At 38.9% G+C, this 72,089-nt stretch overlaps 1 protein-coding gene and 1 long non-coding RNA gene across 3 annotated transcripts; both read left to right on the forward strand.

Moving 5' to 3' along the window:
* Positions 1-7,785: 7,785 nt before the first annotated feature.
* Positions 7,786-8,939, forward strand: LOC149845680 (uncharacterized). Its single transcript, XR_016430467.1, has 2 exons — positions 7,786-7,925; positions 8,748-8,939. It is a non-coding gene; the product is annotated as an uncharacterized LOC149845680 (long non-coding RNA).
* A 5,215-nt stretch (positions 8,940-14,154) lies between these two features.
* Positions 14,155-57,740, forward strand: LOC149845681 (phosphatidate cytidylyltransferase 5, chloroplastic-like). 2 transcript variants are annotated; one of them, XM_089995907.1, is made up of 8 exons: positions 14,155-14,493; positions 14,995-15,323; positions 17,200-17,390; positions 22,121-22,245; positions 23,193-23,326; positions 31,737-31,852; positions 56,336-56,469; positions 57,447-57,740. In XM_089995907.1, exons 1-7 carry the CDS (start codon positions 14,230-14,232, stop codon positions 56,425-56,427), a joined length of 1,251 nt encoding a protein of 416 aa, XP_089852033.1. In that variant the 5' UTR covers positions 14,155-14,229; the 3' UTR covers positions 56,428-56,469; positions 57,447-57,740. The 2 variants fall into 2 exon arrangements, with proteins under 2 accessions (XP_089852033.1, XP_089852032.1); XM_089995906.1 differs by lacking the exon at positions 57,447-57,740 and having other exon boundaries at positions 56,336-56,603.
* The last annotated feature ends 14,349 nt before the right edge of the window (positions 57,741-72,089 follow it).

Raw genomic sequence — 72,089 nt, forward strand, 5'->3', positions numbered from 1 at the left:
CCGATTAATATGGAGTACGACATTAAAGAATGTGTACTCTAAAAATAAGAAATCATTTTAGAAAACAAGTGAAAGGGATAAATAAAATGTGTAAACAACATATGTTATAGTTAGACAACTAAACTCATACTAGAAGAGCTTAAAGCTCACTACACTTGTAACCGTCATTTCTTATATTTGTAAATGAAATCTTATTGAGTTTTAGACTCACCCCCACTTGGTTACAACTGTAGGATCGAACTCTTGAACCTGGTAACTTGAAGTACTTAAAGTACTTTGTTTTATTTTTATATTTATGCTTTAGATATGTATTTTGTATTATTAAACACTACAAGAAAATTGTTAATTAGCGACGGAAATTAGCGACGGATTTTTCCCGTCGCTACTTAGCGACAGATTAGCTAGAGATAGAATCTGTCGCTAATTTGCGACGGATTAGCGAGGAAACGACTTTTATCGCTAATCTGTCGCTACTTAGCGACGGATTAGCGACTGCATGTTTTTGTCACTACTTTTGATTACAAGAACACCATTTTAGCGACGGATTTAGAGAGGGAACTCTGTCGTCGCTACTCCGTCGCTAATTAGCGACGGAGTAGCGACAGAATATATTCCGTCGCTTTTTTGGTATTTGGGTTTCGCGACGGCTTCGCGACGGAAAAATTCCGTCGCGAAGCCGTCGCTAAATGTCGCGTAAATCCCTAATCCCATCCCTCTTTCTCTTTTCCCTGTTTCGCTGTACTGCACCCTCCCGTCGGCCCTCGCCACCGTCCGGCCACCGCCGCTCGCCAGCCGCCGCTCCCCGTCCACCGCTCGCCAGCCGGCGCTCGCCAGCTGCCGCTCCCCGTCAACCTCCCGCCACCGTCCGGCGAAGCGCAGGTTCTTCTTCTTCTTCTTCTTCTAAACGCAGGGGGTACGCCCCTTCCCTGCCGGAAACGGAGGGGGTTTAACCCCCTGCCGTGCTTTCCGGCAGGGGGGGTCGACCCCCTGCGTTTCCGGCAAGGGGGGTCGACCCCCTGTCGGAAAGGCATGGGGGGTCGACCCCCTGCCGGAAACGCATGGGGGGTCGACCCCCTGCCGGAAACGCATGGGGGGTCGACCCCCCTGCCGTAAAGGCACGGCAGGGGGTCAACCCCCCATGCCGGAACTGCCTTTCCGGCAGGGGGTTTAACCCCCTTCCCTGTTTTGAAAAGAATTTTTGTCGGCTGGGCCGGCTATGGCCCTGTCATAGGCTCGCCTAGCACCCAGCCGACTGGGTGCTGGGCCTGGCGCACCTGCCAGCATGCTGGCAGTCAGCCGAGTGCTACTCGGCTGGCTGCCAGCCAGCCAACAGCCACCAACGTGAATAAAAAGATTTTTTTTTTTGAAATAAAGGGATCATACCCAGCCGATCACTCGGCTGGGCCAACAACGAGGGTTCACGGCTTGACTTCGGCTGGTCTGTCAGCCGACACCCATACCACATCGATCGTGCCATGGATTTCTTTTTGAAAAAAAAAATGAAAAACAAGGAAAAATATCAATATAACATAGTGGATTCGTAGATCCACTGATTCGCCATGGATTTCCATCAAAACATGCATGGAAATCCTACCTCTACCCGATTTCTCAAACGTTTCACATAAGAAAATGCCCGTACCTTGAGAGAAATACCCGATTTTTTTAGTTAGTGTTTCATCTTGTTTCATGATTAGTTAGTTTGTTACTTAATTTGTTTTGTTTTTGTGCAGATTTTTCAACGGAACCAACTCGTGCTCGGCCACCTGTGGTAAGTAAATGACAAAAATAATGCAAATCGGGTAAATACCCGTGGTGAGTAAGTGATGCAAACGTATCACATGTTATTTAATTTATTGAATGCAGCACTTTATTGTTCACACACTCACTTAGTTGTTGATATCTAGGACTGCTTTGTTGGAGTTCGGAGATCATGCTGAGCATGATTTTAATGTAGAAATATGGAAGTGTTCTTATTTTTGGAGTACGGAGTCCATGCTAAGCATGGTAGTAGTTAGTGAGATATTGAAGTGTGTTTGCTGCAGGTACATGTTTGCCATTTATTTGATATGAATGATTATGATGTATTGCAATGTTTGATGTAATTGTATCCATGCTTGCATGTAGTTACTTTCAATTTGATTTTGACTTCCATGTGAAATTTTATAATAAAAGCATGCTTCAAATGATTGTATCATGTCATTAATAGTTTGCACATGAAAATATTAAGTTATCAATGCATGCATCAAAATTCTTGTTATTGTTTGACATAGTATATTGCATGATAAATTTGATATTTTCTTCATCGTCGCATTCTGATTGTTTTTTTCTTAATTCGTTAGGATACTATTCGTAACATCATACGACAGAATGACTGCAAACCGTGAATGGATGTACCGTAGGATAGTGGACAATGAGTTATCGCATGAATATATGGATGGTGTCGATAGTTTTATTGAATTTGCAACGGCGAGTGTCAGTACGGTAGATCCCACAGGTCGGATTAGGTGTCCCTGCAAGATTTGTAAGAATAATCGATTTGTAGAACCTCATGGCGTTAGACATCACCTATACAGGAAGGGTTTTGTGAGTGATTATCAGAACTGGGCGTTTCATGGAGAAGAATTTAGAAACGATTTTGATGCACGGGTGAATGTGGTGCACGATAATCCATATACGAATTTGATATTTGATGCTGCAGGAACAGAACTGGGTTCTGCTATGAGTTCTAGTGATGTAAGAACTGTCGTAGATGAAGAATCACCAAACGATGCAGCTAGTAGATTTTATGATTTACTTAAAGATGCTGATGAGCCACTTTGGAACGGTTGTGAGAGTCACACTATCTTGTCTGCAGTTCTTCAACTAATGAATTTGAAGTCCGAGTATAATTTGAGTCAATCATGTTTTGACCGTTTGTGCATGATTGTGAAGAGTATGTTGCCTAAAGATGAGAAATTGCCACAAAATTTCTATCGTGCGAAAGTTATGGTCAACGCTCTAGGTATGGGTTACAAAAAGATTGATGCTTGTCCAAATCACTGCATGTTGTATTTCAAGGAGCAGGAAAACGACATATCATGCCCGTCATGTGGGCATCCTCGGTTCAAGCCAAAGACAAGAGGCAATGGTAGCACGAGATCAAAGGAAGTTTCATACAAGTCGCTCCGCTACTTTCCTATCACTCCTAGATTGCAGCGATTGTATATGTCTTCAAAGACAGCTAAACACATGAGATGGCATGCAAATAAAGTTCGACACGATGAAAACAAGATCACGCATCCTGTTGACGCTGAAGCTTGGAAGCACTTTGATCGTACTCATCAGAACTTCGCAATGGAAGTGCGAAATGTTAGACTCGGTCTATGTACAGATGGATTTAATCCATTTGGGGGTAGATCAACTCCATACTCATGCTGGCCAGTATTTGTAACTCCATACAACCTTCCACCAAGCTTGTGTATGAAACGTCCAAATCTTTTCTTGTCTCTGTTGATCCCTGGTCCGACCTCACCTGGCCAAAATCTTGATGTATATCTAAGGCCATTGATTGATGAATTAAAAGTACTGTGGGATGACGGTGTTACCACGTATGATGCCCACAAAAAACAAAATTTCAACATGAAGGCCGCTGTTCTATGGACAATCAGTGACTTCCCTGCATATGGTATGTTATCTGGTTGGAGCACACATGGGAGGTTGGCTTGTCCGTACTGCATGGAGGATTCCAAAGCTTTTAGATTGAGGCATGGAAGGAAGCCTTGCTGGTTTGATTGCCATCGTCGATTTCTACCCAGCGATCATCCGTTCCGACGTCAAAAGAATGCATTTACAGCAGGCACAACTGAAATGGAAGGTCCATCCTCAAGATTGTCTGGCATAGAGATTTTAAGAAGATTGCGATACTTTCCAAATGTATTAACAGATGCCCGCAGTCCTACACCCTTCCGTGGATTTGGGAAGGAACACAATTGGACGAAAAAATCTATTTTTTGGGAACTACCGTATTGGCCGACCCTATTGATACGACATAATTTGGATGTGATGCATGTAGAGAAAAATGTGTTTGATAATGTGTTCAATACAGTAATGAATATTAAAGGAAAAACGAAGGATAATCCGAAGGCCCGTATGGATTTAAAATTAATATGTAAAAGACCAGAATTGGAACTCAAAGAGTATAATGGCAAAGTACTGAAACCAAAGGCGAAGTACGTGCTCGGACCTGATCAAATAAAACATGTATGTCAATGGTTGAGACAACTGAGATTTCCAGATGGATATGTCTCTAACATTGCTCGGGCTGTGAAGATTGACGATGGACAGTTATATGGGTTGAAGAGCCATGATTGTCATATCTTTATGCAACGATTGATACCCCTAGCATTCCATGATATGTTAGACAAACCTATATGGGGGGTATTGTCTGAGTTGAGCGGATTTTTCAGAACATTGTGCGCATCGGAGGTCATTGTATCAGATGTAAAGAATCTCGAGGACTCTGTCATCACCACTGTTTGTCTGTTAGAAAAGATATTTACGCCAGCATTTTTCGATGTTATGGAACATTTGATCATACATCTGCCATATGAACTAAGGGTTGGTGGCCCTGTGCAATATCGATGGATGTACCCATTTGAAAGGTATATGTTTTTTTATATTTGTCTCTTTAATGACAGATATTTAAAATTTGAAATGTATATTCTTGTCAGATGCATGTTCGACCTAAAAAAAAAGGTTCGTAATAAAGCAAGAGTAGAAGGCTCTATTTGTGAGGCGTACACTTTAGAAGAGATTTCAAATTTCTCATCTATGTACTTCGAACCTCATATTTCAACACGTTACACATGCCCGCCCCGTAACGATGATGGAGAACAAGTAACTGTAGCTGACAAGCTGTCGATATTTCAACGACTTGGGCATGCATTTGGTAGTTGCCGATCAAGGCTATTGACAGATCGAGAGCAAGATGCAGCACACATCTATATTCTTTTTAATTGTTCAGCGATCGACCCATACATCGAGTAAGTATATGTATATGCAACTCAATTATAAATCCTTTTATGTTCTATATGTGGATACATGGCTCGGTAATATAAGTATTTGTGGTTTGCAGACGATTTGATCTGGAGTTGCAAAGCAAAGTTTCACATCTCACTAATGCAGAAGTACAAAAAGAACGTGAAACTAAGTTTGTGGAGTGGTTGAAACAGTTGGTAAAGAAGCTAACATAAATTTTGTACTTATAAACAACACTAAGTTACTTAATTGATCGTGATCACAATAATTGTTTATGTCTGTGCGTAGGTTCGCCATGGTGATGTTAAAGATCAAGGAATATGTGATTTAGAAAATGGTCCGACCAAAGTTGTGCAATGCTACAACGGGTATATCGTAAATGGTTATCGATTCCATACAAAAGACTACGGTATAAACAAATCAACGATAAATAGTGGCGTGTGTGTCAAGGGTAGCAGCTACGGTGAAAATGAACATGATTACTACGGTGTTATAGAGGAAATAATGGAGTTGACTTACTTAGGCATGAATAACAGGGTTACGGTATTCAAGTGTCATTGGTTTGATCCAACTGCAACAAGACTCGACAAAGCTTCAGGCATTGTGGAGGTGAATCATAAATCCAGGTTTGGAACATATGAACCATTCATATTAGCCTCGCAAGCTCAACAAGTTTATTATACTTCATATCCGAGTATAAAAAAGTCAGATAGAAATGAATGGTGGGCAGTTTGCAAGGTGAAATCCAAACTATACCCCGAGTATGATCAGTTACAAGAAGATGAGTTAGCTGAAGACAGTGATTACTATCAATCAGATGATGTTTGTGACTTCGCTTATGGTCACGATGTTGCGCATGATATGCATGTCATATCTCCATTGGCTGATGAAACATTCATAGAGGAATGTGATCCAAATGATGTACCAAGTGGATGGGCAAACAATGAAGAAGAAGAAGAAGAAGAAGAAGAAGAAGAAGAAGAAGAAGAAGAAGAAGAAGAAAGTCAAACTAGTGACGAGGAAGAATTCTCAAGCTAGTGAAAAAAATCTTATACTACAAACCTCTATTTAAATGCATTGTAATACTTGATGTGAGTTGTATTGCAATACTTGGTGTGAATGATTAAAAATTTTATTTCAATGTATTGTAATACTTGATACGAATGATTTGAATGCATTGTAATTTATCTGAATGTATTATAATTTATGCAATTAACGAATGATTTGAATTAGTGCAATACTTGATGTCAATGATTTGAATTATTTGAATGCATTGCAATGCTTGATGTGAATGACTTGAATGCATTGTAATACTTGATGTGAATTATTTGAATGTATTGTATGACATATGTTATTTGTTAGAATATGGTTCGTGGAGGTTATAGTGGTCGCTCATCCAGTAGTAGCCAGGCTCAACCTTCATCTTCACGGGCTCCTGTGATAGGTATATCATATAACTAATTAGATGCTTGATTAGTTCAAATGCACATTCTGAGAACTTGGTGTGTATTTTTTTACAGATGATGTTGCGCCTGTATACGACCCACCTACACCAGTTGATCGCACAAGTCAACAGCCAACACAGGAAACAGGGTCTTCACAGGCTGGCACAAGAAGACTCATTCGAATAGTGTATATCGATAATCGACCGTAAGTATTTTGTTTTCAATTATTGCATATCTTTTAAATATTTTATATTGATATTTACTGTGTAACAATTCATGTGCAGCACGAGGTTTGAGCCACAAGAAGTAGTACGGGAGATTAGGAATTCACTTCTTCAACATCTACCAGGACCAGTTGCTCAATGGAAAGAGTACCCAAAGGAGGTATTAGACAGATTGTGGTCCTCATTCATGGTATACAGTTGTTCCTCATAGTTAATGTGTTTCATATTTAATTTATTTAAGCAATGTCTACTAACTTTCTGAAAATATTTGTAGGCTTCGAATCGCTTTGCAACTACGGTGGAAGAAAATGATGCAAGGAAGGTGTGGCAGAAGGTGGCTGCCAATCGATTTGCAGACATGCTGCACACTATGAAGACTGCAGCAAAAAAAGCATCTGGCGTAGTAGATGATCCATTACTGTGGAAGGGCCATGGTCCTATTACTATCAGGAGAGATTACTGGGATGAAATGTGTGATATGTGGGCGGGAGATGCATTTAAAAATCGCTCTGCGAAGGCTTCACAAAATCGATCGAAGATGCCCGAAGCCCATCTACACACAGGTGGATCTAAGACATTTGGGAGCCACCTAAAGAAAATGGTAACTCATCAATATATAATATTAATTTTATAAGTATAGTTGCAAATTTGTGTACTAAATCTTTTGTCATTTAACTTCGCAGGAAGCAGAAAAAGGAGGCAGTGTACCATATAAGGATGTGTTTGTAGAAACACATAAACGGAAGACCACGGGAGTCTTCGTATCAGAGAAGGCGAGAACGACAACGGTATGTATTAATTCTATTAATAATCATTGCAATATATATGCAAGTCATCATAATGTTATCATTAATTATTAATGAATACTTTAAACATTATTTTGTAGGAGGCATATGAGCAACAAATGGTAGAGCGATATGGTGAAGACGCTACTCAGCATCCATCATTTGATCCTACAGCATGGGTGACTGCAGCAGGTGAACCCCAAAAAGGTCGCGTGTTCGGGTTTGGGAGTAATATGAACACTTCACCAGTTATTGGTTCTTCCAGTTACGGCTCACCAACTTCTTGCGCCGACATAAGCTCCAAGCAACCGACTATTCTTTCCGGTGATGATGTACGCGAGATCATTAATGAATCACTGAATAACTACTTCCAATACACCGTCGCCCCCTTTCTCCGAAATGAGATCAAGGCCGCTGTTCAGGATAGGGGATCTTCGATTCCAGGTCCCTCTCAGGTATAATCACATATATAGTTTTTTTGACTATCTTAAAGCACATCTGAGCATGGTAGAATCACATATAGAGTTTTTCTAGATGCCTTAGAACACATATGAACATGCTATAATCACATATTCAATTTTTTTACTGCCTTAGCACACATATGAGCATGATAGAATCACATATATATATATTTAACTTTTTGTCTGTCTTAGAGCACATATGAGCATGATAGAATCACATATAAAGTTTTTTTGATTGCATTAGAACACATAAGCATGCTATAATCACATATTCAGTTTTTTTACTGCCTAAGAACACATATGAGCATATTATAATCACATATTCTGTTTTTTGACTGCCTTAGCACACATATGAACATGCTATAATAACATATAGAGTTTTTTAACTGCCTTAGAACACATATGAACATGTTATATATCATTTATGATAGAATCACATATAAAATTTTTGGCTTTGCCTGCCTTAGAGCACATATGAGCATGCTATATTCACATATTCAATTTTTTTACTGCCTTAGCACACATACGAGCATGATCGAATCACATATATAGTTTTTTGCTTGCCTTAAAGCACATCTGAGCATGGTAGAATCACATATAGAGTTTTTTTATATGCCTTAGAACACATATGAACATGCTATAATCACATATTCAATTTTTTGACTGCCTTAGCACACATATGAGCATGATAGAATCACATATAGAGTTTTTTTATTGCCTTAGATCACACATGAGCACATGATAGAATCACATATAGTGTGTAATTTATTTCATTATATTTTGTTTATCAATACTGACTGTTCTTTTCTTGTGTAGGCTGCTAGCGATAATCAGGGTAGTGGAGCTGAAGGGACAGATAAAGACAATGAACAAGAAGACGCACAAAATCTTGGCGATGATTAGAGGACTGTGTTGAAGAAGTTCTATTTTTTTTATTTTTCCTAATTGTAATTGTTGAATTGTAAATAATTAAACTTCTTAGTTTTAAGGTGGAACGATTAATTATTATAGATACTTGTTATATGAATTTTTTTGTGTGGTTTGTTTTTTATTTACAGGAAATATAAATTGTACAGGAAATATAAATTGTACAGTTCTCCGTAATTAATTTTTAAATAATTTTTTTTTGATTTTTTTTCGTTTTTGCGACGGATGATTCCGTCGCTATTCATATTAATCTAGCGACGGCTTAGCGACGGAATTAAATCCGTCGCCACGCCGTGGTCGCCGTTTAGTACCGGCGGATTGGCGACGGAATATAGCGCTCGTTATTCCGTCGCAATTAGCGACGGACTTGGCGACGGAATAATTCCGTCGCCAGTTAGCGTCGAAATATTCGCGACGTAAGCATACTGTCGCCGCGTTGTCGCTAATCCGTCGCTAACATGGTTAGCGACGGATTAGCGACGGATTAGCGACGAAAGGTGGTCGTCGCTAATCTACTGCTCTGTTGTAGTGAAACTTGTATGAACTTGGATAATTAGTATGGTAGAACCGGAAGCAGATCAGGTCATGATGAACATGAGCTTTTTTGCTCATGCTAACATCGTGGCCGTTAGTTTTGTATTTTGAAGAGTTAAAAAGTCAACGAAACGGTTATAAGCTACATGGCATTCATCCAAAATGCAAACAGTCATTTTGATAAATTTTCTCCCTTTGGAGTGCACTGCACTCAGCCCTTGGTTGCAAGCCTACCAATATTTAAAGGATGAATTCTGGAGGTCGATTTAAAAATGGTGGATTACTGATCAAAAGCACCCAACCTATTGTATACTACTTATAAAGGTAGAAAGAGAGCCATCAATGGACAAAGAAATTATCTCACCATTGTAAGAATTTAGAAATGACACCCTATTTATAAGGGGGTGCACGTCATTTCTTAAATTATTCCCATCTTTTTTATTTTAAAAGTGATTGCATGTATGGGTATTTTTGCAACAAATTTTTTTTAACGTGTCTATTTGATGTCCCCTATCATGTATCTGAGCTTCCTTCTACATAATACTTGGAATCTAAATCATTGAAGGGATTAAGACTTGGTGTGATTCGTGAGACATTTGGCGAGGGTGTGGATTTAGATGTTGTATCCTCAGTTCAATGTGCTAGTTCTCACTTATAAGAGCTTGGAGCTGCAATATTATCATGGTTGCATCCATTGCTTGTGAAAAATATCCTTCTACATATTAGACAAGGTTTCTTCGTTGATTATCTAACTTTTAGAAATTCAAGCACTGTAATTTGTAACATGTTTGAACAAGTCGCATGTATCTATGCCTTCATTTGATCTTGGATTACCAACCTCTTCTAATTTATCACGTTATGATGGTGTAAGGTGCATGCCACCATATTGACCAATACCGCGAGAAATTGCTTGAACGTTTAAAACGGTAATTTCTTGTGAGATTTTTAAAATATCATGAGATTTATGAAAAAACATAAATAAATCAATTTAAACATGCTATTTACGTTTTAAACGGCTATTTATCGTGAAAAAAACATATGTTTTTATTTTTTTTTAATTATTAATACTTTCTTATAAAAAAATAATTTTTATATTTTTAAAATTAATTTTTTTATTGCCGAGATTTTGCCTAAAAATACGAGATTTATAAAAAAAAATCAATTTCTCACGAGTTTTTGAAAAACGAGATCTTGCCATTTTTTAAAGTTTGTCACTATGCTTGCTCTTAATCTCATTGTGCTATCTTTCTTTCAGTTTTTTTTTTAATGATTGCAGTTTCTTAGATTTCACTTTATCTGCTATACTAATCTGACGGTTTCAAATTTGTATTTCAGAAATTTCTGGAGTTGTTTAATTACCACAAATCAAATTTCAGTTGACGAGCTTAATTCTTTCTTTTGGAAGTTCACGGGCCAATGGATTTGGGCCTGAGGTGATTTTTTACTTGTAGTTTCTCAAAAAAGTCAAGTTTGATGACCAGGTGCAGTCCTTGTTGGTGTTGGTGGTTATCTATTTGACATTATCTCATATTATTATTTTGCTCCCAAAATGAGTTTGTCATGTTTTTTTGGGTCAAAAGGTGAATTTTGATGATAAATAAACACAATTCAAATATATATTTTTTTGAAAGGCGAAACACAATTCAAATGTGTTCTTATGAAAACAATCTCATAGGATTCTACCAACATATGAAGGAAAGATCACGTGAGATTTCATTTTATAAGTATATCATATAATGACGACATGAGCATGTCGTTGTTATAGAGTAAACCCTATCACAACAATATATAAATGTTATCGTTATTGATCTTTAACGACGAGATTATCAGTATCATTAAAGTATTTTAATGACAATATTTAACGACAAGATAATATCGCTCTTATAAATGTTTCTTTAACGACAACATGTGTGTAGGGGCAAGAAATTCATGATGATCTCACCATTATTGATAAGCAATAACGACAAGATTCATGGCCGTAATAAAGTAATAACGATGCAAAATTTATGTGAGACGTTAACAAGTAGCAGTGACAAAAAACATGTTATTGCTTGAGCAATAGCGGTGACTTTTATTGTTGTCATTAAAGAGTCACCACTATTGACCCTCATCTTTGAAGTGTTAGGAGGCCCCTTTGTGATTTTGATTCTCATGTAAGAGTCGCCGCTAGGTTGGTTTTGGCTTATTCGTTTTTTGTGTTTGTTTGGCCCTACTAATACGATTCATTTTCTGGTGTAACCTCACATTTGAGAAGCTAAGCTACCTAAAGCAAAAAAAAAATGATGGAAAATAGGCAATTCGCTCGTACATAAAAAAAAACCTTTAAAAAAAAGATTTAAAAAAAAAATACCAAGCCTCAATCAATCAACTAAGTACAAAATCCCTCACACCAACTATTTATGAGCAATCAGTAAACCTTAATTCTAGGTGATTCTTAAATAAGATCCAAATACAAAAAAAGAAATAAAAATAAAAATAAAATGTAAAAGTAAAGTTCAAAACCAAAATATTATCTATGGAATCAATTGGATCCTGAATGTCCATTCTATCACCCAGTGTTTTCTTGTTGTCTGCCTTTTATGGATTCGTATTCGTATCTACGGGTGCACGGGATGCAACGTGAGGGACACATGCTGTGCTTTGGGTCCCAGTACTTTCCTAATTACTACTCAGGCCTATTTAATGGATCTGTGAGCCTTTTCAGTGTTAAAACTACGTATGATTTTGATAGCACACTTTTCACATTTAATTTTTTAACGTGCTACCATCATTGTGAAGTGGGTTGATCCTACTTTGTGAGGAACGTGTGGGCCCTCCTTTTAAAGGAGGGGGCAAGGGATAGGACGGGGCAGCCAGTGACTGGGCTGAGTACGACTGGGCTGAGTACTTGGTGGATTGTTTCCCCATTGTTAATGGGCCTTGTAAATGCAAAATAATGGGCCAAATGGCTCAGGCCATAGCTTGTGTTTCAAACCCAAACCGTTAAGAAATGGGCCAAAACCCAACCCGTTAATAAATGGGCTGTGCCATTTTTGGGCCGGGTCATGCTCAAAACCTGATGGACCGAGCTCCAAATGGGCCTGAGCCAAGCCGGGCTGGGCCGATGCCGACCCCTACATGTGAATACCAGTTTAAGCATTTAATGCATTACTTTATTTTCTGATATACCAATCCACATCATGACAGATCCAAATCCGAATTCAAAATTTTAAGCACCAGGTTCGATCCGAGATTGAATTTGATCTGAAGCAATAAAGTTGAATTAAAATCCGAATTTTATATGGTAGGGTTGGGTCTGGTGAAGAGATGGTTGAAAGAGAGGATTTTACATGTAAAATTTGCAAAGAGGATGGATTCAAACTGATCCAAATACAAAGGCGACAGGAAAAATGTATCCAAACCTGATTCCTGACGTATGAAAAGTCCGATCATATAATCTAATTTCGTAGTTTTGGTAGGTCCACTTGCAGATTTCAGGTTTCAGTACATAAAGAGTCAGGTCCCGACATAGTTTTCAAATCCATTGCATTATTTAAACAAAAGCTCCCCAAACCTGATGCATGATTTGAATCCGGTTAGTTGAGAGGGGTAGGCATGGGCCCGGGCTGCCTACCAAGCTCGGCCCGGTTTTGATGATTTTTTCAGGGTTTTTTTGTTTTATTTTTAAATTCTAACGGTACAGATGTTATCTATGTACCTGATTTTATAAGGATCAGCTCTTGAAATGTTTTATTCCAACACATGGGTGAGTTTTTTATAAGATTAAAAAAATCAATGGTCCAAAATCTTTATAAATTTTCAAGGTTTCAAATATGCAGATATCCAAATCCATACCATCAGATCTATACAGTATATATCCAAATCCAAGTTGGATTTGGCTAAGCAAATTGTCCTGATTCAGGTCACAATCGCGCTTAGCCTGACCCGTTTTTTCATTACCACATGAAAATAAACAGATTTCCCCCATTTTCAGCAGATCCAAGGCCACAGGGACTCACAAACATAAACGGATCTGGGACTCCAGAACGAGATACGTACTGGATCATGGTCCAAGTTTGAGTGTTGGACACAGTATCGAGCCAAGTATGACCCTCACATATCTGACTCCTTCTAGGGTTGCAAACGGATCGGGTCAACCTTGTTCTTGCACTGGATCTGAATTTTGAATAGTGCCCACTGATTCCAGACACCAGATACCTCAAGCTATACTTCAAGATCAGGTTATGGTATGCGGCCATATGGTACCGGATCCGCTGAAATTAAGTAAAATATATAACTTTTCAAATGAGAAAGCAAAACGGATCGGGTTTCCTGATGCTGATACCGGGTCCTACTGACACGGGTTGCATATATACCATCCAGATCAGGCAACAAGAATCCGATATGGTTCGTAACTCCGACCCGTTACATCTGGATTCTGGTCCTTCGCAAAGGCGGGTGAGTTGGAGAAAATGGGTTGGATTCGGTCAGGAACTTATCAGATCCAAATCATAATATGAGATTTAAACAGTAGATCCGAGTCCAGATCCGGATCCTAATCAGATCCGAGGAGGTAAGGTTGGATCCGAATCCGAAATGCATGTGATATTATTGGATACAGAAAAATAGAGCAAAAACAAGTCATTTACATGTAAAAAATGCAATTTGGGTCTGATTATGATTTGAATCGATTCTAGATCCAACTTAAAATACTGATCCGATCCGATCCAAATGCACATTCGGATTTTACTTAAAGGATCTATATCCGGAAATAACATGTCGGACTCGGAGAGAAGACGACGACGATGCTCACCCTCTCCTTGCTGCAATCACTCTGATTCTAAAAGCTTCTTCAGTCATGGCCGTTCATCTCGACTCTGGTCAGTTCAGGGCCGTCCATCCCCTCCTCCTCTCCTCCCTCTCCTTCCGCCACCCTGGCCCCCTCTCCAAACCCACGGTCTTTCCGCGGCCAGAGAAGCCGGAATTCCGATTGGTGTTTCTGTCTGGATCGTCCAATTTCGCCGGCGAATTTTCGTTACGGAGACCGTCGGTCTCGCCAGGCGTTTGCCGGCTTTTCGCCGACGTCTCCGCTGGCGCGAAGCCGGAGGAAGAGGAGAAGCAGGTACTCTTCGATTTATTGCTTGTTTTTTGGGTCTGAAAATTAGGCCGTGGCATCCTTTTTCATTTCTGGCTTTTTGTCTGAACAATGCATGGAGGATGGGGAAATCTCTATCGGATATGTTTAACTCAATCCAAAGAAGAAACGTAATATACAATTCAAAGTATGGGTAGAGTTTTTTTTTTTTTGGATTAGTTGCTGTGAATAATTTATGAAGGAGATATCTCGATCGGATATGTTTAATTCAATCCAAGAAGCATCGTAATATGCCATTCACAAAATGATTACATTCTTTTGTTTTCTTGAATTTTCTCGATTTGTATTCTTCTATCTGTTTAAACTGTTGTGTGTACAGTTGTTTAATGGTGTTTTGAGATAAATAATCGCTAGTTATTTGGAAATTCTTGGTTGCATCTTTGAGATAGATTAAGCTTCAACCTGTTCAACGCTAGTTATAAATGTAGGATCTAAATTTATGATGTAGTTTTTACGTTTCTCAAGTAGAACATCAATATTGAGGGTCAGTCTGAAACAATGGAGATTTCGGAAGAGAGGGAAGATAGATCTGTGGCTAACCAACTGCAAAATCATCAAGGAAGCCAATTGAAGAAGCGCATTGTATTTGGACTTGGAATCGGTATTGGTGTTGGTGGTATAGTGTTGGCTGGGGGGTGGTTCTTCACGGTGATGGTTGCTGCGGCTGTATTTGCCGGTGCGCGGGAGTACTTTGAGCTGGTTCGAAGTCGTGGTATAGCTGCTGGGATGACACCGCCTCCGAGATATGTTTCAAGAGTTTGTTCTGTTATATGTGCTGTCATGCCCTTAATGACACTGTAAGTTGGCTTGCAATGAGGTTATCAATTGACTTCTGTAGTGATTGAAAACCAATGTGATATTCGTGATACATCTCTTCTTTTTCCTTCTCTAGGTTATTTGCATGTTTGTTTTCAAGCAATCGAGTAATTTTGTTGAGTAGACATTTAATAGTATCATGTCGGTTTTCCCATTTAACAACCTTATATGTAACTTGGATGCCATCGAAGATACAGATACATACAGACACGCACACACACACACACATACACATACATACATACATACATGCATGTATGGTGGTTCTCTCCATGCCTTTCCTTTTTCTCCTGTGACCGCAAAATGGGAGGGAGACCTATATAAAAGGTCTATCCTATTATTGTATTTTGGACTGCTGGGTTTATTTAGATCCAATGGTTATTGAATAATAAAGTTTTTCAAAATCTTGGTAAATGGTACCACTTTTGGAATTACCTTGAAATTTAGAAAGCTGCTTTGAGAACAACCTGAAATATAGATTTTTTTTTTTAAATTTTCTTTGTGCTATTAGTTGATTTAACATGGTAACTGTTTTGGTTTTCTTTAATCTATACAAAAACTGAAAAACAAAAGGAATCCTAAAAACACACCACCTTATTCCTCCTTTTATCAGCCAGTTTCAACATTGTTCGAAACTGTTGGACCTGAATAATCTAACAGCCAAAAACATGGAGTAAGTGCTCCGGCTGCACCCTATTTATGCATGTGTTTGTGTATGCATGCATGCATATATATATATATATATATATATATATATATATATATATATATATATATATATATATATATATATATATAGAGAGAGAGAGAGAGAGAGAGAGAGAGAGAGAGAGAGAGAGAGAGAGAGAGAGAGAGAGATTATGGAACTAAGGCTGAACTGCAACCCAAATGAGTTCAAAGCTCATGCAAATTTGGTATGCGACAATACAAACTGGTGGTCCACATCAAGTGGCTGAACTCCAATTAACCTTCCAAGTGAATGGTTTGACTTGTATCTATCCAGGAATTTGGTCCTCTTGTTTATGTCAGAGAGACATTTGTACATGGTGAACTCAGCTTGAACTAATCTCTCTGACTTACTACTATATAGGACCGTGGACAGACATTTGTACATGGTGAACTCAGCTTGAACTAATCTCTCTGACTTACTACTATATAGGACCGTGGACGTGATTTCATGAATTTAGATTGGTGGGCTTGAGTCTAAGTCAACTTTTTGCATGGTTGATGTGGTTTTTTTCTTCTAAGATTGTTCACTTATGTGCTGATATTTTAGGTTCTGAGTGATAGTTCTTGTCAAGACTATGCATTTCAACAAGTCAGAAAGGATATGTTTGTCAAAGGACATTGTCTCGTGCAGCACCTGGTTTGTTTCTTAACTGATATTTGTCAGTTCTAGTATGTGACCTTGTCAAACCTAAGCTATGTCTAGATCCGTTCTGTGCATGAAAGATGATGTTTTAGTAACTAAGGTATGAACTCAGTTGTATAATAACTAACAGCATATACTATATATGAACTTTTGTTGATTAGTAAATAAGCATTAATGGGCATGCGATTTCCTGGCTTAGTTGTCTTAATATCTCAAGGTGCATTTTGTACATTGACTTTATTTATTAATTGGAAACCATTAACGAGTAGGATACATCGAGATTCCTGACCCAAGTCCTAGCTGTATAATATTGTATCCAAATCCTTCTCTATGCACATACATGCCAGGCTCTTACTGCATAATTAGATTGTGAGAATCAAATGGCCATGAATATGCATGTGTATGCACGCTTTCATACATGGACATATATTGCTTTTTGTATATTATGAATTTTTCTGCTGACATATTTTTTCCTAAATGACTAGGCATTTTGGTCACATGGACATTTCTGTGACATCGTCTGCCTTCATTGTAGCAATGACATTGATTTTGCAGCGAGGTAATCCTCGCTTTGCGCAGCTGAGTAGTGCAATTTTTGGGTTGTTTTACTGTGGTTACCTTCCTTGCTTCTGGGTCAAGCTTCGATGTGGTCTGGCAGCTCCTGCCTTAAACACTAGTACGTTTTTTTGCTTCCTTGCTAGTTAAATTTAGTGCAAGATCATTGAAATAATAAATGTTCGTCTTATTTTAAGATATCCTCTAGTATACTTGTTTCTGTTTCATGTTGGCATCATTTCATTCAATACATTTTGTTGTTAAAGGACATGCATTAATGGATGATGGATGCACATATCATATAATGTATGTGATTGGATTGTCCTTTCCCTAAAGAATTCCAGTTAATCTCTTTTTTTTTTTCACCGAAAACATCACTAAACTGATTCTTTGACCATGTAGATGTGACACACCATTAGGGTCAAAAATATTGGGTTGGGTCAGATTCGGGATAAACCGCAAACTGGTCCCAACTGGGTAGGCTCGGTGATGAGGTTCAAGGCTCGGACCCGCTCCCTGGGACCCAAAGGGCGGTCCCCGAGACTCGGGTCTGGGCCCTGCTACAACTTGCTCCAGGCCGGACCCTGTCGGGTTCGGACCGGTCCATATGGGGCCACCTCCCTCGGCTCGCTGACAGACTGCGATCGAGCCTCCACGAGCGGGTTCCAGGGAGGGTGGAAAATCAGCCACGTCTCCCACCACCAAAGCAGTGCCTGCAGCTCGACCCAGCGTCAGGTTTGGGTCCCGCATGCCATTTCTGGCCTGCAAAACCTTTACCGCGGCTTGAGGCCAAGACTGCGCACTCGGATCGATGATGGGAGACCCCTCGACAACCCCCTGTTCCGGCCAGTAAGCGCTACAAGCCTGATTCATTGCGGCTATCGAGACAGTTCAGAAATGGTACCGTCTGCTGGAGGGTCGCACGACCGGCATCCCTGTGCAGGCTCGCCCCGCGGCAATCCGGTTGCACAACAAGTAGGTGGGAGTTCGGTTGGCCTGGTTCGATCGCCATTGCACCTGTGAGACCAGCGGCGTCATCGCCCAATCATGGTCGTTGAGTGCACCTCCACCGATGATTCGAGGGCCATGATCCGGCCTTCTATTCCGTCCAACCGTTTTGACATCCCCGCCATATCCCTGCTTATGCACAACATATTCTCTTGGATCTTCGTCATCATATCAATCATGCACATCATGGGATCCTCGTTGCCTATCTCCGATCCCTCTCGTTCTTTTCCGCTCACAGGATCGTCCCTTGCTTCCTGCGTCATGTCGCTGACCCAGGAGAAGGGGATGTGCTATGATACCCCTTTGATGCAGCGGAGGTCGGTAAACTCGTTACACTTTGGGTGTTGTCGTCAGGTGCACTCTCACAAGGCACGCCCAACAGGCAGAGGTAGATAATGACGGAACAGAAAATCAGATGAAGGCACTCTACCAATCAGTCTACGTTGATTCATTTATTAAAAGGAAATACAATGAAGAAAAAAATTGAGAAAAGGAAGTAACGGCTGCAGCAAGAAACAAATGTTGACAGAAAGAAAAAAAACAACTCCCAAAAGAATAATCAATCTTCCCCCCTACTTAACCCTAAGGCCGGGTATTTGTAGGCTGCACCATGGATCTGGATCTCGGGTCCAGTACTGGACCCGAGAAGAAATAGACGCCCACTGACTGATGTGCTTGGTCGTTGTTGGCTTGCATGTTTCAGACCTATGTCACATGGGTGCGGGTGCGGCATGGGCAAAAATGTAAAATATATATATATATATATATATATATATATATATATATATATATATATATATATATATATAATTTTGAAGTTTTAACAGTTAACAGTATCACTCTATGTTACATGGGTGCGGGTGCGGGTGCGGGTGCGACACGGGTGCGGCGCAATTTTAAAATTTTTGGACACGGGGACTCGGCTATATATATATATATATATCTATATCTATATCTATATCTATATATATATATATATATATATATATATTATTATTTTAAAAAGTGCACAGACACAACACAGTCCGTGACTGTGTCTGTGTTGTGCACAGTCACAATCTGTGACTGTGCACAGTCACAGTCTGTGACTGCAGCACAGTCCACTGTGCACTGTGATTGTGACTGTGCACTGTGACTCTTTTTATATTTTTTTAAATAAAAAATATAAAAAAATCATTTTTTTAGGGACAAATAGACATTTTTGGACTCGGTCAAAGTTGACCGAGTCCAAAATGTGGACGGCCTCGACTCGTTGATCGAGTCCGACTGGGCGTTGACCGAGTCCAGGCCGAGTCCGAAGCCGCACCCGTGTCGGGGCGTGTCGACTCGGGTGCGGCACCTCCCTAGCCGAGTCCGTGTGACTTGGGTAACACTATATATATATATATATATATATATATATATATATATATATATATATATATATATATATATATAAAGAGAAACCTTGACAGTTTCAAGGTTGACATAGTCATGGCATAGTCAGATAGACCATTTTCTTAGTCAACTATATGTCTTGGACTGGTCGAAACAGGGTACATTAACCAGGTTATATGAACATATACATGCTTGAGTGATTCAATGTAACTTCATATTTCTAACATTAAACCTTCCGCAACATGTGATTAAATGAGTTATGAAACGAACTGCAGCAGAATTATGACCATGCAACAGAAACTAAAATAGAGTACAAACACATATAAGCATACACCTGTACGAAGAGCAACCAGCAAAAGAACTTGAATGAAGAGAATACCTTGTGTTTCTTGAAACAGGAAAGTGAGCAACTGCACCTTAAAATATTAACAAATCAATAACTTCTGTAACTTGGTAGATCTTATAATCCTATGAACTGAACTTAGATAATGAATCAATCCCAAAACAAATAAATTAAACCCATTACATGCTCATAACATAGCAACACATTTTAAGCAATGGTTGATAGAACGACTTTTCAAAAAAGATGAAAGTAACATTTGACCTTAAGTCATCAAGCATAAGCAACTAATAAAATAGATTGTAAACGAAATAAAAAATCAAGAAGCTCCACAAAACCCATTTTAGCATAGAATCAAAAGCCCCAAAATCAAATCGTCAAAGATCCCCAAAAAATAAATACAAATTTCATTAACTATATACCTCTATAGCATCATCAATTCATCGAAAAATTTCGGAATGCCCAAACCCTCCAAGTAACATTATTGAAAAAATTTCGGAATGCCCAAAACCCCCAAATAATATTATTGAAAAAATTTTGAAATGTCCAAAAAGCCTATAAATAAAAAGTTAAAAACCGTAGATGCTAATGACCCACATATAATACAATCAGAGAGAAGAGAGACAGTGATAGTGACGAAGAGCGAGAGTGAGTGCGAGAGACAGTGAGAGTGACGGAGAGAAGAGAGACTATGAGAGAGACAGTGAGAGTGACGGAGAGAAGAGAGACCGTGAGAGTGAGAGAGAGAGCAAGTCAGAAGGAGACATACCTGAGAACTGAGGAAGAGCGGCCGGAAGGAGTCGGAGATCGTCGGCATCGGCATCGGGCTTCACAAGGATTTTGCCCTAATCCTCCTTCTCTCACTCGCTTTTCATCGGGCAAAAAAAAAGTCTAAAAATTGGACCTAAATGACCTTGGTTGTGTTGACCGCACCCAGAGTCGTGTTGACCGCACTCGGTGCTGCACCCGCATCGCGTCGCGTTGACGCGGGTGCGGCACCTGCTTTGCCGAGTCCCTGTGACTTAGTTTCAGACCTTTGCTCGCCTGGAATAGGTACGCAGAGGGACGTCCCTGAGTTGTGGTGCTATGCTCGAGATCGGATCCATTACCTGGGTCCGATCGTCTATCCCATTGGTGTCGGGAGCCCGTGCCACTCCTGGGTAGTTTGGTAGAGGTCCGGCCCGTTCCTGCTCTGCATCATTATGAAAGTGAATATGTAACAATGTATAACAGGAAGGATTTAATGTCATGTAATATTCTCCAAAGGGGTATGTAATGTACATAAAATATTTGAATTCTCTTGGCATTTATTTAACTTCTCGCATACAGGACAATAACTAATGAAGATGATGAAGCTAATAGACAAATGGGTGATGAAAACTATCAAAATTTGAGGAAGGCAGAGTTTTCCTCCCTGAACTACTGTCTTAATCTACTGGGGGTTCGCAAAACCTGAAACTCAAGCTTTAATAACCTTACCTTTGATTTTGGAGGCAAACTGACAAATAGAGGAACCAATGAATCCCCAAATGAAAAATAAAAAATAAAAAATAGCAAATCTGTTAATGGGTATTGCCTTGAGTTAAGCACATGCCTTTATAAGGTGCCCCTGAATTTGTGATAGGTGTTAGGCTCCTTTAAGTTGCGCCTCCATAAATGCGTTAAGGTGTGTGTCTCATGCTTTGAGGTAGGCTTCTTTCAAATCAGTTAGTCCAAAATTTCTATTTTCCAATGAAAATGTACCAGTTTGTTATAGTATTTTTCCTGAAATTCTCAGGCTTGTTTCTTTTCAAAGTCTTATATTTTGGGTGGTAATATGCGGAAAGTTGCTTGACATACATGTTACAGTTTGCTGCAAACAGATAGATGTTTTAAAATGTCAGTAAAGGGCATTGAGTAAAAAATTTCTTGTAAATTTGTGTGAAACTAATGGAGATAGCAAACAAATCTAATGCGTGGACATATGTATGTGATTCATTCATGCATTTCCCCCCCTACATTATGTCTATTGCTTGAAATGTTTTCCATATTGCACTTCATGGTTTGTATTATGCCTGCCAAATTTGGTCCTTTACTCATTGTGTGATCTACTAAAATTTGGTTGTTAACCAGTTTTTGATTGGCAGAAATTGGAGCTAGTTGGCCATTCGTTCTTGGGGGTCAAGCCCACTGGACTGTTGGCCTTGTTGCAACATTAATTTCTATCAGCAGTATAATTGCAGCAGACACTTCTGCATTTCTAGTTGGGAAGGTATCACTTTTCTTATAGGGATTGTGGTCAATGAATACTCTGCATATCTATATTACCATGTTATGTAGAGTATCAAACTCTTATCTGTGGTGGCTAGTGTCAAATATATGACTCATCTGTCATTTCAAAATGGCAGGGCTGATTCTTTTTAATAGCAAGATTGCTTCCTGTATGCCAAAAGCGACCACCCTTCCCTTTCGAATACCCACCTCTTTTATGGCAACATGATCTTCCACAATTAGAGAGTACCAGATACTCTCATGGATGAAATGAGGCAGAAATTTCACTATATTTATAATATGATGATCTTGTGAACATACTAAAACGTGAATGCTTTCAAGAAGGTGGGAATTTAAGGGAGCTGTTGTTTGAAGCCCCAAAAGATCTTAAGTTTGGAGATTCTAAAAGATCTTATTTTGGAGATTCTAAGTAACAAACTCTAAAAAGCATGCCCAAAATTCTGAATTCATATGCAGGCTTCTGCACTTTTTTTTGGCTATTCCATTACAGTTCCTCATGTAGGTTTTTTTTATAATGCAATTTGTTGCGTTCTTGGTCTGAATTATGAATATCTTGAATGTCATTTTGATTGTAGATGCACTTAGATGGTTTAATGTTCTGTATCAAATATCTCTGATGCCATAAAATATTTAGACTCTTGCATAAAAAATGTAAAATCTGTTGTTTTAGCCTCTTTCTGTACCCTCTGTTCATTAGCTGAGATAGATGATGTTGGCTTTTGCTGTAGGCAAAAGGCACTGTGATCCTTTCCCTTAAATAATTAAATCCTATATGTAGATAACAGAACAAATATATAAATATAACTTAAGAATCTAGTTGATGGTATGCTATAGTACCGGTTATTCGTGCATGCCCATGTGCTGTGGATTTGTTTGTATAAATGTCTATGAATGATTAAGCTATGAGCTTTTGTATTTTTTTTTCAGGCAATTGGCCGGATACCACTTACAAACATCAGCCCTAAAAAGACATTGGAAGGAGCTTTCGCTGGCTTAACTGGATGTGTAATGACAACGGTCTTACTGTCAAAGATCCTTCTGTGGCCAACCTCGTTGATAAGGTAACTTTTCAGTTTCCATGATCGGGTTTTATTCGTAACTATTCATCACTAGTTCTTGGGGCTAAATGACTCATTTCTTTCATGGAAATATCATGCAGGAAGTCTCCTTCAGAAGTGTCTTGTGGTGTTTATGGATAATTTGAGCATTTCAATTAGTTTTCAGTGGGTGAAGCATTGATATTTTTATATATTTTTATTTCATATGAGAATGAGTAATTAGTATGGTTTCTATTGAGTATCTTTTACTTGTAAGCATCTTATTTGCCAATCAAAATGTTCTAAGGCGAGTATTTTATTCTGCAAGTTATTTAAATCACAGTATTCCGATTCCTTCAGAAAGAAGGCTTGTATAAGATGTTAAAACTAGTTTTGCCCGATTTCATAAGCAACTCACTGTACCATGAAGTGTGTAATGGTTTTATGATAGTGAGAGATGGACACTTGGACAGTATTATCATAACAATGTTGGTTAAGAAATCATAAGTTGCCTGAGGATTGTCTTTGTTACCACAATGCAGACTCTCTTCTCTTTCTCCTTCTCATTACTCTTCTCAAATTGATTTTGTGTAATGCTCGATAAGCATGTTTCTTCAAAATGTTGCCTAATTTGATTCTTCCTTTCTTTTCTTTCAAAAATATTTCCTCGTTGGATCTTTTCTTTATGTGCTCCAGACTCTTTTTTCCCTTTGTTTTCTTGTCTTATGATCTTAATCCATGTAGATGAAACAAGAAACTTTTGAAACAAGCATGTCATTTTAACATCAGCCGTTGAAAACACCAGTATCTGTTTTTCTTTATCTGTTGTGGTGTTGTACTACTAAACAAGTTTTTGATGCATCCAGAGGGTAAAAGAAGGTTGCCCGTCCACTCTAACCTTTTCCCGAATCCTGTTATAGTGTTATCTTCTGTCATTGTTTGTTGCTTTTTTTCTAGATGGCTCTTCTATTTTTTCTTTTGAAGCACAAGAAAGTATGATATCCTATAAACTTAAATGGGGAAAAAAGGAAGGTTGGTCATTGACTCTTAGACGTAATCAAGCAATTTGGTCGATGGCACTATAATTCTTTGATTTAAATTGTATGGGATTCATGGACCTTGAGACTGAATCCCAAAAGAAAAATCCAGTCTTGGTTCTTCTGTTAATAGTTGCAAAATCATCATTGAGAGGCATCATATTGTTACTTATCTCCCGTTTCTTCATGAAGCAAGGATCAGCCATTGATGCTATAATCTACTACCTTGCTTGTAGTTTGCAAGGTTATTCCAAACAGGATGAACAAAAGCGATGAGCATTCATAAATCTTGTACGAAGCTATCCAAATAGGCAGGGCGAGTATGGGGGTTTGAGTTGCAAGAAAGAGGCCTAGGCTTGAACTACCATGTTTTCATTGCATCATTATCAACCTAGCCTCATCAAACATGTTTCAAGGAATTTGACAGTGCTGCACCACATGCCACAGAATGAGGATTGAGGATATGTTCTTCACATACAGCTAAGGCTGTCAACATGTCGGGCATGACCTGATTCAGGCTTAATGCAATGTTTGAGTGATTAGCTAATTGGGTTGGATCTACAGGTCTGAGTAGTATATGGACCTGGATCTGGCTTATAATTTTTAAAACAAGACCAATCCAACTGGAATTGCTTTATTTTTTAATGCGACATACATCTCTCTCTCTCTCTCTATCTATCTATCTATATCTATCTATCTATCTATCTATATATATATATATATATATATATATATATATATATATATATATCCTGGATTTTTCTATTTGAATTCTAACCCACATCTGGTCTTGCTTAAAGCAGGTCCAGTAGGACCAGACCTGGACCTGGTACCGGCACCCAGACTTACTGGAAGCTTCTTAGATAGGTGGGAAGCTCACTTCCTGGTAACTCGCTTCGGAAGCGCAATACTCCTCGCTTCCGAAACTTGATGGAAATCTTGATTCTCTCATGCTTCTCCTATGCTTTCCACACGCTTTCATTTACTCTTCTTATATGTTTTTCTCACTCTGCTTTTCACGTTTTTTATGTGTTTCCTCTCACGCTTCTCACTCACTTCCATGTGCTTTCTCTAAATTGGCAGTCATCATATTTAGATTTTATTAAATTTTAGTCTTACACTAAAAAATCATGAAATTTAAGCATACTCACTATTATTTTAGTTTTTATTTGTGTTCCATTTATATTCTCATTCACTTCTTATATTGTTTTTTTTATTCCTCACTTTCCGCTTCCTATACATTTTAAAATGCATCACTTCTCACTTGTCGCTTCCTAGTCTGACAACCTTGCCGGCACCTTAAATTTGGACCTCTTGACAGCCTACAAATGGCAGGCATATGAAGAAGGTGGGGCCTCAAGGTTCGTATAGTCTAATAAATTGCCATCAAGGCATCTCAAGATTTTGTTTGATGTTTGGAATTGTGCATCTACATAATAGGATTTAGAGGAAGAGGATGAGGTAGGATTTGGAAATCTATTCTTGGAGGTTTAGATTTGCTTACTGTTAAAATGTAAAACTGTACATATATGTATATATAATAATATTATATTATTATATATATATATAAATACATTTTTCATTTCTTTCTTTTCTGTAATTTTTTTTCTTTATTTTTTGTCTTTATGTCATCTAGTTCAGTTTGAACTAGAATGACTGTTGCTAGTCAAGTCCTGTCTAGACTTGACTAGCAATAGAGCTGTTGGACTGACACATTCCAACAGCTCTAAATAGAGCTGTTGGACTGTGCCCAACAGCTCTATTGAGTCCTCTTTCAGCTGTGTATATAAAGGGGTGCAACCCCTCTTGTATTTTAATTCCAATGCTTCTTAAGCAATTGGTTTTTCATATCAATAAAGAATACATTTTTATTTTTATTTTGTTTTCAGTTATACCCTTTTTAAGGGTTATGCTTTAGTGTCATTCTTGACACTTGCCCTTGTTAATCTAAGCTCGTGTTTCAGAGATCCCCATTTCATTTCATGGTATCAGAGCCGCGGAAGTACTAAATCTTGAGGAAAAGCTGCCTCGGTTTTCGTGCCCGTTTGCAAAAGTGTTTGCCACTTGAAGAGAAGTGTTTTATCACTTCATTGGAGAAGATTTCACATCTTGTTGTATTGTTTTTTTTTTCTTTCTTTTTCATTTTCCTTCTTGTTTCTCTTCTATCCCTATTCTTTCTCTCCTTGTAATCGATGAATGACAATGATAAAGTCACCATCATGCCTATGAAACTAAGCGATACGAACTATATAACATGGGCTTCAATTATGAAGCACCATATATGGGGAAAAGACTTATGGGGGATTGTGGATGGTTCCGATTCGGAACCTAAGCTATCTCTTACTGAAAAGGAGGGAGATAAAGAGGTCCCTCTATCGGAAGAAGAGAAAATCAAGGCTATTGCCTCATACGAGAAGAAATGGAAAGAATGGAGAATATCTCATGCGAAGATAATGTCATGGCTTATCAATAGCGTTGACATTAAAAAATGCTCAAGTCTTGCCAAATTTGATCATGCCTATAAGGCATGGGAATACCTTAAGAATATGTATTCCCTTAAAGATATTGCACACGTGTGCAACCTCCAAGAAAAAGTTCGAATGATGACACAAGGAGACAAAACTATTCGTGAATATTACAATGGGTTGTCCGAACTTTGGGAAGAACTTTCCCTTTTAGAACCAAAGTGGCATTGTGCCGAAGACATCGAGCTTCGTCAGAAACAACTCGATGCTGAACATTTTTACCAGTTTATCACTGGATTAAGGCCGGAATTTGAAACCACTAAATCAGGCCTACTTCACCGGGGAAAAATTCCTTCTATTGTTGAAACTATTGAAGAGTTAACAATGGAAGAAAATCGTCTCCGAAAAGGTTCTTTAAAAATTGAAGATGATTCTGTTTTAGCCGTGTCTAGACCAGGGAATCATGTTCGATCATATAGGCCTCCTCACTTTAACCGACAAAATGGTGACTATGATAAGAAGAAAGTTATTTGTCATCACTGTCATGAACCGGGACACTACAGGCCACAATGTCCCAAACTTAAGGAGCTAAGAGAAAAAAGAGCTGCAATTGCTGGATCGGAGCCTAAAGATCAGGATGCACCAGTTTCCCTGGCCCAACTAATGGAGATTCTTCAGCCTCTCATCAAAGGTGTCTCTTCCTCATCTGAAGCTTCAACCGGCGCAACAGCCTCATCTTTTTCTGATCTAGGTAAAATTTCTTGGCTTTTTGACTCTGGTGCATCTTTTCATATGACCCCAAATAATCAAAGTCTATCCAAATGTGTTAAAAATAAAACAAGTGTGTCAAAGGTCTTTACTGCTGATGGGACTTCTCTTGAAATAGAAGGAATAGGAAATTTTGAAAAAATTTAAAAAAAAAAAAATTATTCCAGAAATTAGACATGTTCCCAAATTAAATTTAAATATTTTATCTGTATCTCAAATTTCTGATTATGGGTGTAATATTTCTTTTTCTTCTCATGGTTGTTGGGTAAATGATCGTCAGTCAGGCAAGCTGATTGGGGAAGGCCATAGAGAAGGAGGACTCTATTACATGGATTTTTTGGAAATGCCGAAGAAAGCTTTTTGTTATAATATTAAAAAAATATAGTTGGAACTGTGGCATAAGAGACTTGGTCACCCACATATAGCCAAAATCCAACATTTTTCAAATCTAGGGAAATTTTGTAACTCTGAATCATTTGATTGTAAAGATTGTATTCTTGGCAAAATGAAAAGATTACCATTTCAGAACAGAACCTTTTTTCTCTTCAAGACCACTTGAATTAATACACTCGGATGTTTGGGGTCCTGCACCAGTAATTTCTAAAGGAGGATTTGTTTACTATGTTATTTTTGTCGATGATTTCTCCCGACATACGTGGATGTACTTTCTCAAACATAAGTCTGAAGTATTTTCATACTTTCAAACTTTTCATAATATGGTTAAAAACAAGTTTCAAAATGATATTACTATTTTTCGCACAGATTCAGGGGGAGAGTTTTTATCCACAGATTTTCAAAATTATCTTAAATTGCATGGCATCACACATCAAAGATCTTGTCCTTATACACCTCAACAAAATGGACTGGCAGACCGAAAACATCGCCATATTATAGAAACCACTAGGACTTTATTAATAGCAAATCAAGTCCCGAAAGACTTTTGGGCAGAAGCTGCCTTAACTGCCACCTATCTCATTAATAGGATGCCATCTTCTTCGTTACAAAATATCACTCCCATTGAAAAACTTATGAACATTTCTTCAGACTACTCTAGACTAAGAATATTTGGGTGCAAATGTTTCATATTTACTGACAAAAATGATAAACTTTCTCCTCGTGCGATTCCCTGTGCCTTTTTAGGATATGCTGAAAACCAGAAAGGTTATAGATGTTTTGACTTCAAAAATAATAAACTATATATGTCTAGAAATGTTTCCTTTCTTGAAAAGGAGAGCTTCTTTGATTTTAGAAAATTAAAAGACGCCGCTGAGTACTCCTTTTTGCTAGATTTAACATCAACATCTGATGAATATGACCTTGACTGTAACTTTGATGATGATCAAAGAATTATTGATCTTAATGTTGAAAATGAAGAAGTTCATAGAGATACTAGTATTCAATATTCCAGGCGACAAGAGTCTAATCCTCCATGTGCACTTGAGAAATATTCTAACATTCCAACTAGACAATCATCCCGAATCTCGAGGCCTCCAGGAAAGTTTGTATCATACGAGTCTTTCTCACCCACATATAGGGCAGTTATTGCATTAATTCACTCATATGAAGAACCATCCACATATTTTCAAGCAAAAAATGATATCAAATGGATAGAAGCCATGAAAGCTGAATTAGATGCACTTGAAAATGCTTCTACATGGAATATTCAAGATCTTCCTCCAGGGAAGAAAACTATAGGATGTCGATGGGTTTATAAAATTAAAACCAAGAGTGATGGTACTCTTGAAAGATATAAAGCCCGTTTAGTAGCCAAAGGTTATGCCCAAGAATATGGGATTGATTATGAAGAAACCTTTACTCTGGTGGCTCGTATGACTACTGTCCGAACCTTAATTGCCTTAGCTTCTATCAAAAAATGGTCTATTTTTTAAATGGATGTCAAAAATGCTTTTTTTAAATGGAAAGCTAGTTGAAGAAGTATATATGGAACCCCCTCCTGGTCTAAGTATTCCTAAGGGTAAAGTCCTTCGCTTAGAAAAAGCTCTTTATGGACTTAAACAATCACCAAAAGCTTGGTATGATAGGTTTAGTCGTGTTATGATTGATATTGGTTTTCAATTCTGTTTAACTGACACTGCTTTGTTTGGCTCCGACGACTGCTTGCTGACATGGGAGTTGAAGCAACAAAGGCTTCACAAATGTGTTGTGACAACAAAAGTGCGATCTACATTGCCAGTAACAGAACATTCCACGAACGCACCAAACACATCGAAATGGATTGCCACTACGTCAGAGAGGAATATCTACACGGGATAATTGATCTGCCATATGTCACTTCAGAATATCAGTTAGCAGACTTCTTTACAAAGCCTCTCGCTGCTCCCCGATTTCACTTTCTCTTAGACAAACTTTCGCTCATTGTACCGTAAGTTTGAGGGGGAGTGTTAAAATGTAAAACTGTACATATATGTATATATAATAATATTATATTATTATATATATATAAATACATTTTTCATTTCTTTCTTTTCTGTAATTTTTTTCCTTTATTTTTATTTTTTGTCTTTATGTCATCTAGTTCAGTTTGAACTAGAATGACTGTTGCTAGTCAAGTCCTGTCCAGACTTGACTCTTAATAGAGCTGTTGGACTGACAGAGTCCAACAGCTCTTAATAGAGCTGTTGGACTGACACATTCCAACAGCTCTAAATAGAGCTGTTGGACTGTGCCCAACAGCTCTATTGAGTCCTCTTTCAGCTGTGTATATAAAGGGGTGCAGCCCCTCTTGTATTTTAATTCCAATGCTTCTTAAGCAATTGGTTTTTCATATAAATAAAGAATACATTTTTATTTTTATTTTGTTTCCAGTTATACCCTTTTTAAGGGTTATGCTTTAGTGTCATTCTTGACACTTGCCCTTGTTAATCTAAGCTCGTGTTTCGAAGATCCCCATTTCATTTCACTTACAAGGAAATTTGGCAACCAGGGGGCAACTACCTTTTCTACCTCCATTTGTGTAGCCCCTAACTGATTCTATGGGTTGGAATTTAGTATTTTACAGACTGAAGATCCGCATGATATACATGAGATGTGTGCAGTTCAATTTTCAGATGAAATTTTAGGGTTCAAGTGATAAAGTCTTACTTTCTTCTTTTTTGGAGACCTCCATCATTTGTTTGCTGCCGGGGTTGGTCCAGTGAACCCCACCTGAATGCTGTGGTTTGCACCCTGTAATATCATGATATATCATAAAAAAAAAGAGCCTTACCTTTGCATTGGTGTTGTTTGCCAATAGTCCTATTGTTTTCAAGGCGTCCATGTATATGTCTTGTAGTTTCACATAGGATTAAATTTGTCTATCTCAAATGATGATGTCCTCTGTCTCAGAAATTATAGTCATCCTTATTGACAGAGTTCAAAATGCATATGCTATTTCTATAAATATTCATTCATATGTAAAAATCCAAAGTGCATTTGTTTGGTGTTTAATGCTTGACAGATTTTATGCATAAGGTGTCTGCTGATACAGTGTAAAATTCAAGCCAAAGCTCTCATGCTACCATGTGTGAAAAAACTGCAATATTGTGGAAATTAACAAAAAGGACAAGGGGCACATGAGAACACTTTACCTTTTCACTTGGCAGCATACCATCATTGGGTTCATTTTGAACATGGGGGAGCAATCATGCAGTTATTTCTCTTAAAAAGTTCATGATCTATATTTCCTCTGTACCAATCTGTCATGTGATGCTACAGGAATACGTAATGTCTGTATAGAGACCACTAATTCTTTTTGAGAATGGAAAATTGGTTCATGATATTACATGAAAACGCACTGACAGTTATGTGTTGCCCTGACCTTTTTCTTTTCTTATTCTTCAAAAATAACTGATTGTATAGGTGTGCTCACATTTATTCAATGGCTTGCATTATATTCTCTGTATTCACCTTATTGCTGTTCTTGTGGAACTGATCAGATGATTTCTTCTTCTTTAGTAATTTTGGTTATTTCATTGTGGAAGATGGTTATTAATGTTTATATGTTAGCTTTTCATGCACATGGTTTATGCATTTGTTAGTGTAATCTATGCTCTTACACAACTTCTATCTTTTTTACTTGTATTCTATATACACTTATTGAATGAATTATCATTGTTTTCCTTGGGGACTTGCATTGACCTCTTAATTTTGTGACATATTTATCAGTGCATTAGCTTATGGTGTCTTGAATTTCATGGGATCTCTATTTGGGGACCTAGTTGAGTCAATGATCAAACGTGATGCTGGTGTCAAAGATTCAGGCTCCTTCATTCCTGGGCATGGTATTCAAACTCTCCATATGAACCTCATTACTTGTGGGCTGATACCTATGCAAGATGCTTACTTTTAGTTGGTGGTATTGTTTTTATTATAGCAAAGTACTTATCCGGGTACTTGATGGCATTAAAAGTGAAAGTGCTTTCCAGTTCTGCATGCAATACTAAAGCTATATTTGATTCTTTTTAGTTTTAGTTGAAGGCTTAGCCGTCGAGGCCTGCCATCAGACATTCTTATGGTTCTTTTTTTAATCTATTTCCGCAAAGTTAGATAATGCAACTTCACATTTGATTGACTGTAAAAGTATTTGGTTTTGATGAGTCAAAACAGAAAAAGAGTGGCTGACTATTTGATGGACCAAGATTTAGGCATGTATTGGTTCAAAATTCATCATTGGTTTCTTCTCAGGGATTCTTCTCCCATCAATGAGATATGTGTTATGTCCAAGGTTACCAGAATAGGAAGTAGAAGTGGGAAATGATTTGGGAAGCGAGAAGCGAGGAATTTTAAAATTTGTAGGAAGCGAGAAGCAATGTATTAATTTAAAAGCGAAACAGGAATAAAAAAGGAAGCAATATGTGAACTGAATAGGAATTGAACAAGAAGCAAATAAAATTGATTATCCATATATTTCATGATTTTTCAGTAAAAGAATTAAATTTTTTGTTAAAATCTAACATTGATGGTTACCAATATAGAGAAAGCACATGGGAAATGAGTGGAAGCGTGAGAGGAAACACATGGAAAACATGAGAAAAGCATATAAGAAGCATGGGTAATGTAAGTGGTAAGCTTAGAGAAGTGTGGGGTGGTTGAGATTCTTATGAAGTTTCTAAAGCGAGGAGTATCGTGCTTCCGAAGCGAGTTTCTAGGAAGTGCGCTTCCGACCTACCTAAAAAGCTTTTGGTAACTCTGATTCTGTCTAACGTGCATAATAAATGATGAACTCTACAAGATAAAAGGAGGAAAATGTGTTTTCTGTTTACTATTTCATGGCTAAATGAAAGGTTAATGTACGCCTGTTCTATTTCACTCTGTTGTATCAATATGATGTAATTCATTTCAATTTGATCCAACCTCGTTGCTGACTCAACTTGGCCACCTTAGGTTACAATTCTTTCAGGATATTTTGATGCTTTAGTTATGCTATCGTTAATTCAATTTACAACTTCGCCAAAATCATCTGTTTCAATTCTGAGTGAGGTTAACTTGATGGGTCTATTGGTTAGTTTTGTTGGTGAACTCTTCATACTCAAACAGTATGGTCTGGTGGATCTTGTCTGTGCTAATACTGGATTGCAGTTGTTCTCAGCTTGCAAGTCTGGATGCTACCTGCTAGAGGGCACCCCAGTCCCTTGGCCATTAATAAAGCTTTGAAATACTTATACTCTGTTTTATGCTTACAAAACATTTACATAGTATGCATTCAGAGGCATCGATGGTTTAGTAATCAGTAAGGGAAGTGTCATTTTCCAATATTATTTGTTTATATTATAATTTATCTTGTGGTGATGTTGCTAGATTTATCAATCCGATCACTGTATATTGAGAGAAGCACACATGCACACACACACAAACACATACATGGTCTCTGTCTTTGTTACCAGAGTAACAAACAAGCATGAGAATCTATGCATGTGGCACAAAGTGAGAAGTGAGTGTTCAAGAAAAGTTTGGGTGCATGAAGCATGAATTATTTATGAAGTGTAAGAAGGCACGAGTATGAATCAACAATAGAGACAAGCAGAAAATAACATTTAAATATAGTTAAAACTTGTTTTATTTACAAAAAATAAATTTTAAGTATTTTCTTCAACAATATTTATTATATGTGTATATTGTGTAATAGAAATATAAGCATTAGAAAAGTAATGTTCTTTTAACGTGAGAAAGACATTTACAATCTCAAAGTTGTTCTTTTGTATTGGGGGAAGCAAGCTTTCTATTATTCGGATGCGAGTTTCTATAATGTTTTGTCGTGAAAGAAACATGCTGTTTCACACTTCCGAAACAAGCATCCTAGATCTTAAGAAGCTTCCAGTAACTGTGGTCTATGTTGCAGATGTGCAACTCACATATTTGGTATCAGCTCTGTCACACTAACACTCCATTTTGCCCTTTGTATGCCTGTTGACACACGTTGACACTTGGACACGCCATTTTACCCTCCGTACATACAAGTTTGTATTCAATTTATAATTTATAATTTATAATTATATTGTCAGTTTATAACTTTATGTTTTCAGTATATAATATATATTTTAGATATATCATATATATTTAGATTATATTCAGTTTATTTTGAATTTATGTGATATATATATATATAGCCATGTCCCCGTACCCACATATTTTGGAATTGCCGTGTCGTACCCTCCGTACCCACACCCGTACCCAAGTGACATAGGGTATCAGTGAGTAGAATCTTACCTACTCTTGCTGTGTAGATCAGATTGTATAGATGAATTGTCATGGTTCCTTAAATATTAAAATATTTTGAAAAAAGAAGAAAAAAGGATCATCCAGATTCATGAAAATGAAACTGAGGTGAAAAAAAAAGTTGACAAAAAAATCATTACATGTAAGACATGATTGATACTAAATGAAACATGATAAACTCTACCATATGGTCCCATGACCCCATCTTGATACTTCATCAGTAGATGTGATTCTACTCATTGATGTTATATGCACATTCATGCTTTACATATGTGTATCAGTTTTTTGACCTTTATGAGTGCCCCTGAATTTGTGAGAGACATTAGCCTCGATGAAGTTGTGTTAAAAAGTGTACATATAAATGTAATTATATATAATATAATAAAATAATATATTTTAATATATAATATTTTATATTTATTTATTTTTTTCCTTTTTCCTTTTCTTTTTTAAATTTTTTTTGTCTAGTTCAATTTGAACTAGAATCAAAACTAGTCAAGACTTAACTAGTCCTTGACTAGTTTTGATAGCCGTTGGTGACTCTCCAAGAGCTCTCTAAAAACTCCTCTCTCTCCCTCTCTCATTGTGTATAAATAGGGGTGACTCCTTTCTCCTTGTAACAATGCTTTTTAAGCATTTCATGTGAATAAAATAAAGTTTATTATTTTCTCTTTTAAGTTCTCTCATTTATGCCCTTTTTTGGGTTATGATTGAATTGTCTTTAATAAATACCTATTACAAGCATTTGTGTTTTCGTGGAAGATCCTCATTTTCTTACATGGTATCAGAGTTTGGAAGCTTCTAGATCTTAGAGAGTTGCCACCTTGTTTTTTCATGCCACTTTAGCAAAAGTTGATTTATCTCCTTGTTCGTGATTCTAGTGCTTTTTGTGTCATCATAGTTGAAGAAAGAAGTCGTTTGGAGGATCGTTGAGTACACATAGATCTTGATTGTGCTCTTGTTCTCTCCTCTTTTCCCATATTTTGTTTCTTTTTTTTTTCTCATTCTCTCTCTTTCTTCTCCACCCTTGTAAGAATGGATGACAATGATAAAGTCACCATTATGCCCATAAAATTAAATGATAACAATTATGTGATGTGGGCTTCAATTATGAAGCATCACATTTGAGGAAAAGGGTTGTGGAGAATAGTAGATAGTTCCGATTCAGAACCAAAACTAATTCTCACAAAAATTGAAAATGAGAAAGAGATATCTTTTACAGAAGGAGAGAAAAATAAGGCATTAGCCACCTATGAGAAAAAGTGAAAAGAATGGAGGATGAGAAATGCCAATATCATGTCTTGGCTAATTAATAGAGTAGATCATGTATTGATCCCAAATATCAATAGTTTGTCTGAATGTCATAATAATAACTCACGTGTGTCAAATATTTTTGCAGCTGATGGTACATCTCTTGAAATAAAAAGAATAAGAAATTTCAAAAATCTTCAAAACTTCAAAAAATTCTAATTTCAAAAGTTAGATATATTCCCAAATTAAATCTAAACCTTTTATCTATATCTCAAATATCTGATTATGGGTGTAACATCTCCTTCTCTTCTCATAGTTATTGGGTACAGGATCACCAGTCAGGAAAGCTGATTGGAGAAGGAAGACTCTACTATATAAACTTTTTGGAATTACTCAAGAATGTTTTTTGTTATATTGTTTAGAAATTGGATTTGGATCTATGGCACAAAAGACTTGGCCATCCTCGTGTAAAATTGTCTATGAAAAGACAATACGCATACGAGCACAAAAAATATAGAAAAGATGTGCACGAAGGCACTCTCACAACACTTGAACAAAATACGCAAAAGCGTAAAAATAATAAACATGCACAATGGCATGTATTTTATAGAATGAACCGAATGCTTGAGACTCTCAAGCTTAGGAAAAACAAGAGGGGAACACCCCTATTTATACAAGAAGAAGGGGGTGCAAAGGGGCTCCCAAAGGAGTCGTTGGGGAGCCCCCAACGGTCACTTTTGTGACCATTGGGGACCCCCCAACGACTCTATTGGGGGATCCCCAATGCACCTTTTATGAAAAGGTGAAAAGAATAAAAATAAAAAAATAAAAAGGATACAAAAAATAAAAAAGAAAAGGTACAACATATTCCTATTGGAATATGCGCAAGAAGGAAATTTACAATAATACCCTTATCGGGTGAACAAAAAGGAAAATAATATATATAAATGTATATAGTTATATATATATAGAGATACATATACATATAAATATTATATGTATATGTATCTCTAAGTATATAAGTATATATATTTATATTTACATCAATGATTTTAGGAGATACATTTTAACACCCCCCCTCAAACTTACGGTGAGTTTGCCAAGGAGGAAATGAAATCTGGGCGAACATAGAGCTTTGGTGAAGAAGTCAGCAAGCTGATACTCAGACGTTGCGTATGGTAGATCAATGACCTTCTTCAAGTATTCTTTTCTGACATAATGACAGTCCATCTCTATATGCTTTGTTCGCTCGTGAAAGGTGTGGTTCTTGACAATATAAATTGCACTTTTGTTGTCACAGCACAGCTTTGTTGGTTCTCTGATAAACACTCCCATATCTTCCAAAAGACTTCGAATTCATACAATTTCCATGGTGGTAGATGCCATGGCTCTATATTCGGCTTCAGTGGATGACAGAGAGACCTTTTGTTGCTTTTTGCATCGCCATGAGATCAAGGACTCACCTAAGAAAACACATAAACCAGTGGTGGAGTGACGGTTACTAGGGTCACCTCCCCAATCTGAGTCAGTATAAGCAAGCAATTTCAATTCAGAGGATGAGGATAGAAATACTCCCTTATTTACCGTTCCCTTCAAATATCTGATGATGCGGAGCACAACACTCATATGAGTGGTTGTAGGAGCATGCTGAAACTGACTGGCGATGTGTATAGCATGTGACAAATCGGGTCGAGTAATGCTAAGATACATTAAAGACCCTACCAACTGCCTGTAAGGAGTAGGATCGGTTAGAGGAACACCGTCGTCAATCTTCATTTTTGCTCCCACAACTTCAGGAGTTTCGCATACTTTGTCATCAGAAATACCTGACCTGTCAATAATCTCGCAGGCAAGTTTAGACTGAGATAGAAAATAACCACGTTGCGAATAGGCAACCTCAATTCCAAGAAAATATGTCAGAAAACCTAAGTCTGACATCTCAAATTTTGAAGTCAAGACGAACTTAATACCCTTGACTCCTTGAACATCATCACCTGTTATTAACATGTCATCAACATAAAGTAATAAAATTACAATCCCTGCATTAGATTTTCTAGTAAACAAAGCAGTGTCAGTATAACATGATGAAAAACCATTTTCCAACATTACACTGGTAAATCTATCATACCAGGCTTTGGGGGCCTGCTTTAAACCATAGAGAGCCTTACGAAGACGAAAAACTTTATTCTTATGAATTATCATGCCTGGTGGGGCATCCCTATATACTTCTTCGTTAAGATCACCATTTAAAAAAGCATTTTTAACATCCATTTGAAAAATGTTCCAATTTTTAATAGATGCAATAGTAATAAGACACCTAACGGTAACCATCCTAGCTACAGGGGCAAAGGTTTCTTCGTAATCAATTCCATACTCTTGCCCATACCCTTTTGCAACTAAGCGAGCTTTATACCTTTCTAGAGAACCATCGCTCTTAGTTTTAACTTTAAAGACCCATCGACAGCCTATAGTTTTCTTTCCTATAGGCAGAGTTTGAAAATCCCAAGTTCCTGCCCTTTTAAGAGCATTAAGTTCACTTTGCATGGCTTCTTGCCATTCTATACATTTTTTAGCTTCTTCAAAATTTCTTGGTTCAAAATAAGAGTGAATGGCACTAAGACAAGCCCTATATCGGGGTGAAAAAGAATCAAACGATACAAAGCGAGTTGGAGGTCTTCTATTCCTTTCAGATCTTCTATGATCAAGAGGGGTGGAAAGCTCACTATATTGATCAATAGCACTTCTAAAGGTGTCTTGGTTTCTACGAGAGTAGGTTATAGGCTCACTTGGAACTCTACTTTCTGGATCATTGAGTGAATTATGTTCACCAATATCTTCATCATTTTCCTCATCATGGTTTAATGATACATCATCATCACTGGATATGTCATCATTACTAGATAATAAGTCGAATAAGAAGGAGTAATCAAAAATTTCTTGTTGAGAAACATTTTTTTCAAAACCACTCTCATTTTCTAAAAAGGTTACATTTCTAGAGACATATAGCTTATCCTCTCGAAGGTCGTAACAACGAAAACCTTTTTGAGTTTCAGAATAACCAAGAAAAGCACAAGGAATAGCCTTGGGTGAAAGCTTGTCATTCTTATCCGTAAGTATGAAACACTTACATCCGAAGACTCGTAACCTATTATAGTCAGGTTCAAGCTTATGTAATATCTCAAAAGGAGATATTTTACCTAATAACCTAGATAGTAGACGATTTATCAAATAAACAGAAGCAAGGGCTGCTTCAGCCCAAAAGTTTTTAGGAATATTTTGATATATAAGAAGAGTCCTAGTGGTCTCAATAATGTGCCTATGTTTTTTTTCAGCCAACCCATTCTGTTGAGGTGTTTTAGGACAAGACCTTTGGTGAATAATACTGTGATCCTCAAGATATACCTTAAATTGATTGGAGAGATATTCTCCCCCAGAGTCACTTCTAAAAATATTTATGTTGCTATTGAATTGATTCTTAATCATTGAGTGAAAATTTTTAAAACATGAAAATACTTCATGTTTAAACTTAAGAAAATATATCCACGAGTATCGGGAGAAGTCATCCACAAATATCACATAATAAGAAAAACCTCCTTTTGAAACAACAGGTGCGGGTCCCCAAACATCTGAATGAACAATTTCGAAAGTTTTAGAAGAGAACATAGTTCTTTGCTCAAAAGGTAAACTTCGCATTTTTCCTAGAATGCAGTCATTACAAGAAAAAGAGCTTTTACATAGGTCTTTTGCAAAATGTAAATATGATAACTTGGTGATATTAGGATGACCAAGTCTTTTGTGCTATACATTTATATCTTTATGTCGGGCAACATTACACAAAACTTTTGGAACTTGAAGAGATTCCATATAGTATAGATCTCCTCTTCTAAAGCCTTCCCCAATCAATTTCCCGGACTGACGATCTTGTATTAAGCATTTATCACAAGAGAATTTAATATCACAGCCATGGTCCGTGAGTTGAGAAACAGAGAGGAGGTTTAAGTTAAGTTTAGGTATAAATATGATTTTTGGAATAGAAAACTCTTGAGTTTCAAAATTACCTATTCCTTTAATTTCAAGAGAGGTTCCATCAGCAGTAGAGACATAAGATGGAGAACCATTTTTCAAATAATCGGAAAGTGACAAAAAGTTTGGGGACATATGAAAAGATGCACCAGAGTCCAAAAGCCAAGAGATTTTACCTGGAGAGGAAGAAGTGGATACGGCCGCACCGGAGGTAGATCCCTTGAGGAGAGGTTGAAGAGCTTCCACTATTTGATTTATAGAAAGGGTCCCACTTGAAGATGCCTCATCCTTCTGCGGTACACCAGTGGTAGCTATAGCTAGAAGTTTCTTCCATTTAGGACATACGGGTTTGATGTGTTCCGGTTCTTTACAAAAATGACAAATAGTTTTGCTATAGTCCCTTCTTCCTCTTTGACCACCATTTTCACCTTGATTTTGAAATTTAAAATGAGGGGGACGATAGGTTCTTACATTGTTTCCGGGTCTTGATACAGCATTGGCCTCACTATGTTCTTCAATATTACAAGGGACCGCAAGGACATTTGGTCCTTGTTTACATAAATTCATACGAGTCTCTTCACCACTTAACTTGGTGAGAACATCTTCAAGAGAAGGGGGAGAGAAAGAGGAGAGAAGAGATTACCTTATTTGCTCAAATTCGGGCCTTAGCCCATTCAAAAAATTGAAGAACCGATCTTCTTCAAGTTGCTTGTGACGGAGCTCAATTGCCTCTCCACTCCATTTTGGTTCAAGCATTGCAAGCTCGTCCCAAATAGAGGAAAGATCGGCAAAGTATTCCCTAATCGTCATTTCACCTTGGGAGAGAGAGATAGCCTTCTTTTGAAGGTAATACTTATGAGAGAGATCCCTTGAGGTGTACATTTTTTCAAGATAATGCCAAGCTTCCGATGCCTTTTTGAATTTAATAATGTTGGCATTAATCTTGGTTTCTACGGATGAGAAGAACCATGAGAGAATCTTGAAATTCTTCATTTCCCATTCATCGTGTTTCTTGGAGTATTCTTCAAGAGCTTTGGTTCTTTCTTCTCCCTCAAGAATCTTGATTTCGCCTTCATTTACTATGATAATCTTGGGTTCCGGTTCCGGAATTGTGCCAAGAACATATCCCCATAGGCCTTTCCCTTTTATATGAGCCTCCATATTTCCGGCCCAAACATGATAGTTTGACCCATTTAATTTGAAACCAAGAGCAAAATGGGACTCTTTTTCGCCCATTAGAGAGAAAAGAGATAGAGAAAAAAGCGTACCAACACAATATTTTCAACACCAACTTTGCACAAGATTCTTCTAAAATATTTGAGAAGAGAGATTCACCACTTCAAACTCCAAAGATCGGAAGGCACGTTTTTCGAGGCACTCGAAAAAGGAGAATCCCACAATCTTCAATAATCAACCTTGCTCTGATACCATGTAAAATTGTCTATGAGAAGACAATACGCATACGAGCACAAAAAATATAGAAAAGATGTGCACGAAGGCACTCTCACAACACTTGAACAAAATACGCAAAAGCGTAAAAATAATAAACATGCACAATGGCATGTATTTTATAGAATGAACCGAATGCTTGAGACTCTCAGGCTTAGGAAAAACAAGAGGGGAACACCCCTATTTATACAAGAAGAAGGGGGTGCAAAGGGGCTCCCAAAGGAATCGTTGGGGAGCCCCCAATGGTCACTTTTGTGACCGTTGGGGAGCCCCCAATGGTCACTTTTGTGACCGTTGGGGACCCCCAACGACTCTATTGGGGGATCCCCAATGCACCTTTTGTGAAAAGGTGAAAAGAATAAAAATAAAAAAATAAAAAGGATACAAAAAATAAAAAAGAAAAGGTACAACATATTCCTATTGGAATATGCGCAAGAAGGAAATTTACAATAATACCCTTATCGGGTGAACAAAAAGGAAAATAATATATATAAATATATATAGTTATATATATATAGAGATACATATACATATAAATATTATATGTATATGTATCTCTAAGTATTTAAGTATATATATTTATATTTACATCAACGATTTTAGGAGATACATTTTAACACCTCGTATATCCAAAATTCAACACTTTCCAAGTTTAGGAAATTTTTGTAATTCTGAAAATTTTTCTTATAAAGAATTTATTCTTGATAAAATAAAGAGATTACCATTTCATGATAGAACTTTTGTTTCATTTAGACCACTTGAGTTAATACATTAGGACTTTCGGGGTCCCTCTCCGGTCATATCAAAAGGCAGATACACATATTATGTAATTTTTGTTGATGACTTCTCTAGGCATACTTGGATCTACTTAAACATAAATCAGAGATATTTTTGCATATTCAAACATTTCACAAAATGGCTAAAAATAAATTTCAAAATGATATTTTAATTCTTCGCACTGATTCATGGGGATAATTTTTATCAAAAGAATTAAAAAACCATGTCAATTTACAAGGCATCACACATCAAAGATCTTGCCCACACACACTACAACAAAATGGTTTGGTCGAACGAAAACGCCGACATATTATGAAAACCACTAGGACTTTATTGATAGCAAACCAAATTCCAAAAGTGTTTTTGGCTGAAGCAACCCTAACTGCTACCTATCTCATTGGACGAATGCCATCTTCTTTTTTGAAAAATATAACTCGAATTGAAAAACTTGTTAAATTTATCTCCTGATTACTCTAGATTGAGAGTTTTTGGATGCAAATGTTTTCTCTTCACAAAAAAAAAATGTTAAACTCTCCCCCCATGTCATTACTTGTGCCTTCTTAGGTTATGAAGATAATCAAAAGGACTGGTTTGATTTTAAAAATGAAATATTATATGTATTAAGAAATGTATCCTTCTTGAAAAAAGAAAGTTTTTTTTTTATTTTAAAAATACCAAGTAACCAAATATTCTTTTTTGATAGATTTGACTTTGAAATCAGATGGATGTGACTATGAATATGACCTAGACGATGGTCAAGGTATTGTTGATTCTGAACATAATGTTATTAATAAAGACAAGCCCATAGAGACAAGTTTACAATACTCGAGACGTAGAGAATCCAATCTTTCATGTGCATTAGAAAACTATTCAGAAGCACATGCTAGAAAGTCATTCAGAGTTTCTAAACCTCCCGGTAAATTTGTGTCCTATGAATCTTTTTCACCCACATATAAGGCATTTATTGCATTAATACACTCGTATATAAAACCTTCATCCTATACTCAAGCCAAAAATCATATAGAATGGGTAGATGCAACGAGGGCAGAATTAAAAGCATTAGAAAGGGCTAACACTTGGACTATTTAAGATATTTCAAAAGGAAAGAAACCTATAGGTTGTAGGTAGGTTTATAAGATTAAAACCAAGAGTGATGAAACTCATGAAATATATAAAGTCAGATTAGTGGCCAAGGGGTATTCCCAAGAGTATGATATCAATTAACTTTGCTCCAGTTGCTAGGATGACCACAGTTAGTGAAATGAGATGATGATCTTCCAAACACGAACTGAGATTCGAAATGATGTCTTAACAAGACATTTAAGCATAACTCTTAAGAAGGGTATAAAAGAAAACAAAAAAGGAATAAAAATATTCTTTTATTGAACAAGGAGAAAGCAATGCTTAAGAAGCATTTTACATACTTTACAAGAGGGGTTGTACCCCTATATATACACAGTATGAGAGAGGGAGAGAATGAGGGACTCAATAGAGTTGTTGGACTCAGTCCAACAGCTCTAAATAGAGTCGTTAGACTAGAGTCCAACGACTAATAGCTAGTCAAGTCTTAACTAAGACTTGACTAGTTATGTCATTCTAGTTCAAATTGAACTAGATGACAAAATACAAAATACAAAATACAAAAAGTAGAAAAATAAAAAATATAGAAAAAGAAAAAATATAGAAAAAGAAAAAATATTATTTATATATATAATAATATTACTATATATATATGTTTACAAGTTTACATTTTAACACTCCCCCTCAAACTTACGGTACAATGAGCGAAAGTTTGTCTAAGAGAAAGTGAAATCGGGGAGCAACGAGAGGCTTTGTAAAGAAGTCTGCTAACTGATATTCTAAAGTAACATATGGCAAATCAATTGTTCAATGTAGATATTCCTCTCTGACGTAGTGACAATCCATTTTGATGTGTTTGGTGCGTTCGTGGAATGTTTTGTTACTTGCAATGTAGATCACACTTTTGTTGTCACAGCACATCTGTGAAGCTTTTGTTGCTTCAGCTCCCATGTCAGCAAACAGTCGTCGGAGCCAAACTACTTCCATGATCGTGGTTGTCATAGCTCTATATTCAGCTTCGGTGGATGATAGAGATACCTTCTGTCACTTTTTGCACCTCCACGAGATTAATGATTCACCTAAAAAGACACAAAAACCAGTGGTTGAGTGCCTGTTATTGGGATCACCTCCCCAATCGGCATCAGCATATGCAAGTAAATCAAGAGAGGAGGAAGAAGACAAGAAAAGTCCTCGTGAAAGAGATGACTGGATGTATCTGATAATACGCATGATTGCTCCCATATTAACAGAAGTAGGAGCATGTTGAAACTAGCTTGTTGTGTGAACAACATGTGTTGTATCTAGTCTGGTAATGGATAGATAGGAAAGTGCCCCGACAAGCTGTCTCTAAGGAGTAGGATCGACAATGTTCCCTTGCGACTTACAGTGTACAGTTGCGCTAGAGTCTGTTTTGCTTTTGTTGAGTCTGATGTAAGCTGCCCAGTTCAGGTGAATCAATACCCCGAAGGGGCAGCCCGTATACTTAACTGTAATCGCCTGCGGGCAAAATTGTGAATGAATTAAATGCGTTGAGCTTTCTTTTGTTCACCCTCGTTGTGATTGCTTCTTGTGATTGCAATTTCTCTCCCTCTATTCTCTCTTGCTCTCTTGCACTCTGATTACAAGTTTTCGCGACCGGCAAACGAGCTGACGAGTAGGCTTGCGGCGGTAAGGAAGGACCGTCGCGCCGCGCTGGCCCATTGAAGGAAATAGGCCCGTGACAAGTGGTACCAGAGCCCGTTCTCGTGCTGGGGAAGGGACTCCGGAGTCGGTGTCGACAGACACGCCGACAGGCTGCGATTTGTGAGCAAGACATCGTGGCGCCTTATCAACACTTGCGCAACACCAAGGGCAAGGCAGTTGCCGGAACTGAGGAGATGGGTTCACCTCGGGGCCAAGAAGAGTTGGTTGCAACTGTTAATAAGCTGGTGGAAGATGTGACTTCTCATGATGAAGCGATTTCACGCGCATGTGAATCATTCAATGGATTGAATGATGTGGTGGCGAGCCTGCAAGAGCAGGTGAACTTACTAATGGGGCAGGTCACTTCGTTGATGACTACAGTAACCGATCTTGAGTTGAGGAACCGTACGTTGCAGCAGACGGTGACCCTGTATGGCGGAAATGGTGAGAGACCATCAAGGATTGATGTACCTAGACCCGCAAAATTCAATGGCTCTCGCGACAACAAGGCCATTGAGAACTTTTTGTTCCAAGTAGAAGACTACTTGGATATCCAGAATGTGACCCTCGAAGATCTGAGGATCAAGGCTGCAGCGGCCTTACTTGATGGTGATGCCATCGCTTGGTGGAGGCGGAAACGCAATGACATGGAGAGGGGTCAATGTGTGATAGACACCTTTGACGACTTCAAAGTAGAGTTGCGCAACTACTTCATGCCAAGAAATGCGCAGAGACAGGCTTACCGGATGGTTCGTGAGCTCAAACATACTGGTTCGTTGCAAGACTATGTCAGAACGTTCCAGAAGCTTATGCTGGAGATACCTAACATGCCAGAAGACGACATGCTCAACTGGTTCATTGTGGGGCTTCAACCATGGGCACAGTCTGAAGTGGAAAGGAGTAACCCCCGTATTTTGGAAGATGCATATGTGGCGGCTGAGCGCTTAGTTGACACTCAGCGCAAGCCTTTCACCCCATCATCCAAAGTTGGGAAGAAGCCTGACCACGGAGGCAAGAAGGATGAGCAGCGCAACGATAAAGGTGAGGCGTCGACACGCCATCAATCCGAAAAGAAACAGAACTACACAAAGCATAACAACAGCAACAAGGGTGCGGTTGTGACATGTTGGTTATGTGGTGATAGACATATCGCCCGGCAATGCCCAAAGCACCTTGTAAAGGACGACGGGCAAGCCAATGCTGCACAGGAAGAATGCAGCGACACTGAGACCATGCAACCGAGGATGGGTGCCATGCGATCGATTAATGCAACCAGAAGTTGTGCAGCTAAAAACATGCAGGTCAGTAAGGAACTCATGTACGCTGAAGTTATTATGAATGGAAAGTCTACTTCAGTAATGATAGACTCCGGGGCCACACACAACTTTGTCTCGCGGGAAGAGGCAGAGCGGTTGGGCTTGAAGCATGGGCCAAAGCAGAGGACCATTAAAACGGTAAACTCTGAGGCCAAGCCCATCCTTGGTGAAGCAAGGGATGTGGCTATTCAAGTGGGAAGTTGGGTCGGTAAAGCCAACTTCTCTGTGGTGCCCTTGGACGATTTCAAGATGATTTTGGGTATGGAGTTTCTGCGAAGCCAGAATGTTATGATGTTGCCAAAATTCAACACGCTGACGATCATGGAGTCAGACCTGTCCCACACAGTGCAGTGCCTTACGCAGAAAGGCAAGTCTTCAGTGTTGTCGGCAATGCAACTAAAGAAGGGTGTCAAGCATGGGGAGCAGACATTCTTAGTGGCAGTGCGCGCAGAGGAAGGGAAGGTGGAAGCAGCAGTGCCACCGACCCTAGCCCCACTGTTGGAGGAGTTTCGAGGGGTGATGCCCCCGGAATTGCCAAAGCATCTTCCGCCAAGACGCGAGGTCGACCATAAGATTGAGTTGACCCCGGGAGCAAAGCCTCTCGCAATGGTTCCATACCGTATGGGCCAGCAGAGTTGAAAGAGCTGCGCAGGCAGCTAGATGAGATGTTGGATGCAGGCATTGTTCGTCCATCAAAAGCCCCATTTGGTGCCCCGGTCCTTTTCTAGATGAAACATGATGGCTCTAAACGGTTATGTGTGAATTACCGTGCTTTGAACAAGGTCACGGTGAAGAACAAGTACCCATTGCCATTGATAGCGGACTTGTTCGATCAGCTAGGCAGTGCCCGTATCTTTTCCAAGTTAGATCTGCGATCGGGTTACTGGCAGGTGAGGATTGCTGAAGGTGATGAGCCGAAAACAACTTGTGTCACCCGTTATGGTGCTTACGAATTTCTAGTAATGTCATTCGGGTTGATAAATGCTCCAGCCACGTTCACGACTTTAATGAACCAGATCTTCTACCCTTACTTAGACAAGTTTGTGGTAGTCTATCTGGATGATATCATGATCTACAGCAGTAACATGGAGGAACATGTCGGGCACTTGCGAACAGTGTTTCAGGTGCTGAAGGAGAATGACATCTGTGTTAAACGAGAGAAGTGTCTCTTCGGGCAGGAGGAGATCAGCTTCCTTGGCCACGTTGTGGGGCGTGGTGTGCTGCGTATGGATGGGCAGAAGATAAGGGCCATCCAGGAATGGGTTCCGCCAAGCAAAGTGGCAGAATTGCGGTCATTCCTCGGCTTGGCAAATTATTATCGACGTTTCATCGAAGGTTATTCCCTCATTGCTGCGCCCCTCACAGATTTGTTGAAGAAGAATCGGGTATGGCTCTGGACAGGAGCGTGCCAAGATGCCTTCGAGGGCTTGAAGAAAGCCTTAGTGAGAGAGCCAGTGCTGCGACTGCCTGATCATTCGAGACCCTTCGAAGTCCACACGGATGCCTCAGACTTTGCCATTGGCGAAGTTATTATGCAAGATGGTCATCCGATCGCATATGAGAGTCGCAAGCTGAAGGATGCAGAGAGGCGTTACACAGTGCACGAACGTGAGATGACCGCCATTGTGTATTGCCTCAGGACCTGGCGGCACTACCTTTTGGGTGCCGAGTTTATCGTCAAGACGGACAATGTGACCACGAGCTATTTTCAGACGCAAAAGAAGTTGACGCCCAAGCAAGCTCGATGGCAAATGTTTTTGGCTGAGTTCGACTTTGCCTTAGAGTACAAGGTTGGAAAAACCAATGTTGTGGCGGATGCCCTGAGCCGTAGGGCTGAATTAGCTTCTGCGCGCGCAGAGCCTTCTGAAGTGCATTTGGAGGGTGCATTGCTGAGCCGCATCCGCGAGGGTACGCAGCAGGATCCGACCGCACAACACCTTGTTTCTCTGGCGCAGGCAGGGAAGACTCGGCGATTTTGGCTACAGGACGGCCTCCTCGTAACAAAAGGGGGACGCATCTTTGTACCACGGTGGGGAAGCCTTCGCCGAGAGCTACTCAAAGAGTGCCATGATACACTATGGGCCGGCCATCCTGGCCAGGAGCGGACCTTAGCACTCCTTGAGTGTGGCTACTATTGGCCGCAGATGAGAGATGATATTGAGGGGTATGTGCGGACATGCCTCATCTGCCAGCAAGATAAGGGGACAAACCAGAGGCTGTCGGTCTCCTTGAGCCTCTACCAATTCCAGAACGTCCTTGGAAAAGCATCTCTATGGACTTTATTGTTAGTCTGCCAAAGGTAGAGGGCCTCATTCTATTTTGGTCGTGGTAGATCGTTTCTCAAAGTATGTCACCTTTATCTCAGCTTCCAAGGAGTGCCCTGCAGAGAAGACTGCAGAGTTGTTCGTAAAGCATGTGGTAAAGCACTGGGGCATACCAAAGAGCATTGTGAGCGATCGCGATGTTCGCTTCACGGGCAAGTTCTGGCGTGAAGTATTTCGGCTACTTGGCTCTGATTTGCTGTTTTCAACAAGCTTCCATCCACAGACAGATGGGCAGACAGAGCGCATCAACGGGATACTGGAGCAATACCTTATGCACTTTGTTAGTGCCAATCAGAAAAATTGGGTGAAGCTCCTTGATGTGGCACAGTTTTGTTATAATCTGCAGAAGAGCGAATCTTCAGGCCACAGCCCGTTTGAGATAGCCACGGGGCAGCAGCCACTGACCCCGCACACTCTTGCCGCACAAGAAAAGGGAAGGCCATCCTTCGCCTATCAGTTTGTTCGCGACTGGCACGAGTAGAATGAGTTGGCGAAGGCATTCTTACACAAAGCGGCGAAGAGAATGAAGAAGTGGGCGGACAAACACCGTCGGCCTGCAGGGTTCCAAGTTAGGGACCAAGTGTTGGTGAAGCTATATCCTGGTCGCACAGGCATCTTCCGCGGGCGGCACCGCGGACTACTCAGAAAGTATGAGGGACCCTTCACCATCACAAAGAAGGTGGGCAAGCTGGCATACAAGTTGGAGTTGCCCCCAGACTTCAAGGTGCACCCGGTGTTCCACGTGTGCAACCTCAAGCAGTTCCATCCAGATGATGGAGACCCAGAACGCAGTGTGCCACAACGCGCTCCCATCATGCAAAGGGCCCCGGCAGCACAACGGGCCGAGAAGCACCTCAGTCAGATCCTTCGCCACAAGGTCAACTACTTGGGGCAAGCGAAGAAATACTTGGTGCAGTGGGAGGAAACAACAGAACCAACGTGGGAGCCTGCATTTCGAATGAACAGCCGCTACCCGGCTGAAGTCAGGGCTTACCACGAAACAGATGGCGCCGAGGACGGTGCATGATTTGAAGGGGGGAGCATGTTCCCTTGCGACTTACAGTGTACAGTTGCGCTAGAGTCTGTTTTGCTTTTGTTGAGTCTGATGTAAGCTGCCCGGTTCAGGTGAATCAATACCCCGAAGGGGCAGCCCGTATACTTGAACTGTAATCGCCTGCGGGCAAAATTGTGAATGAATTAAATGCGTTGAGCTTTCTTTTGTTCACCCTCGTTGTGATTGCAATTTCTCTCCCTCTATTCTCTCTTGCTCTCTTGCACTCTGATTACAAGCTTCCGCGACCGGCAAGCGAGCTGACGAGTAGGCTTGCGGCGGTAAGGAAGGACCGTCGCGCCGCGCTGGCCCATTCAAGGAAATAGGCCCGTGACAGGCAAGAAGTTCTCCATCATCAATCTTCATTTTAACGTTAACAACTTTTGGAGTATCTACTTTCTTATCATCAGTAATACCAGACCTGGAAACAATGTCAAAAGTAAATTTAGTCTGAGATAATAAATATCTTCTAGGAGAATAAGCAACTTCAATGCCTAAAAAATATCTCAATAAGCCTAAATCAGTCATTTCAAAATGAGATTTAAGAAGTATTTTGATTGTTTCAACTCCCTGTTCATCGCTTCTAGTGATGATTATATCATCCACATAAAGAAGAAGCACAATGATTCTTGCATCAGAATTCTTAACAAACAAAACAGTGTCAGTTAAACAGAATTAAAAACCAATATCAATCATAACACGACTAAACCTATTATACCAAGTTTTTGGTGCTTGTTTAAGTCTATAAAGGGCTTTTTCTAAGCGAAGGGTTTTACCCTTAGGAATACTTAGACCAAGAGGGGGTTCCATGTATACTTCTTCAACTAGCTTTCCATTTAAAAAGACATTTTTGACATCCATTTGGAAAATGGACCATTTCTTGATAGAGGCTAAGGCAATTAAGGTTCTAACAGTTGTCATACGAGCCACAGGAGCAAAGGTTTCTTCATAATCAATGTTATATTCTTGGGCATAACCTTTGGCTACTAATCAGGCTTTATATCTTTCAAGAGTATCATCACTCTTGGTTTTAATTTTATAAACCCATCGACATCCTATAGTTTTCTTCCTTGGAGGAAGATCTTGAATAGTCCATGTAGAAGCCTTTTTTTGGTGCATCTAATTCAACTTTCATGGCTTCTATCCATTTGACATCATTTTTTGCTTGGACATATGTAGATGGTTCTTCATATGAGTGAATTAATGCAATGACTGCCCTATATGTAGGTGAGGACTCGTATGACACAAACTTTTCAGGAGGCCTCGAGACTCAGGACGATCGTTTAGTTGGAATGTCAGAATATTTTTCGAGTGCACATGGAGGTTTAGACCCTTGTCGCCTGGAATATTGGATACTAGTGTCTCTATGAACTTCTTCATTGTCAGCATTATGATCAAGATCAATAATTCCTTGATCATTATCAAAGTTATAGTCAAGATCATATTTATCAAATTTTGATGTCAGATCTAACAAAAAAGAGTACTCAGTGTCTTCCTTTGGTTTTTCAAAATCAAAGAAGCTCTCCTTTTCGAAAAATGAAACATTTCTAGACACATATAATCTATTATTTTTGAAGTCAAAACACTTATAACCTTTCTGATTTTTAGCATATCCTAGAAAGGCACAGGGAATCGCATGAGGGGAAAGTTTAGCATTTTTGTCAGTAAATATGAAACATTTGTACCCAAATATTCTTAGTCTAGAGTAGTCTGGAGAAACATTCATAAGTTTTTCAATGAGAGTGATATTTTGTAAAGAAGAGGATGACATCCTATTAATCAGATAGGTAGCAGTTAAGGCAGTTTCTGCCCAAAAGTCTTTCGGGACTTGATTTGCTATTAATAAAGTCCTAGTGGTTTCCATAATATGGCGATGTTTACGTTCTGCCAGCCCATTTTGTTGAGGTGTATAAGGACAAGATCTTTGATATGTGATGCCATGTGACTTAAGATAATTTTTAAAATTTGTGGATAAAAACTCTCTCTCTCTGAATCTGTGCGAAAAATGGTAATATCATTTTGAAACTTATTTTTAACCATATTATGAAATGTTTAAAAGTATGAAAATACTTCAGACTTATGTTTAAGAAAGTAAATCCACGCATGTCGAGAGAAATCATCGACAAAAATAACATAGTAAGCAAATCCTCCTTTAGAAATTACTGGTGCAGGACCCCAAACATCCGAGTGTACTAATTCAAGTGGTCTTGAAGAGAAAAAAGTTCTGTTATGAAATGGTAATCTTTTCATTTTGCCAAGAATACAATTTTTACAGTCAAATGATTTAGAGTTACAAAATTTTCCTAGATTTGGAAAAAGTTGGATTTTGGCTATATGTGGGTGACCAAGTCTCTTATGCCACAGTTCCAACTCAATTTTCTGAATATTATAGCAAAAAACATTCTTCGGCATTTCCAAAAAATTCATGTAATAGAGTTCTCATTCTCTATGGCCTTCCCCAATCAGCTTGCCTGACTGACGATCATGTACCCAACAACCATGAAAAGAAAAAGAAATATTACACCCATAGTCAGAAATTTGAGATACAGATAAAAGATTTAAATTTAATTTGGGAACATATCTAATTTCTGAAATAGAAATTTTTTTTGTTTTATAATTTTTTTCAAAATTTTCTATTCCTTCTATTTCAAGAGAAGTCTCATCGGTTGTAAAGACCTTTGACACACTTGTTTTGTTTTTAACACATTCTGATAGACTTTGATTATTTGGGGTCACATGAAAAGATGCACCGGAGTCAAGGAGCCAAGAAATTTTACCTGGATCGGAAAAAAATGAGGTTGCTGCGCCGGTTGAAGCTTCAGATAAAGAAGAGGCACTTTTGATGAGAGGTTGAAGAATCTCCATTAGTTGGGCCATGGAAACTAGTGCATCTTGATCTTTGGGCTCCGATCCAGCAATCACAACTCTTTTCTCTCTCAGTTCCTTAAGTTTGGGACATTGTGGCCTGTAGTGTCCCAATTCATGACAATGATGACAAATAATTTTTTTCTTGTCATAGTCCCCATTTTGACGATTAAAGTAAGGAGGTCTATAAGATCGAACATGATTCCCTAGTCTAGACACAACTAGAACAAAATTATCTTCAGTTTTAGAAGAACCTTTTAGGAGACGATTTTCTTCCATTGTTAATTCTTCAATACTTTCAACAATAGAAGGAATTTTCCCCGGTGAAGTAGGGTTGATTTAGTGGTTTCAAATTCCGACCTCAATCCAGTTATAAACTGGTAAAAATATTCAACATTGAGTTGTTTTTTACGAAGCTCGATGTCTTCGGCACAATGCCACTTTGGTTCTAAAAGGGAAAGTTCTTCCCAAAGTCCGGACAAACCATTGTAATATTCACGAATTGTTTTGTCTCCTTCGGTCATCATTCAAACTTTTTCTTGGAGATTGTACACGTGTGCAATATCTTTAAGGGAATACATATTTTTAATTGTTTTCCATGCTTTATCGGCATGATCAAACTTGGCAAGACTTGAGCATTTTTTAATGTCAACGCTATTGATAAGTCATGACATTATCTTCGCATGAGATATTCTTCACTCTTTCCATTTTTTTTCGTAAGAGGCTAGAGCCTTGATTTTCTCTTCTTCCGATAGAGGAACCTCTTTATCTCCCTCCTTTTTAGTAAGAGATAGCTTTGTTTCCGAATCAGAACCATCCACAATCGCCCATAGGCCTTTTTCTCATATATGGTGCTTCATGATTGAATCCCATGTTACATAGTTTGTATCACTCAATTTCATAGGCATGATGGTGACTTTATCATTGTTATCCATCGATTACATGGAGAGAGAAAGAATAGGGATAAAAGAGAAACAAGAAGAGAAGTGAGAAAAAGAAAGAGATACAATACAACAAGACGTGGAATCTTTCCCAACGAAGTGATAAAACACTTCGCTTTAAGTGGCGAACACTTTTGCAAATGGGCACGGAAACTGAGGCAGATTTTCTTCAAGGTCTAATACTTTCGCGGCTCTGATACCATGAAATGAGATGATGATCTTCCAAACACGAACTAATATTCGAAATGATGTCTTAACAAGACATTTAAGCATAACCCTTAAGAAGGGTATAAAAGGAAACAAAAAGGAATAAAAATATTCTTTTATTGAACAAGGAGAAAGCAATGCTTAAGAATCATTTTACATACTTTACAAGAGGGGTTGTACCCCTATATATACACACAGTATGAGAGAGGGAGAGAATGAGGGACTCAATAGAGTCATTGGACTCAGTCCAACGGCTCTAAATAGAGCCGTTAGACTAGAGTCCAACGACTCTATTGCTAGTCAAGTCTTAACTAAGACTTGACTAGTTATGTCATTCTAGTTCAAATTGAACTAGATGACAAAATACAAAAAACAGAAAAAGAAAAAATACAGAAAAAGAAAAAATATTATTTATATATAATAATATAATAATATTATTATATATATGTTTACAAGTTTACATTTTAACAGTTAGGACCCTGATAGCCTTAACCTCTATTAGAAAATGACTCATATTTCAAATGGATGTCAAAAATGCTTTTGTCAATGGAAATTTAGTTGAAGAATATGGAAGCACCACCTAGTATAAGTATTCCTAAGGGTAAGGCTCTTCGTTTAGAAAAAACTTTTTATGGTCTTAAATAGGTGTCAAAAGCCTGGTATGACAGGTTTAGTCATGTTATACTTGATATTGGATTCAGAACTTGCCTTACTGACATTGCTTTGTTTATTAAGATTTCTGATGCAGGGATTATTATTATTCTTCTTTATGTGGATGACATGATCATCACCGGAGGAGACAAATAGGGAGTTGAAAACATTAAAAAGCTCCTTAAAAATCATTTTGAAATGACTGATTTAGGTTTATTAAGATATTTTTTAGGAATTGAAGTTGCTTATTCCCCTCAAGGTTATTTATTATCTCAATCTAAGTTTGTTTTTTATATTGTTTCAAGGTCTAGAATTATAGATGATAAGAGAGTGGATACTCAAGAAGTTGTGAACACCAAAATGAAAATAGATGATAGAGAACCACTTGACGTTCTCACTCCTTACAGACAGCTTATTGGAGCACTTTCCTATCTCTCTATTACTAGAGTTGATATAACACATGATGTACACAGCTAGTCAATTTCAGCACGCTCCCACTTCTGTTCGCATTGGAGCAATTTCGCGTATTGTTAGATATATTAAGTCTTTCCTTTTATGAGGCCTCTTCTTATCTTCTTTATCTTCATTAGATTTAATTGCTTATACTAATGCTGATTGGAGAGGTGATCTCAATAACAGGCACTCAACCACTGGATTTGTGTTTTCTTAGGTGAATTCTTGATTTTGTGACGGTGCAAAAAGCAACAAAATGTCTGTCTTTCGTCAACCAAAGTTGAATACTGAGTCATGGCCACCACAACAGTGGAGGTAGTCTGGCTCAGAAGACTGATGGCTGACATGGGAGTTGAAGTGACAAAAACTTCATGAATGTGTTGTGACAAGAGTGTGATCTATATTGCCAACAACCGAACATTTCATGAACGCACCAAATATATTGGTTTGCCACTATGTGAGAGAGAGGAGTATCTACATAAAACCATTGATTTGCCTCATGTTACATCAGAATAACAATTAGCATATTTCTTCACCAAACTTCTCGCTGCTCCTAGATATCATTTCTTTTTAAATAAACTTTCGCTCATTGTATCATAAGTTTGAGGGGGAGTGTTAAAAAGTGTACGCATAAATGTAATTATATATAATATAATAATATAATATATTTTAATATATAATATTTTATATTTATTTATTTATTTATTTATTTTCTCTTTCTTTTCTTCATTTTTTTGTATTTTTATTTTTGTCTAGTTCAATTTGAACTAGAATCAAAACTAGTCAAGACTTAACTAGTCCTTGACTAGTTTTGATAGCCGTTGGAGGTAGTCCAACGGCTACAATTAGAGCCATTGGACTAGCTCCAACCAACGACTCTTCAAGAGCTCTCTAAATTCTAAAAGCTCTTCTGTCTCCATCTCTCATTGTGTATAAATAGAGGTGACTCCCCTCTCCTTGTAACAATGCTTTTTAAGCATTTCATGTGAATGGAGTAAAGTTTATTATTTTCTCAGTTCTCTCATTTATGCCCTTTTGTGGGTTATGATTGAAGTGTCTTTATTAGACACCTATTACAAGCATTTGTGCTTTCGTGGAAAATCCTCATTTCCTTACCGTTGTGCCTTAAGGTGTCTGTCTCATGCTTTGAGGTAGGCTTCCTTCAAATCAACAAGTCCAAATTTTCTAATTTCCAATGAAAATATACCAGTTTGTTATAGTATTTTCCTGAAATTCTCAGGCTTGTTTCTTTTCAAAGGCTTATTCCCTAAAAAAAATAACTTTTTTGACCTTTCAGCGTCATTGTCATCCTTTTACCCTATGTTTGACATTATATACTTTGTATTTGTATTTTTTCCTATTTATATAAGTAATGTGGTCATATACAAGGTATATATCTAACATTTGTGATTAGCCTAATCATTCAATGAGAATTCTTCTTACAATTTACCTTGTAACAAGTTTATAATTAACATGGTGGAGACTAGACACCAATGTTCTTTTCGTATTTTCTCATCTATTAATTTCATTCAAATTGGATTGTGTTGCATGAACATTGTTCTTTTTTAGTTTTGTGTTGATGATATTAATCCAATGTATTTCTGAGCCATACTCTTATGAGTTCTAATGAGATTAAACTCGCGTTCTTTAAAAATGAGAACTTTTGACTATTTTTCCTTCCCTTCAAATCGCAGAATATTACAAAAATTTGTCAAAGTTATTAGGACATGAAGCAATAAAATATTCCTTGATACTTCTCATTTCTCTGGTTATATTCTCTCATAGAGTGATGCTTGTCAGCCATTTTCTGTGCCTGGATCAAGTATTATCCTTTCCGTGTTGTGGTGCACGGGAAACAAACTTAATATGTTGAAATATGGTTCCGAACTTACAAGAGATTTGTCTTCTGTTTTTCATGTATTTACTTCATGCATAAAATTATCTAGTAATTTTAGGAAATATGTGGATGGTTGTGCAGGAGGCTTGCTCGACAGAGTGGATAGCTATATTTTCACTGGCGCACTTGCCTACTCCTTCGTCAGAATGGGGTTGCCTCTGTTTGGCGTTTGACTTCAGACTCTATGTACATGTTCATACCAAAAATGTACAAATGTAAGAATCTTTTCTTTTGCCCAATTTGTGGTCACTGTTTGAATTCTTTCTTAGTTTATTTTTTAGTAGTTCAAATGAGGTAGATATTATTCATCAAGCATTATTGAAGCAACAATCCCATCAAATTGAAGATGTGAATCTGTACCTTCCATATTTTGATGTTTCATTGTCTGGGTCATGGTTACCAAAGAAGCAGGAAGTGATGGGTGAAGCAGGAAGTGAGAAGTGAGTTTTGTTAAAAATGCCTTAATGCATGAAACATCCGAGAGTTTTACAAAGCGTAAGAGGAAGCGATAATGGAACGAATAGGATGTATTTTTCTTTTATTAAGTGCATCTTTGAACCTCTTGCCTGAAAGTAATCATCATATGTAGGTTTTATAAGACATGATAAAAACAATTCGTCTGATTAAAAGGGCACTTCCAATATCAGCAGAAGTTTTGGTTTCATATTTGAGGGAAGCTTTCCATCAAAGATATAAAACCATGAAAGAAGTGAGCTTCCTGATGAACAAGCTTCTGAGGTTTTTAGAAGCTTATGGTAACTGTCATTTTTACATAGGGAAAACATGGATTTTGTGACATCATAAATTGGTTGCTGTGTATCGCATAGGAGGTTTTAAAAGTTTCAGGTAACTCAATGGGCTTTACACCAGGAAAACATGGAGGTTATTCTGTCATTAACTGGTTATAAACATCTAAAACGTTGGCTTTTGTGAACCAGTATGATTCAACATTTAATTGGTCTGGATGAAATGGACGCTGTCACTTGTCCAGTTATTTATGGTGTTTTTTCTTATTTGTGAATAGCTCAATTAATCTTGTGACTTTGTGGTTAAAAGTGTATACAAGTTGTGGAGGCATTACTTTGTTTTTTTAGTAGTAAAATGAACGTCTAAAGTCAAGTTTCTGCATGGTATCATGTGTTTATGTCTTCATAATCAACATTAACCCAAGGAAAAGCTGGTCATGTATCAGGAATTTCAGAGAAAGTGGCAGCTGACATGGAATATCAGGTAAAAGGTTGGACTGTATACCCAAAAATAAAAGTAGGGCCAGAAAAAAATATTCCCAACACAGCATATTCACTTGTGCTGATTGCATGGCTTCTGAAACAATAGTTACAGGGATCCTTACAAGGTTCCGACCTCTTATCCTCCATTTGACATGTGCCAAGGTCCATTTCATTTCAAATGTAATAGTAACAAAAAATACTCTGAATAGCATTCCAATGGTGGAGGGGTTATGAGATATTATCACCAACCTTCAGCTAGTTTTTACAATCTTTCTGCACAGTTTTGGTTGTCAAGACTATGCATGTTCCCGAACTAGCTTAAGACCGTGTTATAGATAAGGACCAAGATTATTTCTTGTTTCTAAGTAGGTGTTTCTATAAATGTAAGAGCAAGGGATACTCCACTTCACTCTCGTGTCCTTTCCCCTTGTATACTATCCTTCACGAAGACTTCACATTATATGCAGCGTCGCTGTATGGTGGGCATGCGGTGACCTGCCCGACAGCCATCAATCTTGGCATTTATCAAGATGGGTGTGGTGCCCAGCTCGAGAAATGCCAAGATGAATGTTCAGCAGTAGTGAAGCTGCAAGCTAAGCATGCAGCACCTCTGCATAAAAAAAGTCCTCTTTGTCAGAATAATTTTCCCGCACCTTCGCTTTATGTGCTCGTTTAATTTAAATATGATGAGAGTGTCTTTTTTTAAGGCAAACTAGGGTTAGGCAGACCCCTACCAGATATCTCTTAAGCCCCATGTGGCAGAGGGATTCGAATCTGGGCCTTCAGCTTGGCACACGACCCGCTTACCACATGGGATACCAACCGTGTCATGGAATAGATTCGATAAAGAGTCCGGAAAGCTTGGCAAGTTTCAACTCCCAACTCATTTATCATTCGTGGCTTAAAAGTGTGCAGTACATGAAGGCCATGGCGCTTTTGTCACGGTTAAGCTTCCTATGAGTGAGAGTGCCTAAGATTCCAACACTCATTTGCCCAATTGCACCACCTACAAGACAAGCACTTCTTTGTGGCCAATATTCAATAATGGCACTAATTTGCTTTCCCATGCTTGTATTATTCTTCTTTATTTCATGTATATCCCAAGTATAATCACAAAAAAAAAAATTTATTAGAAGAGAATATTGCCAACTTCATATAATGTCTTTGGGGTCATCATCGACTGCAATGTTGAGGACATTTGTGACCAATGAAGAGGGAAAGCTTGACATTAAAAGTTAAAACTTTTGCCTTTGCTGGATGCTTTTCCATTGCCTATGTGGGCGTGGAAACAACGCGTTTGTTACTTCTCACACATTATACTGCCACTAATGTTAAGGCCATGATCCTGCCAACTCAAAAGAATATAAGAGTTTCTCTGCTTTTTCTGGGTAAACCAGGGCTGACTGGTTCCTAAACCAAGCTACCAATTAGACAGCAAGCACAAACAAAAACTATGAGGTAGGGCCACACACCTTTGGCCTAGAGACTAGGCCCACCCTGAGTGACTCTTCGGCTTCAGAAAAAAAGGATTCTATCCTATGACATATGATGCTGCCAATCATATGCCAGCCATGCGATCCAACGCATCTTGGCCGTCCACATTCTCACCCCTTTGTATATATGTCCCTAGCTGCCCAGTTGCATTTGATTGGATGGCTAGGATCAACATCTGATGCACTGCATTATATGCCATAGGATATGATCCTTTTCGATGGCCATTCTGCATAAAACATAAGTCATGAGAGCAGATCAGGTCATATTTGTATGCAACTGATCAGTGGTTATAGTCAATCTCCATCTTGGAACTATGAGACTAGGGTTAACGTGCATCTCCATCGGGTGAGATCCGCTGTGAGGACTGGTTGTAGACATTCAACATAAGTGGCTTGGATGACTCAGGCTGGTCTATCACCTGGCTTCCCCTTTTTCCCACGAAAGGAACTCATTTCCATGTCTTGTTTTCTTGGGGCTTTGTTGTTTGTACTATAAGTGGAAATTTGTTTCCATCAACTTTTCTTGCGTGGCTTGGTGTAGGGCAACTGTTTTTTTTTGAAATGCAAGCTGGGGTTAGGCAGACCCCTGCCAGTTTTACAATGATACCATTGGGATTCGAACTTGCAACGTCCCAACACAATGACGTGCACTAGCTGCTCCTACCAGACAAACGGTGCCCCCGTTGGTAGGGCACCTGCTTATGATTGTAAGCAAGGGCGTAGCTAGGGGGGCAGGACTGCCTCCCGAAACAGTTAACTTTTTTTTTTTTTAAAGCCCAGCCCTGATTCCATATGAAATAGATTTTTATCCATTTTTGTAGCCCAGTCCAGTCGTAGTCCAGCCCTGACTGCAGCAAATAGTTTGATTTGTCCATATGAAATAGATTTTTATTAATAATTGTAGCCATTTTTTATTTTATCTCAAAAAAAAAAATTTCGGGGGCGCTGCCCCAACCCCCGACTGTCGCACAAATAAATTTTTTTTCCTACACCCCTGTTTGCCCCCCTCCCCCCCCCCTCACATGAATCCTAGCTACGCCCCTGATTGTAAGAAAATATTTTCTTCTCTCAACTTTCATTTTCCTCATTATTGTTACCTATGAGTCTAACCGTAATTTTCATGGCCTTTTGTGATCATTCATGGCTGCTTCTTCCAACGTTGTATGCAACTTTTTTTTTTTTTTGACGTCAACGGCATGAATTTTTCCACTCATGAAAGACAACAAAGTGGATTAAAGCATGAAGGTTGCAATGGCTATGGTTTTCATTCTGTCCTTGTAATGTGAAATATATGGTCCCAGCTAGCTTTTTCTCTTTGAATTGATGATGGATAACTCTCTCTCTCTCTTATAAACGTCACTTCTGTAGTTGAAAGGACATCACTATCGTATCACTTTATTCTTTTCTTCATTTCCTTTCTCCTTTTACAATTATACATAGTTACAAAGCCCTCTACCTAGGGTCAGTACAGAAAAGAAGAAAGTCTGTGCTAGCAGCCCGTACACTACGAACATGACAACCTGCTACACCTCTACGTGGTTAGAAGAAGAAGAAAAAAAAAGATTGACTGGCAAACAGCATTACATCACGCTTCTGTTTTGCAGTTGCCTTCTTGCCTTTGAGATATCATGTGGCAAACTAGGCTTTTCCTTTTCTTTTTGAACCATATTTTAAAACTCTATCATTTCACATGAGTTGATGAAAGCATGATCGATTTCATGAACGCTATTGTTTCCATTACTAGCACACAACTTAAAATTCATGTACTTGGACATGCTTTTTGTGTTTGCCCAATTGTGTCTTGGAATACTGTGTTGGCTTTCCGATAAGTTACTCCGATGTTTCTTGCTTCATGTTCGAGTGGGTTTGAGATGGAACAGATTGATCCCAAGGGCTTGTATCTTGATATTTGAGGCATTAACCAACCTTACTCTTTAATGGTTTTCTGTTAGTTGACTTGGTTTCACAACCTAACATTTGCATGTCCAACCATGGAAAATGTCGATGCTTCTTCACTGTTCATCATATAGATTAGGGGTGTGTTTGGTTCGATTACATGAGATTCACTTCCTCTAGTAAACTTTAGAAAGTGAATCTCATTTGCTTTTTTTTCAAACCTAAGAAGTACTTTCATGAGAAAGTGAATTTCATTTGCCTTTGCAAGTAAGAGTCCTTTAAAAAAGTGAATCTCACTCGAATTTAATGAGACATCATGAGCACTGTTGTCAATATCAGTTTGGGCTGCCTTGGATCGGCCGGTACCAATACTCAGCTCAAAAATAATCACATGTCAGTCATAACATGACAGGTGTTATAACTATTAAAATAAGTATAAAATAATATTAAAAAATATGTTTTGATATTTTTTTTTACGTTTTATTAAAAATTAACCGAATCGACCTTGCAACATATCAAAATTCTGCTGACAGGATGGGTATCGGCTGATACCGGCTAATAAGCACCCATATACATAACATTGCGCATGAGATTGATCTCATAAAATTTAGAAAGTAAATCTCATTTGAACAGTACCCACAAGCAACCAAAAGTACTTTGGTTAGTCATGCATGTGGCACGTGTGGGGGCAACTAGTTTCCCTTGTTTTTAGGGCTATACGAACTCAATCCCATAAAATTATGTGGAGTAAACTACAAAAGCCGGTTAACTTATCAACTATTCATACAATCGGGTCGGGTCGGCAGGTCAGCATACCTCAACACGAACCCGACCCGTTTATTAAACGGGTCGGCTGTGGCAAACATGAACCCGATGCATTTATTAAACGGGTAACCCGACACAACACGGTTAACCCATTTAATAAACGGGTCAGATTAAATGGGTTGGCAGGTCGGGTTCAGGTAAACGGGTTGGCAGGTCGGGTACGAGTAAACGGGTTGGTGGACGGGTCGGGTCAGGTAAACGGGTTGGTGGGTCAGGTTCGGGTAAACGGTTTGACCTGCCCGCCTAACCTGTTTATTAAATGGGTCAGCCAGGTTGGCATACCCCTAACACGAACCCGACCCGTTTAATAAATGGGTTAGGCGGGTCGACCCATTTACGACATGAACCCGTTTAAGCCAAACCAGAACCCGGCTAAGAAGCGTGTTGGCGGGTCGTGTCAGATTTTGCCACCCCTACTTAGGACTGACCATGAGGGTTTTTATGGGCAACCTGTGAATGTCACCATGTTGCAGTGATGTCGCAAGTTCAAAACCAATGGATGCTCATCCCTTGCCATGATCCCAAAGCTGGCTGTACTTTTTGTTGTTGTGCAGAGGAGACTTAGGGGGTTTTACAACAATCAGAGCGAGTGGATGCTTTTCTATAGGTATTAAAAAAAGAAGGTTATTTTAAGGCCAGAATACCGAACATATCCTTGAAAAAAAAGATGAAAAATACAAGGCATTCAATGCAATAATTGATAAATAGCTAATAAACTGGCAGCTTTTTGTAATTTACTCAAGAATTATTGTGGAGGAAGAATATCAGTTCCTGTTTGGATTTTTTTCTCTTCTTTAGATTATCAATACAAAGGATTCCCCACTTCTCTTTTATATTTTTTCTTTTTTTTTATCTTTTTGCAAAATGAAAACAAATAAATGAGGAAATCCTAGTAACCTGTTTCAGGTGAAGTCGCTGGAACAAAGCATTCATAAAAAGAAATGTATTTATTTATGATAAATGCAATTTATTTTGACACACCGGCATATATAACAATGAAAACCAGTAAGCATTATTTCCTACCGCATCATTTCTTAGAAATTGCATGCATTTGTGAAAATTAAGGATAGGAGGGAGGATCAGGTGCAATGAGATTGCACACTTTTAGTGTGCTGCTGCACCTGATCACCCTCCCTTATCCCAAAGATGGAGGGGGATCAGGTGCAGTAGCACACTAAAAATGTGCCTGATCCTTCCTCCATGAATAGTAGCAGTCAAGTATTGTGATGTCAATTTTGAACAGAAACATAATTTTTTTGTTTACAACATGCACCTTATGTTGGAAACAATTATTTACCTATGACTAGTAAGTCATGAATATATATATATATATATATATATATATATAGACACACACTAGAATATGAAAATTAACAGGGTTGAATCTGGATCAGAATTTGGTATGTTGAAACTGGATTCGACAAAAAGAGGCTTAAGAACACATCTTGTATTGATCTGAACGTAGAACCAACAGTAATGGCTGATTTGAATTTGAAAAAAGCATGTTAAAGTAAGCTCGAATTTGATCTGAATCTACACTTTGGAAGCATCTGAGTAGAACCATATAGATAGCTTATTATTTATGTACGTGAATGAGGAACCATGGAACTTCTGCTATCTGGCTATCGAGACTTGATGAACACAGAGAAAGAAAGGCTAGTGAAGGAGAGAAACAGGCATTACCAATGGGGGCTCCGTGTGGTTGGTAGGAGCTGTCAGTGCACCTCTCCTTGTGGTTGGACGTTGCAGGTTCAAGACCCAATGGTACGTTGAATAATAACTGGTGGAGATCCTTCCTGTTGGACTTTTTGGGTTACGGGTCCAACCCACAGTCTGACCCGGTTTGACATCATCTTAGTGGCTGATTAATGGAGATAGTGGGTGGGAGTTACGTGAATGTGGAGAGACCACATTCACGTAACTGCCCAATTCCTCCATTATATAAAGAGGATAGGGGTTACGAAGTTGATGAGAATTCGTAACGAATCCCTGCCCAAAATTCAGTTCTGCATTTAGGCTTAGCAGAACAGGGTCCTGCTCATTGTGGGCGTCGACCGGCTGAGGAGAACGCCGAACTTCCTACACGATCAATGGCGAATCCAGGTACGCTTCCTGTCTTGTTGTATTTACAGGGTTTCGCCCAACATTGGGTTATGGGCCCACGACCACGCATTTCAGCTGCGCGTGGCCGTGTAGGCCGTTTAGGCGTTTTTGGCATCGGTGGAGTCGTCATGGGGCGACAACCACCGATTAGTTGCAGACTGTCGCCGTGGGACGACAGTCTGTCTTCACCGACAAATGTCACCGAAAAGGGCGACATTACATTCCCGGTTTCACGGTTTCAGGCAAAACTCATAAAAAAAATGTAAGTTTTTATACCTGTGGCTGGTTTTGTCATCGCCGGGATTATCGTCGGAGCCGTCAACTGATATCCCCTGCACCGTCGGGTTGCAGGGTGGTCAGCTTATGCTGGAGGAGTCGCCGGGGCTGTCGCCGGTTTAGACCATCGCCGTGGGGCGAGTTGCCGGCTGTATCATCCGTCGTTCGCCGGTGTTCTTGCCGGCAGTGCAGTTCCGGTCATGCCCTTCAGCCATTGGACGACTCAACCTCCATCGTCGTCGTGGGGCGATGTCGTCTGACGAGGAGGGGGGGTTGTCACCGGACCGGCGTCACCGTGGGGTGACGCAGGTCGCCGGCAACCGGCGCCGGTCGCCGTGACGGCGACGTGGGTCGTTGTGGAACCGAAAAGGGTGGAAACTGAGAAAACCCCCTTTTCGGTTTCCTTAAAACTGAAGCAGAAACCATCGGGTTTCTGTTTAAGTTTTTTAAAATTGAACCGGATCGGGTCCGGCGAGGCGACCCGTGGACAGACCCGATCCAAACCCTTTTGGGTGGATCGCATCTGCACTTTTACTTTTTGGATCTGACCCGGACCCATAAAGGTACCGGGTCTGGGTCTGATCCGGAAAGGATCGGGTCTGATCCAGACCCATTTTGGATCGGGTTCGATCCGGGACCATTAAGGATCGGGTCAGACCCGGATCTGGTTTAATCCGGGTCGTACCCAGTATCCGGTTTGGACCGGGTCATACCCGGATCCATGTAGGACCGGGTCATACCCGGGTCCATGTTGTACCGGGTCGAACCTGGTATCTAGTTTGGACCGGGTCATACCCGGATCCATGTAGGACCGGGTCATACCCGGGTCCATTTTGGATCGGGTCATACCCGGGTCCATTTTGGACCGGGTCGAACCCGGTATCCGTTTTGGACCGGGTCCGACCCAGGTCTGTTTTGGACGGGGGCCGACCCGGGCCTGTTTAAGACCGGGTCTAACCCAGGTTCTGTTCGGGCCGGGTCTGATCCGTATTAAGTATGGGTCGGGTCAGACCCGGATCCCATTTAAAACTGGGTTGGATCCATAAGAAACAGGATCCAAACACTATTGAGACTGAATCGGATCAGGAACCTGATCCGACCCCTTCCGGAACCGGTTCGAAGCCGTTTTTGACCGGTTCTTTCCAGTTTTTCACCGGTTCTGAGATGCTGAGACCCTGTTTTCATAAATATAAAAAAATACAGGGATTTTGGCATACGGTTATAGGGTTTTATGAACTTTTGTTCATATTAAGTATCAGTTTATAAGGTTCAGAACCGGTTCGGACCCTTAGATGACCGGTTCGGGGCGGTTTCAGACCGGTTCAGAGTTTTCTTAGACCGGTTCCTACATGTGGACCCTGGGTTTTACCTATATGAGCATGCTTTTATTATTTTTCATGCTTTATAAAGTATTTATTTTGAATAATGCATGACTTATGCATGTTAATTCATGTATTTAGCGTTGGTTAAGTTATGCATGATGATTTTAAGCATGAATTATGACTAAATTTATGACAATTAGTTTATGCATTTTTTGTTGTAGTATGAACTGATATTATGTCATAAATATACATGCATTAAAATGTGTGCATGGGTGTGCTCCATAATACGAATAAGTTTTTTCGGTAAAAGATTTTGATTAACTGATTCATGTAATCACCAAAGTGATCTGAGTCGTGTTAATTAAAAATTCTTTGGACCGTATTAAGATTCGTAATTATGATTGTGTGTGAATTTATGAAACATCGATTCTACCCAAAGGTAGGTCGTTGTGTTCCAAATTTATACAGGGTGTGATAGTAGATATGCATTCCAGCCCATGAAGCATGTTCGTACCTAAAGGTACAGTGCTGAATTGCCTCTGGATTCATGATCTACTAATTTCACCAACTGTAGTCAATTCCTTGAGAATTGAAGAGACGGAGCAATTATGAGTATTGTCGTTTTCACCAAAGTGAAACGATAATGGCTCAACTATGCTTGTCTCAGAAAAGGTGAAAATAAAGGGTCTCATTTTTTACCTTTTCAACACAAGTCTCGTTTGAGCAATAATAATAACATCTTTCCGTTTTTCGTTCCTTTGATTTATCAGGTTCCTTCCATATTGACGGTTCAAGTAGTATCTCTATCTTAGACGGATCAAATTTTTCTGATTGGAAAGAAATTGTGTTATTCACTTTGGGCTATATGGATTTAGATCTGGCTCTTAGAATTGACGAACCTCCCGCTCTTAATGAGCAGAGCACAGTCGAACAGAAGGCTGCCTCTGAGAAGTGGGAGCGTTCGAACAGACTTAGCATGTTGCTTTTGCAATCTCGGGTGGCTAAGAACATTCGAGGCGCAATTCCTCACTGTAGGACTGTGAAGGAATTTTTGGGAGCCATTGAGGCTCAATTCATCACTTCTAATAAGGCAAGGTCTAGTACCCTCATGTCCAAATTAGTGTCTATAAAATATGTTGGTGACAATCACATCCGACAGCACATTTTGGAAATGAGGAATATTGCGACTCAACTAAATGACATGAAATTCGCCATCTTTGACTCCTTTTTAGTTCATCTGATCTTAACCTCGTTACCTACTGAGTATGGACCCTTTAAAATCTCCTACAACACACATAATGATGAGTGGTCTTTTAATGACCTCTTAAGTAAGTGTGTTGAGAAAGAGGAGATATTGAAGGGTGAGAGGGTGCCAAGTGCACATATGGCCTCTCATAAGGATAAACAGAGGTCGAGGCCAAAGAAAAGCTCCTTCAAAAAGAAGAATCGGAAGAGAGCCACTGAGGAGAGTTCAAACTCTCAGGCGAAAGCCAAATCCCAGTTAGGTGGCCCTTCTATAAAGTGTTTCTTTTGCAAAAAGAAGGGGCATAAGAAGGTGGACTGTTTGAAGTTCAAGAAATGGCTCGAAAATAAAAGTAATAAGTCATTCGTTTCTCATGAGTGCAATCTAATTCATGTTCCATTGCATAGTTGGTGGATTGATTCTGGTGCCACGGTGCATATTGCCAACTCTTTGCAGGCATTTCTGAACAAAAGGGAACCAACGGAGCATGAAAGGAGCATCTTCTCAAGAAATAAGATGCGTTCACATGTCAAGAACGTTGAGACCTGCAGAATTGTGTTGGAGTCGGGATTCATGTTGAATTTGGTCGATACATTTTATGTTCCATCTTATAGTCGGAGCCTAATTTCAATTTCAAAACTTGATAAGTTTGATTTTGTGTTTAAATTTGAAAAATCTGAACTTATTATTATGAAAAATTCAATGAATATAGGTTCTGCATATATGTGTGATGGTTTGTATCGATTAAGAACCAAACTCCAAATTCAGGAATCTCACTCCGTTGAGAACACAATGATTGACAATAAATGTGGTCTAAAGGATGATCAATCATATTTGCTTTGGCATCGGAGATTAGGACATATCTCGAAAGAGAGAGTTCAAAGACTCGTGAAAGAGGAAATCCTTGGATCCCTTGATTTTACGAATATAGAGCCATGTGTTGACTGCATAAAGGCTAAGCAGTCTAACACATATAAGAAAGATGCCAAACGCAGCAATGGAAAGTTAGAAATAGTGCATACGGATGTTTGCGACCCTTTTTCACCGTGTTATACGGGTGAAAATATTTTGTCACCTTTATAGATGATTACTCATGGTATATGTATCTTTACTTATTATCTGAAAAATCAGAAGTCTTTCAGGTTTTTAAGGACTTCAAGAAAGAAGTAGAGAAACAAACCGGTGAAGTTATTAAGGTTGTCATGTCAGATAGAGGTGGCGAATATTATGGTCGTTTCACTGAGATGGGACAAAAGGAAGGTCCATTAGCGCGGTTTCTAAAAGAGGAAGGCATTGTACTTCAGTATACCATGCCTGGTAGTGCTTATCAGAATGGTGTAGCTGAGAGCAGAAACCGTACGCTTAAAGAAATGGTTCGAGCGATGTTGAATCACTCAAACCTTCCTTTAACCTTGTGGGGTGAAGCTCTTAGGACTGCAGTGCATATTTTGAATAAGGTTCCTATGAAGGTTGTTCAAAAGAGTCCTTACGAGTTATGGACAGGTAGAAAACCTTCTTTATCATATATGCACATATGGGGATGTCTAGCAGAAGCTAAATTGTATAACCCACATATAAAAGCTTTTGATCCTAGGACAACTAGTGGTTTCTTCATTGGTTATCCAGAAAGATCGAAAGGCTTTAGGTTTTATTGTCCATCTCATACACCACAGATAGTGGAAACAGATAAAGCAAGATTTCTTGAAAATGGTTCTGTTGGGATAGATGCATCTCAAAATATTGATTTTGAGGAAATGCAGGATTCAGGTTCTTCACCTGCTGAGGATAATGACCTGATTTTCTCTATCATTGTTCCTTCGAGTAATGTAACAGAAAGTCCAGTCAATGAACATCAATCTCAACTAGATCCAGTTGTTGATGAGGATATATAACAACAACAGGATACAGAGGCTCATTTTGACCCACCTGTAGCACCTGTATAGAGGTCCACCAGAATTAGGAAATTTGTTATCCATCCGGACTATGTGGTGTATTTACAAGAGTCAAATGATTTCATAGACATTGATGAAGATCTCTTCACATTTGCAGGAGCCATTGAAAGTGAAAGATCAATACATTGGATCAATGTCATGAAAGAAGAGCTTGACTCTATGGCAAAGAACCAAGTGTGGGATCTTGTACCTAGACCTGATGGAGTTAGACCTGTTGGTTGTAAATGGGTTTACAAAACCAAAACAGACTCTAAAGGTCATGTGGAGAGGTACAAGGCTAGGCTTGTTGCAAAAGGTTTCACACAGATAGAGGACATTGATTATAATGAGACTTTTTCTCCTGTCTCAACTAAAGAATCATTAAGAATAATCATGGCCCTCGTAGCTCATTTTGATTTAGAGCTGCATCAGATGGATGTGAAAACCGCCTTCCTGAATGGGGATTTGGATGAGGAGGTATACATGCAACAACCTCCTGGTTTCAGTATAAATGACTCAAATAACTTAGTTTGCAAATTGAATAAGTCAATTTATGGACTTAAACAGGCCTCCCGCCAGTGGTATAAGAAGTTCAATCAGGTAATAATGAACTTTGGATTCACTGAAAACATTGTTGATCAGTGTATTTACATTAAGACTAGTGGGAGTAAGTTCATAATTTTGGTTTTATATGTTGACGATATTCTTCTTGCAACTGATGATTTGAGTCTTTTACATGAAACAAAAGATTTTCTTTCCTCTCATTTCGATATGAAAGACATGGGTGAGGCCACTTATGTCCTTGGAATCGAGATCCGTCGTAACAGAACTAAGGGTGTCCTTGGCCTATCTCAGAAATCCTATATCCTTAAGGTTCTTAAAAGATATGGGATGGAGAATTGTTCTCCTAGTTCGGCACCTATAGTAAAAGGGGATAAATTGAGCTTGAAGGACTGTCCTCAAGATGATATTGCGAAGGCTCAGATGGATGTTGTCCCATATGCTTCAGCAGTTGGGAGTTTACAGTATGCGCAGACCTGCACTCGACCTGATATAGCATTTGCTGTGGGAATGCTTGGTAGATATCAGTCAAATCCAGGCATTGTGCACTGGAAGGCAGCGAAGAAGGTCATGCGCTATTTACAAGGAACGAAAGACTATATGTTGACCTACAGGAAAGCTGACCACCTAGAGGTCGTTGGATACTATGATGCGGACTTAAGAGGGTGTATTGACAGTAGAAAATCCACTACTAGATACATTTTCCTTCTAGCGGGTGGTGTTGTCTCATGGAGAAGCAGAAAGCAGTCTACCACTGCTGCTCATACCATGGAGGCAGAATTTATTGCTCTATACGAGACTTCGTCACAGGCCATTTGGATAAGGAACTTCATTATGGGTCTTGGTATAGTGGACTCTATTGAGAGACCACTAAAGATCTTTTGTGATAATGAAGCAGCCGTGTCCTTTTCAAATAACAACAAGAGCTCAACATCGTGTCGACACATGGAGTTAAAATATTTTGTTGTTAAAGAAAGGACTGAGAATCATCTGGTATGTATTGATACAATTGGGACGAAAGAAATGACTGTGGATCCCCTTACTAAAGGGCTAGCACCGGGATTGTATTCCCAACATGTAAAGGGGATGGGTCTTTTTTATTCCTTCTGATGTATGACAATACATTATATAATCACATTTGTGTTTATGTTTTGATTCTCTAAGGTTTTGAGTTATTGTTGATTTTGCATAAAGAATCTCTCATATGGGTTAGAGAGAATAGCAGAATAACAATATTAAAGGACCAATAAAATAGATGAGAGACCAACCTATTCATATAGGTAATTTCTTTACATGCCTAAGCATTGAAGGTGAATTGTAGTGTAGTACAAGGAAATATGACATTTCATAAAGAGGTGTTCATATCCTTGACTCATACGATTCATCTTTGTGATAAAGGGTGGCATGTGAACCCACATGAAGAATTAAATCGAGATAACGGTATACACCTCGATTTAGTACACTTTTGGTGTCAATGGGCCAAGTGGGAGAATGTTGGACTTTTTGGGTTACGGGTCCAACCCACAGTCTGACCCGGTTTGACACCATCTTAGTGGCTGATTAATGGAGATAGTGGGTGGGAGTTACGTGAATGTGGAGAGACCACATTCACGTAACTGCCCAATTCCTCCATTATATAAAGAGGATAGGGGTTACGAAGTTGATGAGAATTCGTAACGAATCCCTGCCCAAAATTCAATTCCGCATTCAGGCTTAGCAGAACAGGGTCCTGCTCACCGTCGACATTAGGCCTGGGCTCATTGTGGGCGTCGACCGGCTGAGGAGAACGCCGAACTTCCTACACGATCAATGGCGAATCCAGGTACGCTCCCTGTCTTGTTGTATTTACCGGGTTTCGCCCAACACTTCCAACCCCAGCTTACCTTTCAAAAAAAAACTTAAAAGGAAAGGGAATGGTTAATTGAAGCATCAGTTGCAAAGACATAGGTAACGGAATAGCCAAATCTTAGAATAATATATCATATTTGGATCGTAGATCCTGGCTAATCCAATCCATTCCCATCCATTCCCATCCCTAATCTAGCCCTTTTCATAATGGCAATCGTCAAGGGCTCGTGTTCAGCTGCATAAAGCAAAGTTTAATAAGGCCCTGATCTTGAATTGTGACAGCCTTTGTCTTCTTGGGCCAATATGCATGTCGCTTAGCAACGACACAAGATTGATTTAGACTGGGCTCAGCATTTCAAACTCGAGCTCAGTCAGGACAGTGTAGCATGAAATATTTGTTCAGGGGGGATAACCACCATGAGGTTCGAACCTGAGACCTCTCGGTTATGATACCATCCAGACTTCTCATTCAAACCCCAGAATGCTAATTACATCAATGGGTTCAAACTAAACCACAACACTTGTCACATTTGGTTAGATTCTCCAAAGTCAATCAAGTCTAAGCAAGGGCTGGGCTATTAGAATATGAGCTGGTCATAACAATCTATTGAGTTCATTAGAAAGAAGAATGAGATTCATAAAAGAACTAAGACTGTCATAAAAATCTTATACTTTTCTCTCCATCAAAGGAGATTACTTCATTTCCACCTTTTTGAGGTTTTTGAGTCCCAAAGTTCATTTGAATGCGATACAAAGCATGGTTTTTATTAACTTTAGTTTAAAACCAAAAACTAAGTTTAACAACTTGTTTGAGTACCAAACCCGGTTTTGTAAAAGCAGAGTTGAAACCCATTTTTTGCAAAATCAGGTGAGCCCAGATTTTTCATCCCAAGATTAGGTTTTCCAAGCCCCCTCATTGGATTTAAACAGAAAAAGTAAACACAGAAATAGAGAGATGTTAGTTTCAAAAAAAAGAAATAGAGAGATGAGCACCATAGGTCATATCACTCTCTCTCCCCCCATCCATCCGAAGGCCTATATCTTTCACTAGGCTGCGTTTACCAAGAAACCTGAGCCAGGCCTAACCTTTAGATACAGCTTGATTTGA

This window comes from Nuphar pumila, chromosome 2, assembly GCF_984573655.1.
Source record: "Nuphar pumila chromosome 2, dmNupPumi1.hap1.1, whole genome shotgun sequence".
NCBI classification, from domain to species: domain Eukaryota; kingdom Viridiplantae; phylum Streptophyta; class Magnoliopsida; order Nymphaeales; family Nymphaeaceae; genus Nuphar; species Nuphar pumila.

Bases quoted from the DNA above. Each gene is read 5' to 3' on its own strand.
- LOC149845681 (XM_089995907.1), top strand. From the start codon at position 14,230: ATGGCCGTTCATCTCGACTCTGGTCAGTTCAGGGCCGTCCATCCCCTC. The intron at 14,494-14,994 runs GTACTCTTCGAT...TTTCTCAAGTAG, and splicing joins CGGAGGAAGAGGAGAAGCAG to AACATCAATATTGAGGGTCA. The intron at 23,327-31,736 runs GTAACTTTTCAG...CATATTTATCAG, and splicing joins TGGCCAACCTCGTTGATAAG to TGCATTAGCTTATGGTGTCT.